General features: G+C 37.9%; 2 protein-coding genes across 6 annotated transcripts; one reads left to right on the top strand and one right to left on the bottom strand.

The window, feature by feature from the left end:
* The first annotated feature begins 9,988 nt into the window (after positions 1-9,988).
* Positions 9,989-36,418, top strand: LOC121650376 (nectin-3-like protein). 2 transcript variants are annotated; one of them, XM_042001858.1, is made up of 8 exons: positions 9,989-10,120; positions 20,954-21,283; positions 21,387-21,689; positions 29,602-29,695; positions 33,348-33,499; positions 35,009-35,108; positions 35,203-35,302; positions 36,077-36,418. In XM_042001858.1, the coding sequence occupies exons 1-8, from the start codon at positions 10,066-10,068 to the stop codon at positions 36,080-36,082; spliced, it is 1,140 nt and encodes a 379-aa protein (XP_041857792.1). In that variant the 5' UTR covers positions 9,989-10,065; the 3' UTR covers positions 36,083-36,418. The 2 variants fall into 2 exon arrangements, with proteins under 2 accessions (XP_041857792.1, XP_041857793.1); XM_042001859.1 differs by lacking the exons at positions 33,348-33,499; positions 35,009-35,108; positions 35,203-35,302; positions 36,077-36,418 and adding an exon at positions 31,892-33,338.
* A 14,658-nt stretch (positions 36,419-51,076) lies between these two features.
* Positions 51,077-58,434, bottom strand: LOC121650378. 4 transcript variants are annotated; one of them, XM_042001862.1, is made up of 6 exons: positions 58,216-58,433; positions 56,680-56,754; positions 53,292-53,603; positions 52,699-52,819; positions 52,596-52,614; positions 51,077-51,718 (listed from the first exon to the last, which is right to left on the bottom strand). In XM_042001862.1, the coding sequence occupies exons 1-6, from the start codon at positions 58,229-58,231 to the stop codon at positions 51,632-51,634; spliced, it is 630 nt and encodes a 209-aa protein (XP_041857796.1). In that variant the 5' UTR covers positions 58,232-58,433; the 3' UTR covers positions 51,077-51,631. The 4 variants fall into 4 exon arrangements, with proteins under 4 accessions (XP_041857796.1, XP_041857795.1, XP_041857798.1 ...); XM_042001861.1 differs by having other exon boundaries at positions 51,077-51,721; positions 58,216-58,431; XM_042001864.1 differs by lacking the exon at positions 53,292-53,603 and having other exon boundaries at positions 51,077-51,721; positions 58,216-58,434.
* Positions 58,435-72,089: the final 13,655 nt, after the last annotated feature.

The raw sequence follows: 72,089 nt of genomic DNA on the forward strand, positions 1-72,089 counted from the left end.
AGTGCTTTTGGACGGGGGAGGGGTCTGCGCAGCTCCCACTCACTCTTTCACGTCAGTCTCCCAAAGTCTCCAATATAACCAGAAAAAAGTAGCTAGATTTGTTGGTAGTCGCTAGACTAAAAAAATAAAAATAAAGTCGCTAGAGGGGAGTGAAAACTCGCTACAGCGACCAAGTTGCTTAGTTGGCAACATGCTAGCTGCCGACTGTAAAATGTGTGGGTCCTTATTATTTAGACAGCCTTGCTTTCGCCCTCTGGCGGTTGGCAGACTGCTGGTTGAGAACGTGTGTGATCAGAGATACATGCAGCAGAGCTCGCATTTCAAATATAAATTTAATTGTGGCCACCAACATTGTGATCACAATCAAAATCTGATTTTTCCCTATTAAAAAATCTAAATAAATTTGTAAAAAGTCTATATATTGTAAATTTAACTTTGGTTCCAGGATGAAAACGTAACACCAGGCATAGTTTCAGCACGGGGTGGGGTACAGGGTCCACGGCTTTATACTATTAGCATGAAGGGGGTCCTCAACGAAAATCGGTTGGGAATCACTGGTCTATTGGATGATTCCTCTCTTTGTGAGGCATCGTTGCTCTGCAGGATGAAATGTCTTTATGCATCAATCCTTTGTGGGAACTTGGAGGAAATTAATTGGAATCTAACAAATGATTTTATAAACATGTTTCTTTTATAGGTGAAAGTTTGCAAAGTTTATAATTTGTCAAACATTCACAAATGCAAACTATTTATTTAGAGCAACTGCATCCTTGTATCTAAGCATGTATGTGTTGTTAAATAGCCATTAATTATAATTTCTCTAAATACATTGAACTCTCTTAATCTCAGTCGGTAGCCAGATATTAAATTTGTCCATGAAAAAAAAAAAACAATATTCTTACACACACAAATGAGGTGCTTGTAAATAACCTGTTTTTGTCCTGAGGAGCACAAGTGTGTTAAAAGTAGTTTACACCTAAGAGCTGCTTGAGAAGTGCAGTTGAATAAAAATGTATTAATTTTATTTTACAAAATACACCAATCAGGTAATGTTTCTCTCTTTTAAGATTAAACAGATGATGGTATTGCCAGTGTTCTGCATCAGTCTGTTTTCTTTACTCTCTGACTCACTTCATAGATGATCTAAACTAACCTAACCACAATCCTAACCCATGGCAGCTAAGTTAATAAAAAATACAAAAATCAAAGAATTAAAAAGTTGTCTTTTCTGCATTAAGTCTCAAAATGACAGGTATGTTTTCTCAACGGCTCCTGCAAACTTGTTTTAACTTTCCTCTGCCACATGAGGGCAGTGCTCAACATATGAAACAACTTGAGACAGAGGTGTTTCTAGGTTTTATTTTCCTGCTTTGGTCTTTCCTCTATTTTGTGAAGGAAGTACACATTGTAAAAGTGAGTGCTTAAAAGTATGAATCCCAGCCAGAGAACATTGTTACAGGCGATGCTGTTGTGCTGATGAGGGGAACATTTCTGAACATTTCAGAAAAAGAATCAGAATCAGAATACTTTATTAATCCCAGAGGAAATTGTGTGCACACAGTCGCTCCATACCAAATAAAGAAAGGATAAAATAAAGATAAAAATCTTAATAAGAAAAATGACAAATTACAGTTACAATATCTTTATACACAGGTACCGAGTAAATCCTGCCAGTGAGTAATATGTTCAGTATTTTTAAAATGATAGACCGTAAAATATAAATGTAGTACAAAGTGCAAATGTATAACCAAAGATGTTGTTGCTGTATGGAGGAGTTGTACAGTTTGATGGTCACAGGTAGGAATGATTTCCTGTGTCGTTTAGTGGAGCATTTAGGTGGCATCAGTTTCTCACTGAACGTACTCCTGTGACTAATCAGCAGGTTATGAAGCGGGTGGGAGATATTGTTCAGTATTGTCTGTATTATGGACAACATTCGCTTCTCTGACACCACCGTCAGAGAGTCCAGCTCCATCCCTACGTTACTGGCCTTGCGGATCAGTTTGTTCACTTTGTTTGTGTCTGCAACCCTCAGCCTGCTGCCCCAGCATGCAACAGCATAGAGGATAGCACTGGCCACAACAGACTCATTAAACATCCTAAGCAGCGTTTGGCAGATGTTAAACGACCTTAGTTGCCTCAAAAAATAGAGACGGCTCTGGCCCTTCTTGTAAAGTGCAGCAATGTTCTTAACCCATATTTATTGTCAATATGCACTCCACAGCAGTGTTTGTTATGAAATCAGTTGTCGTCAGATAAAGATGGACCTTTCCTGCTCAAGTTCATTTTCAGCCAGAGTTAACCCTTAGCACCAGCTCTGTGGGCTTTGTGTTCTACGTTTTTTGGAGGAATGTTTATTTGTCTGTTTACACTGAAAAATTATCCAGAATCCTTCTCTCTGTGGAAGCTGAATGCTGGACACAGTAAAAATGGACACATGCCATGTTTCTGGTGTGACTGTAGGTGGTGCTCTGCAGAACCATCAGTGATGGCTGATTTTATTTTCAGAGGGCAGATGTGGTTTTCCTGTTGAAGAAAACTACATGTTAATATAATGTTGATTTATTGAAGCTTCTCTCGTCACCCTCTCCCTGAGCTATTTTTACTAGAGCTGAAATACAAAGAGATGTAGCTAAAGTGACATTTCCTACTTTATATATACTATCCATTTAAACATGTCACAGGCTAATTTTATAGTGACTGAAACGCTGCTAAAATCAACATGGACAGAAAAACAACCACTTTTTAAATGAGGTTATGAAGCGAAGAAAGCACATTTTACTCAGTTAAGTAGTTCTACATATTTATAAAGTATAGCTCTCAAATAATGTATTGCCATAAAACAATAAAAGCTACATTGATTCAAGATGTGAAATGTCTCAGAAATTACTACAATGACAAAAATATATTCTGCTGTGTGATGAACATGCAAATCTCAGCAGACATGCTGTTCTTGGCATCACACCAGGTCTGCTCAGGGTCCGGCACCTGCTGGTAACATATATAAAATATTCACCTCTGTTTACAGAAGATAAAAAAGAATTCGGAGGTCTGTGTGTGTAACGTGAATTTGTAATGGGAAGGCGTGTTGTGGTAAAGGGGAATTAGCTCAGTTAGCCAGATAAAGCTACCACAAGGTTGACAAACTCACAGCGACACTGGTACTGAAGATTCCACAACGCGTGCACTTTAATAAAAAGGACATTCGTCAACCATATAAAGCCCAATTGGACGGCTACTGTCTCGTTATACATAAATAAAACAGTGCGACACAACACGTCCGTCACAACGAGGTGGAAAAAGAGAAGAAAAAGAGCTGAGCTCTCAAATGTCCGTCTGCAGTCCAAGCGTGTGCAAGACGATCTTTTTTTTTTTTTTTTTTTTTTTTCAACTTTATTGAGACTTATTGAAACATACAAAACAATTCACGAATACACGGATCAAAAGTGTAAAAAGTGTGCAAGACCATAGATATATATAGAACGCTAGATGCCTTATGGCGGAGTCTTAAACGGCATCACAGGTCGGCCATCTTACCACAGGTTCGCTTCCTGGCAGAATCTGTCGAACCTGAGGTAAACCAAGGTAAGGTCAGTGATATGCTGAAACATTATTATTCTTATCTCGATGAAATTTTGACGGATTTACAAATGGTTGGATTTATTAGAAACAGTATTAACGTGGTTATAATCCTGGATGCTTGGACATGTTGAAATCGCAGATTTTCTCTTCAGAAAACGGTTTAGTCAACGTTGTGTATGGCTAGGCTGCTAGCTAGCACCTAGTAATTTTACGTCGAAGTCAGAGGCAGAATTGGTGTTTCTTTTCAATATAACTAAAGTTGCACATGATTTTCAATTTGGGTTTGGTTTGTTTAAAACATCTTCCATTCTTATTTCTACAGGAAATTTGTTTTTCAAAGAGAACATGCCGGACTTTTGTGCAGCTTATGGCTGCGCTAATCATCATAGTCTTGACACAAGAAAACGAGGCATTAGCGCAATGTGGATGTTGGGTCTTCGGACACCGAGTTTCAGCTCCTAATTAAATATTTCTAAACAATGTGTTTCAGACTGGTTTTCTATGATTTCATATATGTAAATGTAAATTATACTGTACATTGAGGACATTTGATAATGCTGAAGGTTACCGTTTACTGTTTATACCAATATTAGTGGTATTAACCCTTTCAAGCATGAATTATAAGAAACAGTGCCACATGTTTTTTGCATACAGTATTTTACTTCCAGAGACACATACAGTGATGCTTTTTTATTTCTTGATCATATTTTACCTTATTTTTTAAATGTATTTTGACAGTTTATTCAAAATTATTAATTAGATAAGCTTTTCATATTTATATTATCTGGCTATTCTATAAAAATATGGCTATCATTTTTATTTTCCTGTTTATCACTAAAGAAAGTTTGGTTATTACAATGTATGAATTTACATATATAAATATTCATTCTAGAGGAAGTGACAGTGTATTGCATGACTCACTGATGTCCCCTGAAGTGGCAAAATTACAAATATCCACCCAAGAATATACTAGAAAACAGCTGTCAAATAGGTGTCCACCGTAGTGGATGCTACGCATGAAAGGGGTAAATTTATATTGTGTATTCTGTGATTATGGTACATTATGAGCATGCATTATATTGAGAGGCGGATGAAGTATTGTCAGAGGTGGGTAAAATGTTCAGTTAAGTTTATCCCCTACATGTATGGTCTCAAGGCCTCAATTATTCAAGTATGCAGTGTCTACAGTATATACATCTGTGTACAGGGTGGGGATTTCAACATAGAGCCTTTCTTATAGCCTATTTGTAATTGGAAATATTAATCTACCTGTTTCAGAAAATTATTTTTAGGACAACATAATCATTAAAGGATTTCAACATAGAGCCTTTCTTATAGCCTATTTGTAATAGGAAATATTAATCTACCTGTTTCATAACATTATTTTTAGGACAACATAATCATTAATAACAATTGAGTATAATTATTACATCCACCCATGTTTATAACAAACCAAACCGTTTGAAAATCTGTTGAAATTTGATCAAGTTATGGTCCTCTGAAAAGTACTTTTACACTACCAACAGCGTTATGGGTGAGAGAGCTACCTGTGGTAAGATGGCCGCCAGATACGGACGTTCGACTTTGTTGGCTGGCAACGCGGACGAGGCATCTAGCGTTCTATATATATCTATGTGCAAGACGATCTCCTCTCTCGAGAAGCATCTTGCTGACGTCATCATTAGTAGACGACCAAAAGTAGTCTTAAAGGGCCATTCCACAATTACAACTGTTACACTGATAAGATATGAATCTTCTGTGGAGCGTTGGGTGCATTTGTGCGAGTACTGGATGGGGGTTGGGGGGGTGTAAGTGTTGAAGTGCTTGGGGGTCTCTATTTATTAATAGATTATAAGCGCATATTGGCAATACAGATTTATTTTTCCTGTGTGAGTAATTAATTCGAGCATATAGATAATTTAATTTATTTATGGTCTACAGTCGGGAAGTGTTGTGCCTGAACGAGCTCATTGAAGGATCGTTCATGAACTCATTCATATTTTGGGTGAACATGAACTGGACGTACTGTATTTCTGCCTAACAAACATTATTATGAGCGCGCTCATTCTGCCGTTTGTGAACGGCATTCTTTCACAGTTGAACTTTGTTTTCAAGAGAGTTCACAGCCTGGATTTACCAGCATGGTATCCTTCCTCAGATCCTTTGGCGCCTCTTAGTCTACAAAGTCATTATTTTAACAGTGGAAGGTTTTGAGATGAGGGTTAGCAGGTTTCTCTGCAGGTGACTGGGCCTGCTACGAAGCCTGAGCAGCATCGCCCTGTATGGGCAGAAGAAACAAGCTGAAGCTCCCTATCAGCAGCCTGAACGAAGAGTTCATGGTCACTCAGTAGAGGGAACTGCTTCAATACTGGTTAAGACGGGGTGTAAGTGGAGAGCATCCAAGGCTGTGGGCTTTGCAGAGTGTTGTGGAATTTTATTATCAAAGATCACACACTAAGTGAGAATCAAACAAAGTATTTTTATTAAGAGCTGATCAGCAATGAGAGTCACACAGTCAAACAGCTTTGGCTGAGCGAGTCCGCAGGAACACACATGGGCTTGGTTAATATAGACTCGCATGACGTGATGGCATCAAGGTCGTTGGTTGAAAATCTTCAGTACATTGTCTGCACCTGGTACAATGTTTTCTAAAGACTGTTATCAGCATCTGTGCTGGGGAGGAGAGCTCACTAAATATTATCTGGGTACAAGTCGCTCTCTTCCTCAGTGAAGCATAAGTCAAGGTTGTTAATAATACAAAGAGTAAATTATAGAGTATAAGGGCTATGTGTATAAATTTTCCATTACACCTTGTACCCTGAGAATTCACCAAATACTTTAAGAATTTGACCAACTGCCTCAACAGACTTATCTAGATTAGTTTAAAAAAAGAACGTCATCTGCAAAAAGAGACAAACGGTGTTCTATCTCTCCGATTTGAATAACAGTAATTTCAGGGGAGTTGCATATTGCCATAGCAAGTGGTTCCATCGCAAACAAGAAAAGAAGGGGGGACACTGGACACCCCTGTCGGGTTGATCTACAAAGGCTTATAGGTTTTGACAACTGGCTATTTGTTAGTATTTTAGCTAAGGGTTCTAGTATAATAATTGAATCAATTTCATATATTTATTTCCTAGGCCAAATCGCTTAAGGACCTCAAAAAGATAACTCCATTCAATCCTGTCAAACGCCTTTTCGGCCTCTAATGACAGGACGGCATGGTCCATGGCAGATTGTTTTTCATATAGTACATTTAGTAACCATCGAGTATTGTGAAAAGCTTGACGACCTAAAACAAATTAATTTTGATCATTAAAAATTAACTTAGGAATATGGGATTCTATCCTCCATGCCAGAGCTTTACATAATATTTTGGTGTCACATGACATCAATGATATGGGCCGGGATGAGCCCATTTCTGCTGTAGCTTTTCCCAGTTTTAACAGGAGGGAAATGACGGGGGTAGAATATCATTTTCATAGGACTCATTTCAAGAAGGTGGGGTAACAATTTTTCAGAAAATCTCTTATATAGTTCAATTGGTAGGCCACCAGGACCAGGAGCTTTACCAGTATTCATCTTGCTAAGAGCCTCTTTAAGTTCTTGAATGCTCCATTTTTCATCTAAATTCTTTTTAGCTTCCTCTGACAAAGTTGTCCTGATTATGTGTTTTGTCTGAATACTGGGATTTAGTGTTAAAAGAAAAATATTCAGTTATTTTCTCTTCAAGTAATTTCTCAAATTCAGCAGATTTCAACCACTTAGCTTGGAATCGAAATGGGAGTGGGGATGAATAGAAGTTAGGAAATGTAACTGACAAAATAATTGGGGCATGGTCAAAGAGTAGTATAGATTCAAACCAACATTTCTGGACTATAGATACCAGACCAGAGGAAACCAAACAGAAATCTATACGTGATTATGTTTTATAGGTATAGAAAAACATGAATATTCAGACTTGCTGGGATAAAGTTGTCCCCAAATCTCCACTAAATTAAAATCTTTCATATATTTTCCAATAGTTTTCCTGGATTGATGGTGGGAAATGTCAGAACTATTTGAACGGTCTATCATCATCGCACAGTTAAAATCCCCACCAATTATAAACTGGTCATTATCAGTTGACATAGTTAAAAAGACATGTTGGTAAAAGGCAGGATGATCCCCACTGGGGGCACATAAACAGACCAAATTAACCAGAATAGAGATTATAGTGCCACTAAGTATGATGAATCTTCCAGATGGATCTAAATATTTATCTTTCAGTTCAAAGGCAAATGATTTATGAATCAATATTAAAACTCCCTTAGCATGAGAGGTAAAACTAGAGGAGAAGACTTGACCAGGCCACCTAGATCTGATTCTATTCACATCTTTATCTACCAAATGTGTCTCTTGTAGAAAACACATTGTATTCTTTATCTGACTAATTCTGTTCAGCACTTGTTTAAGTTTTACAATTTTGTTCAGACCTCTTACATTCCAGCGAGACACATTTATAACCAAGCTATCACACATTATTTATGTAGCTAATGGATATCAAACAAGACAAATGAGATTGCACCCTCCTTATTCTCACATTCAGATCATGTAAAAACACCCCACCCATTTCCCACTATGTACACATATACTCAGTTACTTTTAGGGCAATCGTGCCAGGGAAAAATTTGACAACAAAAAGGGATGTGGCTACTTACTAAAATGTCTGTTGGAATCAGCCCTTTTTCATGACTATTATTCCATAGTAGATTGGATTAAAAAAATAAGAAGAAGAAAAACAAAGCACCAACTACATAACTTTAGTTATGTGAGTCATTACAAGCCAGAGAGCTAATTCCCTGGATGTATTCTTCGGCCTCCATTACCATTTTGAAAACATAGCGTTTATTGTTGTTTGTGATGAACGGATGTGCTGGATACAGCATGCCATACCACACATCCAGAGTTCGAAGCTGAGCCTTCACTCCATCAAAGCGCTGCTGCAGCTCTCAGGTCTCTGCAGACAAGTCAGGGAAAAGGGTGACTCATTGATTCTTGTAGCGTACCTCCTTCATTTTCCTGGTGGCTCTCAGTGTTGTTTTCCTACGGAAGCGTGGAGCTGTCACCCAAATAAAAAAAAAATCGGACCTTATCACGTTATAACGTGATATGTTTATTGGAAAAACGTAAAACGTATCACGTTATAACGTGAGACTTTATTGTAATAACGTGAAACCTATCACGTTATAACGTGATAGGTTTCACGTTTATACAATAAACTTATTACGTTATAACGTGATACGTTTCACGTTATTACAATAAAGTATCACGTTATAACGTGATAAGTTTCACGTTTATACAATAAACTTATCACGTTATAACGTGATAGGTTTCACGTTTATACAATGAACTTATCACGTTATAACGTGATAGGTTTCACGTTTATACAATAAACTTATCACGTTATAACGTGATACGTTTCACGTTATTACAATAAAGTATCACGTTATAACGTGATAAGTTTCACGTTTATACAATAAACTTATCACGTTATAACGTGATAGGTTTCACGTTTATACAATGAACTTATCACGTTATAACGTGATAGGTTTCACGTTTATACAATAAACTTATCACGTTATAACGTGATACGTTTCACGTTATTACAATAAAGTATCACGTTATAACGTGATACGTTTCACGTTATTACAATAAAGTAGTGATACGTTTTACGTTTTTACAATAAACATATCACGTTGTAACGTGATAAGGTCCTATTTTTTTTTTTATTTGGGTGACAGCTCCACGCTTCCGTAATACATATATATATATATGTTGACGTTGCTTTTGTTGAAGTGCTTAACATGATTAAGAAATTTAAGCACAATTCAGCTAATGCATGTTAAGAACAAAACATGCCTTTAAGCATCAAAACAGAACTACATAAATATTAAAACACTCATGAGGATCTTTCACACTGTTGCACACACACACACAAAGCAACCCCCCAACTCTTTAACTTCTGTCTCCAAGCTGAAAGTAGCTATAACATATTAAAAGTAATAATAATTTCCTGGCTTGACGATGCTGTGAGGAAAACACTGGAGTTAAAATAAAAATTAAATTACCTTCGGAAACAGTAAGAATGTGTGTTCGTGTGACTGTGTGAAATATTTCAATGACTGTTTTTATTCTTATGTTTTTAATCATGTAAAGAACTTTGTGTTGCCTATGGCATGAAAAGCGCTTTATAAATAAAGTTTGATTTGATTTGATGAAGGCAGTGCCAAAAATTTGTATATAAAAAGAATGCTCACAAATGAACGGCTGTGAATCGATTCCCATCGTTCATTTAAGAGTCGTTCAACAGAATCGATTCGTTCACGAACGTCACATTTCTAATGTTTCCAACGTCACATCCAGTGAAATGGCTAGACAACGGAGAGGTCGACTGGCTTGAGTTTTCGTGTATTTATCTCATGTTTTCCTCGTGGTTTTTCAATGTTACACATTTTGCTTCTACTACGTCTCCTCCTGTCGTGTAGACAAATCCAAGGTGAGCTCATTCTTCCTTTTTTCCCCCACGCACGCACCTTACAATAATTTCAATATCCGCAAGTCTTCATTGTTCAACGAGATAATCAAGTATAGACCATTGGCTAAGTAAGCTAACCCCGAGAGAGAAGGTCCACTACCGCTATATTGATGCGTTCCACACACGGGAGGCGACCAACAACAGCTACAGGCGAAACCCATCGCAACCTTATGAAACCGAACACACGCAGTGTGTTTGTCAGCAGTGCCGTTTGTCGCGCTCTAAGACATTTCCAGACCTGTCCCTGACGTGAATGTGATGACAGATAGAAAGTCAGAATATTTATTACAGATATTATATTATTAGCAGTTGGGGTAATGATGTAAATCTTTTTTCAATGTCAATTTAGTAAATTATAGCAAATTGGTAAGATTATTTTAGTAATGGGTAGGCATTTTATAAGCTACTAGCTTCAGCCTACACCCTGTCGGTCTTTGTTTTGTTTTTTTTTTGGTTTGTTTTTTCCTTTCAGTAATATGTTTTATTTACTTTCACTATGCCGAAATCAATAAATAAATAAATAAAAATTTTGCACATATTAACATAAATCTAGTCGTTTACTGTATATAAGAAAAACAGCCCTGGGTTCATCCGAGTTTATACAGTAGGAAACAGCATGTGAATATCATCATGTCATGGACCTCAAGGCTGATTCAGATAAATCCAGGACCTATGTTTGGACTAATTCACTCTCTCTCAGGATAGGGTTTTCTGCTCGGCCACTGTTTCTACAGTGTTTGGTGTCCAGTTTGTTGTCCAGCAAGACCCCCAGGTACTTATAAGATGTTACTGTCTCTACCTGGAGGTGGTCTTCCTCCAAAATTCCACTGTAATCTCATTTGTTAACAGTACATTCAGGGTCAGCTGGCTCATCAGTTCACAAAATCATCCACCAGCTTCCTGCCCTACCCTTCCTCATTTCCTGTAATAGGGATACTTTTGCAAATGGCAAGTCTCATAGTTGTAGTGAGAATGTGGACGTATACAGGGTGAATAGGGCTGGAGACAGCACTGTCCCCTGAGGAGCACCTACACTGCTGCTGAGAGTGCTGGAGATGTTGCTTCCCATCTTCACATACTGCAGTCTGTTTCTTAAATAGTTTGTTATCCAGGACATAATGTGCGGCTCCACTGCCGTATTGGTGAGCTTTTCCTGCAACAGAAAGGGGCTGAATAGTGTTAAATGCACAGGAGAAATCAAGAGAATCATGACCCCACAGCCTCCTTCTTCCAGGAAGGAGAGCGTCCGATGGAAAAGATCCTCCACATCTCCCCATAGGCAAACTGAAGAGGAGCCTGTGCATGTTGTACTTGTGTCTTCAGCCATTGTAGTAGTAACCTCTCAAGGTTTTCATTATGTGTGAGGTTAAAGTGACCAGTCGGAAGTCTTTGGGATTTTTAGGGTGCCTAATCTTGGGAACCGGGATGTGCATGTTTTCCAGAGGGAGGGGGCTATACCCTGGCATAGGTTCAGATTAAAAATATGTTGGAGAGGAGCTGCAAGCTCGTTTGCACAAGTCGAACAGTCTGGGACACACCTTGTCAGGGCCAACTGCTTTTCTGATGTTGAGTCTCTTCATTCAGCTCTCCTCTAAATTATACTAAAATGATTAAAAGCAAGATAAGTTAAAAGGAATTTAAACCCCTCAATGATTGCTTCATGATCCAAAGTGATGACTAGATAAAAAGAATCCAGTTCTGAAGACTCTATGCAAAGCAGGCAAAAAACTTGTCTTTTGCCTTAGGATTTCAGAATTTAAATTACTCCTTAAATGTGTAGTTGCTGTAACTTACCCTGTGCTAGGTATGTGAGCCCAGACTCTGTTTGTGGTGCTCTGTAGCCATGTGCCTGTAAAGTTAATCAACCCGGTAAATTTTTCTTCCTGCCTCAATAAATGGTCCCTTCAATGTTCCTCTTTTAGGTCCCTGTTTGTGTTGATGGCACAAGTGGCAGAACATCCCTATAGGAATCGTATTAAGTCACATTACTGACCATGGCTACAACAAAGTTCAAGTTTATTTGTATAACAATACAGTTTTTTCAAGACGGTACAAAAGAGCGCCCACTCCAGAGGGCAAGGAGAGCATAAGCTGAATTTACTAATTTCAATTGAATATATTTTTATTTTCTAGAAATATTGCACATTTATCTGCTTCTTAAATTCCTTATTGCACAAATTCTTGACTTAACTAATCAACACTGCTGTGTGCGTAAAACTAATTTAATCTGCTAATTTCCAGCCAAAGTAAAATAAAAATAAAACTAGCTGTTCTGCCATAACAGGAAAAAATAACATAATACATTGAAGAAAAACATAAACATGTAATTGTCTGCTCAGATGTAAAGTTACCTATTGACACAAAGTACTTTCTGTTTTCTAAATACGTTTTGAACCAGTGTGGTGCAGCACCAGAGAGGCCCGCCCAGTTCTCCAGTTGTTTGAGTAATATGTTGTCGTCAACTGTATCAAATGCAGCACTGAGGTCCAGTAAGACTAAGGCTACGTTCACACTGCAGGCTGAAGGCCCAAATCCGATTTTTTTTTTTTTTTTTTGCCCCTATACGACCTGTATCTGATTTTTTCATAACAGTCTTAACGACACAGATCCGAATTTTTTCAAATGCGACCCAGGCCACTTGGATATGTGGTCCTACATCCGATACGTATCTGATCTTTTGCCATGTGACTTCAGTCTGAACGGCCAGGTCGCATTAATCTGACCTACACGTCATACACAACATTGTATATAAACTTTTATCTGTAAGGGCGCTGGCATCCCTCTCTCACCACTCCTGGCTGTGACTCCGTACCTGCACGTTTCTCTGTACAGATGTTGCTGCCATTTCTCCACAAAATGCAATGGCCACAAATCTGGCTCTCCTCTTTTGTAATCTCCTCCCTAAAACGAAGCCATTGAAAATGTGCTGGCGACGGTTGGACAATAACTTTAAAATTGCAACATACGCTCTGTTGTTACTGCAAACACGAAGACGTCACGCACGCTCACTGTCATGTCGTCGTATCTTCTACGCATGCGGGACGCTTTTGGTTTGCATAAGGTTCATACAGGAGATCACATACAAGTCGCATTTAATTGGAAATGTGAACGGACTCTTAAAAAAATCGGATTTCACAAAAAAAATGTGAATTGAGCATTATGCCCTGCAGTGTGTACCTAGCCTATGACTGACATTTTTTAATTGTCTGTTTTCAAACACATCATTACGTTAGTCAGAGTCGTCTCAGTGAGGTGGTGCTGTCTAAAAACTGACTGGAAAACATCGTAGCAGTTGTTTTGTGTTAAAAAGTAATTTACCTGATGAAAATCTTTCTAGATGAACTTACTTAAAAAAACGGAAGATTTGAGATCTGCCTGTAATTGTTCATTCATGTCTCGTCTCTGCCTCTTTTTAGCAGAGGTTTGATTACAGCTGTTTTTAGAAGCTCTTGGAAGACACCTGAAATGACAAACAAAAGCTGTAACAGATCTAGTTCCAGAGTCTTTGAGACCTTTTTGAAAAAACTTATCGGCAGGATGACCTAACAGCAATAGGAGCTCAACTGACATAAGATATCCCCCAGATAATAGATTAAACTGCTTCCTGGGTTTCTGTGGAAACAGTATGTCTGTTAAACCTGCTGTTGATTAACCAATTGGTCTGTGAAGAATTTGGCAAATTCATTGCAGGCTTTTTTGTTAATAATGTCAGAGAAATAGGACTTTCTTGCATTCCTCAGTTATAGAAATATAAGAGTGAAGTTTCTCTTTATACATATAATTAACCTGTAGATTAGTTTTCTTGAATCTGATCCCCTGTTGTGGTGGAAGGACCATGAGGAAATGTTTCTAAACCTGAAAAGTTTGCCTGCCACTAGTTCCCCATCAGAAAGGGTATTGTATTTAGTACCAGCAGGAATGTGGTGACATGTCACAGGGCACCACCCAAGCCAGAAGCTGTTGACAGGCTTGTGTTTTTAGCACAAAACCTCTAGACACATAGTTGTGCTGAGTGGTTATTGCAAAAAAGCTATAGACAAAACCATGCCACCCACTTCTGTTATTTAAAGTTTGAATTTTGTTTTTGTTTTTGCATTCACATATTGGACGTCCATTTATCTATTATTTTGTATTCTGTTTTGCTGGTTTATTAGAAACTTGAACAAGCAGAAAAAGTTCACCTTGTTTTTTGAAATGTGCTAGTTAAGAATTCTTGATGCATTTTACTTTTTGTTTTTTAACTTATGGACTTCTGCCTCTGTGCCAATTTAATTTTAAATATATTTATTTATTTTGTTTAGTTGTCTTTTACAACAAATGCAGTCTTGCACAGAAAAATTAACTTTAATTTGTTAAGTTTTGAAATGCCTTTCAAGGGGATGCTTGTTAAATTATTCTTTGTTGTTGTTAGTAGCCTAAGCTGTTCTTGTTAGATGTTTAAGGACCAGAGGGGTATTGCACGAAACCAAGATAAGGGATTAAGCCGGGATATGTTGGTTATCCTGGCTGAATTTAGCCCTAAGTCGGTTGCATGAAAGCAGCTCAAACTAAACCCGGCCAAGTTAATGTGGTGATTTATCTGCTGCAGCTAGCCTGCTCCAGACCAGGCTAACTGCCGGAAGATTAATCCTAGTGAGTCACCTGCATGTCCAACGTCAATTCTGTGAGGAATTAATGTGTTTTACAGCATGTCCATGGTCTTCCTAAGTATGGCGCATCATTTTAATCATCCAGTATTAAAATATTACATATACAGTCACTGTACATTTAATCGAAATCTGTTCGTAATTGCAACAGCCTTTTTGTATGGATTCGAGTTGCAGTATTATTACTCAGGCCAAGTGTTATATTGCTATGCTAATGAAGACTGCTCGTCAAATTGCTGTCAGAGGTTTTATAAATATGTGTTTTATTGCATTAATTGAGATTACAAAACACAGCGGATGAGGTTACAAAGGTGTATTCAAAGAAATCCGTGACGAGGGCAAGAATATATAGGTCCAACTCCCCTTCACCTGTTCCCTCTTCATAATGGCTTGCCCTTTTTCGGAGGATGTGCTGGAAGAGGAAGCCCACATCCTCAGAAGAGCATTCAGACGTGAACGAGTCTTCAGGGACAGGTCACATCCCCTGGCCTTTGGAGATGACTATGTCATTGAGAGATACAGATTTTCGGTTACTGGATTTCCAGGTCCAGTTTTCTGAGTGTCCGGCGTTTAATCTCAAGATCCAGCTCCATTCCTTGGAGCTTGCTCTTTTTGAGTCAGCTTTTAACATCTGCCAGCTCTATCTCTCTCTCCAGGTGCCCGGAATAAAGCGTTCTGACAGTTTGTGAAGTCTGTAAAGGAAATGTCAATTAGCACAGCAGGATTTGTGCATAACGTAGATGTACTTTAGCCAATACTCACAATGTTACCAGGCCGCTTAGGAGACTGTGCAGCATCCGGGTCCTGCTACACATTTTCTATTAGCACCACATCACTGACTTCATATCCTTCATGGAATAAATAAGCAGGCCAATCCCATAAAATTGACATGCCTCAAGCCTTCTGGACTCCACTGACACAGTCTCCTCGTCTGCAGATGTGCCTTCCCCCTGCCGTATACATGTAGCGAGAGGACTTGGATTAAGGTTTCACAGAACATACCAAGCCTGTGATTTCGAGACACTGTACTAACCGGATCATCTTCTGTTGGCTCCAATAGTGTAATTGTGTTCCCAGACACTGCAAGGTTATCCAAAGTCAGACACTATATTATATTTGATTGTGTTCCATGTGCAGTAGAATTGCAGTACGTGATGTACCTTGTATGAAGCGGACAGTTTCTGTGGCTGGGACAGAGTCAGTTATTGTCCCTCCCTGGATCCCCTCCATCACTGGCCTCCCTTTATTTAAATGGAGTGCCACTTCCTCTGCTGGAGTCACATCCTGGCTTGGTGGGCCGCCCCCTGTGCCAGTTCTATAGGCTTTTTTTTTAACTGCTACAATCATACAGACATTGAACATGTCAGCAGACACCTCATCTATTCACCTCATTTGTTCACGGTTATCTACTTTGGAGTCACTTACCAGCCTGCAAAATGTTCTTATATTTAATTTTTTCTTGCTGCCAGGTCCTTTTATGGACAGACAGGTTTGTCCTTTATGAAGGACAGAAAGATAAAATAAATAAAAATGTTACATGAGGAAAATAGATTAAATGACACATTGTGGATAATTGTTTGGACCTAATCATACTCTATATTTCCTGAGTAACATGCACCTGCTTGTCACTCTTAAAGTATACAACAGTTAGTGGATTTGAAAAGTAACTCCTTTAATTGTAGCCTAATTATGACAGTTCCAGTGGAGCACTGCTTATTAATTGTACAGTTTTTGACTACTTACGCATTGAGCCGGTCGGCTATTGTCTGCCAGGCTCTCTCGCGTTCTTTACTTATGGCATTGGTATTGCCTTTTTTCCTTATAATATCCTTAACTTCGTCAGAGAACTCCGTCAGGAGCTGTTGTTCAGCGGCCGTGAAGTAGGACGCGCGACTTTTATCCATTTCCCCATCGGTGATTCTGTGAGCGATCGCGAGGTCTGCTTCAGTATGCCGTGCACACGCACTTATCCCAACTATCTTCACCTGGCTTAACCTAGCAGCACCTTCTCATCCTGGCTCAGCAAACGTGCAATCAATTAAGCCAGGATAGGCCCCGCAAGCTAGGTCAAGCTGGGCTTGCTTAATTATTCTGGATTTCTTTATTCTTGTTTCGTGCAATACCCCTCTGGTCACAGCAAGGAGACCCACTGTGTTGTTAAAGAATATGAGTGCAGATCCCTGGTTTAAAAATAAAGTTTGTTAAATTTAACTATATTGTGATTTCTCCTCCCCCTTCCTCCCTTTAACAGTTTTCTTAAATTATTTGACTTGAGTCTTTTTTATGTATAATAATGTTAAAAACAACATTTACACAAAATTTTAGAGGAGATTTCAAAACCTTGAGATATATATCGTGCATCGGGATATAAACAAAAATATATCGTAGACCTGAGCCCAGCATCAACCTGCCATCATCTGCTGCATCACCTCCATTTTAGGTGAGGGGAGGAGATGGACAGGGAGAGTAAGGACGACGATGAATTGTTGGGGGTTTGGTGGGATAAAGCCCATAATGATTGATATAGATATTTATCAGGATATATAATTCAATAATGATGCCAGTTTGATCCTGGTAAAGTATCCTGGTAATGTCTGTCATCTGAAGAAGCCAAAAGATTCACTAGTTGAGCTTAGGATATAGTTTATTAACATAAAATTACATAGTATAAAGAACAAGACTGTAAACATGCAAACAAATTAGAGGTAGGTACCACAACCCAAAACAGAAAAGTAAACAAACAGGTCACAATTAAGGCCCTGAGCCGTTTTAAATACTCAACTGTAAAATAAAATAAAAGTGAATAAACAGTGGACTGGTTTTAAATCTCAAAATGTTGGAGGTGGAAATCTGAATAAAAGCTTGAGTGCAAAATGTACATATTCACCAGCCTTTATACAATTTTTGAGCTGGTGCACATCCAGTCTTTTTTGACATTACCTGTCAAAGAACCAGACTACAGTAAGAAGTTTAAAATGTAACCAAATGTGCTTTATTTTAGCTTGTGCACATCATTTAGGTAACCATTTAAGATTCTCTGCCAGAAAAACAAGTCTGTCAGCAGCATCTGGCTTCAGAGCTGCCCTGTAACAGGATATTGCCACCGGTGCTAAAATTACACTCTGTCGATTAGCTGGTTGGGCGAATTATTGATCAGCCTGTGCTTTTGAAGTTTTAGCTCTTCTTGAGCTGCAGTGAGAGCCTTTTTCTTTTTCCATTAGAAAGAAAAGGCACTGACAACTTTACAGCCACAGCTCTTTCGATCCTCTTACCTTTAACAGTTCCTTCTGAGGATAAATACAACAAAATGCAAAGACAGTTGATGTTATGTTTATGTTAAACTGAATAATAAGTAATGTTGCATTACAGTTCCCACAAATTATTACACTTACCAATTACCTAAATGACAGTTGACTAGTGTGTGGGAAACAAAACACGCCAGCCTGATATAACGAATATGTGCCTGGTAAAATCAGTTAGGATATTTTTAAGGTTTAAAATGTTCATTCATTTATAAATGGTTTGATGCAGCTGGTGATTAAAACACTGGAGGTGAGTCCACTGTTGAGTGCTGCGGCCTTGACAACATTAGTCGCGTTTTCTGTTGCACACTTGTCTGTCCTCAGTGAAGCCCCAAGATGCAAGGGCATCCTCCAGCCCTTGGCGGATTGTTTCGGCAGTGTGGTCCACCGGAAAGTATGCTGCTTGCAGCATTTGCTTTGACGTACCCACTCCTCGTCATCACAATGGAGATATATATATAAATACATACCATGGTCTGGGTGAAAACTCGATTCTGATTGGCTGTAGGGTTTCCATTAAAAAGTGATAATGGACACCTATAAAAGAAATTCTGGTCAAATAGCCTTATAACCTGTAAATTATTGCGCTGACTAAACGGTAGTTGGTAACTGTGGCAACAGAAATTCAGACGCTGGGCTGCAGACATGCCAGATCATGTCTGTGATGGCGCATCGCTGTGAAAGCAGCTTGCGGGCTTATTGGGCTCCGTCAGTCCAGGAGAGACGAGAATGGAGCAACAGTTTGTTGTCTGGCAATGTCCCAACCAGCAGTGGTCAGGGTCCACAAACGTTAAACTCCATCCTTCAAACGCCACTATGGACATGACAGTATCTTTATAAAATGCCACGATCAAACAATGTTGCATTTAATTTTAAATAGTTTGTCGCCTGTCTTTCTGTCTTGAATACCTTACTTACTTACTTACTTACTTGCTTGATACAGAGTGAATGGTGGAGAACATTATAAAAACAATTTAGGATAGACTTACTTGCGTGATACACTTTTAATGATCAGAGTGAATGGTGGACAATACTTCTTTCAATAGAAATGATTTAGGAAACTTTCTGTGGGCTTTGACTGTTTGAAACAAAATGTCGCATCATCCTCTGGACACACACAAGCTCTAAGAGCTGCACCCGCCCTCTGAAATGAATCTTTATGTCACGTAACGTAACTGCAGGCCGACCAAGCTGCAGGTTCTGTCATAGCCAGTTACCTTGGCAACGCATCACAACGAAATAGTCCACTTCTGCTTCTTGTAAAAACTGATGATTTTAACAGTAAAAAACTACATTAACGCATTAATAATTAATATTTATTTATTTCATAAGTGGCCATATAAATATATATATATATATATATATATATATATATATATATATATATATATATATACACAATTATTTATTGTATCCCCTGTGCTGCTAACTAACAGGCGTCTGTCACCCTTCTGCTTGATGAAATAGCATATCAAGTAAAATATTACCATAGTTTATCATTGTTATCAACTCACTTTTTATAGCAATAACGTTTCATTATCATTTTATCACCCAGCCCAATGTTGGGTCCAAATAAAGATCCTTCCTTTTGCCATCGCTGGTGTCTTTGTATTTTGAGGCTGAGAGGGGGCAGATACAGCTCCTCCTCTGGGTTTCCACTGTGTTTTGTTTGATTTACACAGCGTTCAGAATTTTCTCCTGTGTGTCACTGATCATTTCCTTAGGAAAGCAGAGGACTTTGGTGTTCTTTCTTCACATCCGTTGAACATCATTTACAGTAGAATCAACAATAATCAAAGTTTCAGGCCCAGCCTTGACCTTTTCCTTTCTGACTGGTTATCAATCCTCACCTCACAGCCCGGAGATAGGTGGTCATACAACAAAGATCCCGGACCCTCATACAGTGAAGCAAATCTTTTCTGCAGTTTCTCATTGAAATGTTTTGGACATTTGTTGTCAACAATCTCAATCTCAGTTGTCCAGCCCTGTTTCCTCCCATGAAGAGGGGTACATAACTCTTTTATTTTGTAGGGAGTGGTGGCCAGTCAGTCTGATCACAGACTTCAGCTTGTTACACACGGCCTGTCATACGTTTTCCTTCCTTTTCCAGAAGCATGATTTACTTTTTGGCTTTGCACCAGGACGTAACTTTTGTAGCACGCAGACGGTGAGTTTTTTGCCTCGCGAGGCAAAAAAATATCAAACGTGTTTGGTTTTCACCTCAAGGCCTCGCGAGGTAGAAAGTTCGGCAAAAATAAGGCGCACACGGCAAGCTCTCTGCTGAGAAAACAGTCTTGAATGACTTTTAGCTCAGTAGATAGCTGTCGTGTGCGGCAGGCTTTATCTGTGCTTTTTAGCTGTCTGTTAGCTTGCTCATCCCTGCTGTTTCCAAAACATGGCTAGGTTGTTTCATTTCTACACAGTCCAGTTACTTCAACATTTCCACCTTTCCATGCACACAGAGCACTGAAGATAAAAGAACTATGAAAAATGTTGCAGTTTTAATTATAAATGCTTTAGTCCCAGGGATGTTATAGGAATTTAAAAGCTAATGTGTGTAGCTTTGTAAGTAAAAAAGTGAAAAAATCAGCATAAAAGCCAATAAAATCAAAGCTAAGAGTGAGAGCAAGCAGCAAGCGAGTGTATAAGGAAGCAGGAAGCATCATAGCTCAGAACTTTAAACAGATTTAGACCTAAAACTTAGTTATCATCTTGTGACCAGATACAGTCTTTGTAAGGAGGTGGTTATATAATACTTTGTTTTCAAACTCTTATATTACTATTTTTATTGTGTTACAGAGCATTTTAAATACTGATAACCTGATAATATTTAATTAACTTCACAGCACAAGATGGAAGTTCAGCGAAGCACCTTGGAGATACAGCAACTTTACCCTGCAAACAGCCCGACACCAGTGATGCCCTCACTCAGATCTCATGGCAGAGGATAACGAGAGGGAAACCCAATGGTGACAATTTCTACACAATTGACGCCAAAGGACCTAATTTTATAAATGGAGACGATAACCGCTTTACATTTGTTGGGGATTTCCGTGGCAAAGATGGAACACTCCAATTATCCAGTGTAACACTGATGGATGAAGGAACCTACACATGCATCATCACTTTGTTTCCCAGTGGAAATCAGAGACAAGTAGTACCTCTTAGATTGCTTGGTAAGTTGAAAGTCATTGTAACCTTTTAAATGTGTTTATATCTGTACTAGAGAGAGCAAGAGAAGCTCTTGCGTACAAGTTGACGTACTTTTTATCCTCCTAGTGCCTCCATCCACAAGCCTGGAGAATAATCCAGTTATTTTGGGAGATGAAGAAGTTCTTATTGCAAACTGCACAGCGGCAGGTTCCAAACCACCTGCTGATGTGAAGTGGAAGACCAACACTTTGGGCCAAAAACTGAGAGTGACGAACAGCTCCACTCAGCATGAGAACGGGACGACCACCACAGTGAGCTCACTGTTTGGAAAACCTACCAGAGAAATCAACGGTGGTTTGGTCCAGTGTGTCGTCACTGCTGAAGCCCTGAGAGAAGAAAGAACACTGCCCTTAAAAATACAGGTCCACTGTGAGTATATATTTCTTTTCTTTAATGTACTCTTACTTAACTGTAGGTGCTATGTATAAACACAGAGATATGTTTGAGATTCATCTGATTTTCTGGCATTAGAGTGGCTTGGATCAGCAGTGGGTCAGGCAGTAGAGTAGATTGTCCAATAACCAGAAGCGTGGTGGTTTCTGAGAATTTGCTCCTCATATGTGGCACAAACTCCCAGAAAACTGCAGGTCTGCTGAAACTCTCAGCAGTTTTAATGAGGTTAAAAATGTTTGTAGACTTTCAAAAAAATCCTTAATGTAACTTTTTTGTCTTGTATTTTATCTTATTCTATTTAACTTTTTTGTCACGGTTCAGTAGATTGGACCCACAATAAATATCAGAGACCTAAGGATTGGATGAATAATTCAGGGTTGTTGAATCTGGTCTGTCAGTGGGCTTGCCAGCGAGAAATGGAATCCAAATGTGGGATCTCAGAGAGAAGGACAATAAACACTGTTAGAGGCTGTTAGAACTGCAGAACCAGAGACAGTGTTAGCAAAACCAAAAAGGTTAAATAGTGCTGGGTTTTCCTGACTTGGGTTGAGACTTCCAAAGGGGTCCAGATAAATCCTCCTATCCATCCAAAAAAGGAGTAAACAAGGTCCGTAATCCACATCCAATCCTAGAAGACAAGCTGAAGGTCAGCGTTCCAAAAATCCACACAAGAAATTACAAAACTGGCAGGAACAAAAACTCCAGTAGATAACAGGTCCGTAGCCTGAAGAGAAGGGCTAGAAACGTGCAGGAGTTAACACAGACGATCTGGCAATGAGAAGCAGAAAAACTCAGGTTTATATTTAGACACAGTACAGGTGGAGCACATCGGCAATCAGGGCAAGTAATCAGAGGTAGAGGGAGGGTGCCTTCAGGGACAGCTGGGAAATATCCACTCCAGCCTAAGCACCGTGACATTTTTTGGTCTTAGTTCAAAAAACAAAAAAAATTAAATTATCTTTTAATGCTTCCTCTGCACCCTGCTGTAATGCTTTTAATGTTTTATGTAAAGCATTTTGTAAGCCAAAAGCTACGTTTGCAGAACAGAGTACACTTCTTTGATCTACATCAGAGTTCTTTTGTGCTTTCACATCTCCCCAAACAAACCAATGCAGTATGTGTTTCTGCGTTTCATCCAAGAAGTGACCTGTCTGTCTGCATCTGTCTAAAGTAAAGCTCCCTTTACACTAAGCTCCTCTTCCCTCCTGTTGTTTTTGATGTTGTGCTGTCAAGTGACTCAGCTGTTCCAGGTGAATAAACAAGCAGGCATGTTCCAGCAGACTAGCAGCCCTCTTACCCGTTTGTGTTAAGGGGAGGTTAATAATATACCTGCTTATTCCAATGCAGGGTTGCAATGGGGCTGGGGCCTATCACAGCTACTACAAGGTGAGGGTCAGGGCACACCATATTGCCAGTCAGCAAAATAAAAGAAATGCAGTCTGATAGCAGAATCTTTATACATGACCAGTTATTTTAGTATGAAACTAAATGCTAGTGATAAAGATATGTCAAAAACAGCTGTTTTGTCAGTAGTTTGTCTCCTTACATATATGAAATTCTTTGATGAAATGTCTGTTTCTAGCAAGCGAACAGCTGGTAAACTGGTTGTGTTCACTGAATAAACAGCAGATCTTAAATTTAGTTCTTTTATCTCTTCTTGAACTAAATCATCTTATTGAAAGTGAGAACGTAATTTTTAATCATCATTTATGAACATCAACAGTGAGTCAGCAGCTTTCTGAATTTATTTATTATCTAGCCTATTTGTTATTGGTTTTGGGCTGATAGTTGGATTCTTTTGGTCAAATGTGTTAAAGTCAGCTTCTTTGTAGGTGTTGGCATACACCTTACAGAAATAAAACACTTCAAGATTTTCTTTTAAATTATTTAGCCTGCACATTGGTCCAGATGTGTAGTATGCAGCTGTTTGTCGCTTCACCAAAGAATAATTTTGATAAAGGATCATTTCAATCATTTTGAACCTGACTGAATTATTAGGTTTTTAAAAAAAATCTTTCATTTAGTTAAACTTGGTCAAGACAATTTCTCCAGAAGAGAAGAGGGATACAATGGATACAGCTGTCGGCTAAATGCACAATGTATCTTTTATAGCGTGTCTGCATCAGTAAACTCATGGTTACATTCATTATAATTAATTTATTTCCTCAGCACCTGTGTTTTCAAATGTCTTTGAACGCATCATCACTATCTTTTGGCATTTTGTTATTAAAACACGCAGGAGTTGGGTGGCATAGCCGTAGTTAGTTTGTTGCAAAAATGGAGGGAAGCAAGACGATGCTTCTAATTTTTTAGCAAACCACCTTTCATCCCCACGAAGCCAGATATTAGCCTCCATGAAACCGACCATGTCTGAAGCCAGGTACCAAAGTGGATAGGTTTGAGTCCTCTACCGTCTGCGGTAATGTGCGTACAGCGAAGCCGCACAACTCGAGGATATGACGTCAATGTGATGAACACACGCCAATTCCCAATCCACCCTTCCTCGTGTTTTTTATGCTTCGTAGTCAAGCATTTTTTGAAGAAGAAGCTCAGCTTCTTCATTACTCCAAAGAAATGTTTCTCTTTTGCTTCGCAGTGAATCCTCAGCTATCTTCTCTTCTCTGCTTCCAATGTGAACTTTCTGCAACGCAGTGAGCCTTTATTTGTGCTTTCTTTGTTTTGCTCTAGCTTTGGAGTGTTACTCTTTAGCACCCCCCACAGCCTGTAGTATGTACTACAGCACTGTCGTGGGGACATTGAAGCCTTCCTCCTAGTTTTCACCACCATTTTCACACCGTTTTCACACCTGAACCCGCTTCAGTGCCATGTGGACATAGCCTAAAAGTGTGTCAGCTTAAGCACGTCAGACTAGCAGGCAGTAGTATGAGCATTGCACTAAATTGAAGTTATTTGCACAATGTACATTGTTGATGCAGGGAAATGCTTAATATATACGTTAGAGAACATTATAAGTAAAGGGACCTGAGAGAAAAAAAGTTTTTGAATGGTTCAGGTATTTTTGTTTGTTTGTTGCCCGTTCCAGGTATCTGTAATCCTCATTGGTTAAGATGGAGCGAGCAGCAGATCGGCGTGAATTGAAAAGCTTTAACAGAAAACATTAGATATTACTCTCAATGGCGAATGACATTTATAGGTCAGTGAGAACACTTTTAAATGTATACATTAAAAAATGAACATAAAACATTTTTACTGCCAGAAATAAAACTGCTGACTACAACGCTGTAATGTGATACAAAAGCAAATCAGAAATCTGATGCATTCTAAAGGAACTTAAAAATTAATAAATCTATAAGTGATTCAACTCACTCTGTGCCTTCGGTTGTTGAGAGCTTTGGCCCTCCGATCCTCTTCCACTTTGTTGTCTTCTGACAACTTAGATTCCCTCCTGATGATCTCAAAGTATCTGTTGCTCCTACAAACACAAAAGGTGACACATTAATATGTGAAAGACCTTTTCAACAAATTGTCTTTCTTTGGAGAGATAAGCATTATTTTTAGAAGTAACCTTAAACCAATTTTAGAGTCATAACTTACTTCTGATCAAAGAGGTGTCACATTCCTCTTCATCTGCAATTGTCCACAACACTGAATTTGTGACACCGGAGTTGTGCTCAGACATGAACCTGCAGATTACATCACAGAAAACACAACAAAGCAACATGAAACATGACCTATACAACATCTGCCCGGAAAACTTGTTGGTGACTATGTAAAATCAAAGTGCCATTATTTTGTATCTGAGTCAATTTAAGATGGACTAAAGCATCATTAGTCTATGATCTGATGAATAAGTGACCACTCAAGGTGATGCTGCATAGAAAATACATGTCTTGTAATCAACTTACAGACTATTAAATGGTTATAGTTGTCTTACCTCTCGTTTCCTCTGTGTTTGTGCCCGTCCTCCAGACTCCTGTGGATCCTTTTTTACTTCACGCTAAAACAGAAAATATCACAAACAGATAAAATTTAGATCATGTGAGAAAAATATTTAGACAAACTTTTAAAGCACCACATTACAGCGGCTTGTACAGCTGTTTTTTTGTTTGTGCCTGTGTTTGCAGACATATTTTAACTAAGGCAGTGGCTCCATAAAGTTAAACATATAGCCTTACCATTTTTTCCTGAAATAGGGACAATGTGTAAATATTTATCACAGTGGCTCTGAATGTTTAAAGCCTCCGGGTGGGGGGTCCTGGATCCCAGGTTGTAACAGTAGTAACAGTGTATGAAGATGCAGTTAGATCTGTTTACTCAAGTCTATGAAAACAACAACAAAGGCTTAGTGAATAACTTACAGGTGGGTTGTAGGAATCTGCTGCGGAGTCTGTGGTTTCGGAGTTGCTGATGTTAGTGCTCCTGCAGCCAATCTGTTCTCCACAGCTTCAGTCAGTTCAACCAGTTTCTCCATCACCTTGCCAACTTTCAGGCATGCACTGCACAGTGCCCTGAAACATTCACAAGTGTGTTTTCCAACATGTCAGTTTTTGACTGTAAACATTGGAACATCATTACAGAAATCAAAGCATATGAATCCCATGTTTCTAAGTCACTGAAGGGAACAGTGCTTGTTTCTACTGAGTTTTTCTTTCTTTTTTTTTTTTTAATGGGACGTTGCATATTAATATGCATTTATAATGTAATTATGAATGACTTTAGCAAAGCTAATTTCCATCTTTAGTCCCTTATTGTTTAAACTACTTCAGAAAAACATTTTCTTTGCATGAACATTACTTTTACCAGGGTCAACAAAACACAAAAAGGACAAGATGGTGTTGATTAAACAATTAAGAGAACTTGGAAAAGCACGTCATTCCACATGGTGCATTGTGGGACGTAGCCGTCATACTTGCATTCTGTACTGTATTGATTCTGTACTACCTGTAAGCTATATATTTATACACACACACTTAGATACATACTGCTCATTGCACAACATACAGAAAACATTTTATCAAGTAACAGTTTTCTCTCTGTCACAAGGATCTATCAAGCATAGTTGTACTGAGCTGCTTAAAATAGTGTTTTTGGTGTGTACATATCCAACCACCTCAGGGTGTACCGGCATTCTGGGCTCCTCGCGATCCTCATCATGCTGACAGTTCTAGAAACTTTCTGTAAAAAGAGGAAGAAGGTCAATAAATAAATCTACACCTCATTACAGTGGTTAATAATTCTAAAATAAGTTGTTTCTGTGTGGTTGTGGACATATTTTATCTAAGGGAACTTCAGACTAATAACTCGCCAGTAAACATGCAATATTTTCCCATATATATTCCACATGAGCAACAACAACAACAAAAAGGCTTAGTACACAGCTTACGGATTGGCCATAGGAAAATGCTGTGAAGTGTGTGGTTCCACAGCTCCTGCTGTTACTGCTACCACCACCAGTTGACCTCCAGTTCTCCAGCTCTTCAGTCAGGTCCAGTTTCACCAACATCTTGTCCATGTTTTGGTGTATACTGCACAGTGCCCTGAAACATGTTCAAATATGTTGTGCAACATTTTAGGTATTGATTGTGAAAATTTGAACAAAATCCTTACAGACAAACCAAAGCATGTAAATCCTATTTCTCCACTGACCTGCAGCCTTAGCAGAGGATCGGGAACGTTTGTTTCTACATTTGATTTTGAGTTTATTTTTTTAAAAAAGGACGGTGTATATTAATATACATTTATAATGTAAATATGCAGGATTTGAACAAAGCTTAATTCCATCATTAGTCTCTTATAGTTACAAACGCGGGTCTCAGTCTGTGATCGTGTTAGTTTTTGTTGTTTGGTGTTTTAAAATGACAATGGCTATCAAAATACTGAGTAAAATCTACATTCTGTGCCATTTATTTAATCTACATTATAATAAAAATCTGGATGTATTGATGTACAACAAATTAGGCTTTACTACTTTATATAGGGACACCTTTTAGACCAGATAATTATAATATAAATATCTATTGTGTTACACAGGAAAAAAAAAAAAAAAACAGAACACAAACAGTATTCACAGGACACAAGCTCCCCACTGCTACCCTAGCACTGGAATATGGCTCCAAGTATAAGTAGGCGCTTGAAGACATTTTGTTTCCCTCTCTCCAGGACAGAGAGAGGTATTCGTGGGGGTGGGAGGACCTTTAGAGGTGAACAGCTTCAAAGAGATCTAATCTCTGCTGGGGGAGGGGGAGAGGCTGGTTTGCTGGGGCTGTTGTGGAATGTTGAGTCTAGCACATTGTCCTTGAAAGCAGTAGTAAATCTAAATGGTGGCAGACCTGAACACGTCTGTACAGTCCACAGCTCCACTGGTCCACTTCTTAGATGTCCTCAAGATTCAAAGTGTTTATTGTCATTTGCCCAGTAAGGAAACAAGTTTCCCTGAACAATGAAATTCTTACTTTGCCGTCTGCACTGAATGCCATACTAGAAGAAAAACATAAAGATAGATAATTTAATTAGTTTTTCTTATCATATGTACATAAATGTGCAGTGTGCTACATAAACTGTTGTGAGGTAGACGGTAAGATGCTTGTGCAAAATATTAGCAAAAAAGAAAAAAAAAGTGAATTTATGTCGTTAGTACTTTTTATGCAGGGGTAGAAAAAGTACTGAAAAATTGTAATTAAGCTAAAGTATCTTTACTTTGTTAAAATTCTACTGAAGTAAAAGTTATAGTGCACACCAAAGATCTACTCAAGTAAAAGTAAAAAGGACTAAATTTAATTGAGTAAAAGTTACTTAGTTACTTTAAATTGCCTGATGTAAACAAAAGAAGAGTCATAAATCTAATCCAACACTGTTTTTAATAAACCTTTAAAACACTACAGTAAAAGAGAGAAAATAAAACCAAATCAAAGTATCCATGATGCTGAAAATTTTGCATAAGCGCAGCCGAGGTGTTGAGGGGATCCGGTTCGGTGGCCTCAGGATTGGTCTCTGCTCTTTGCAGATGATGTGGTTATGTTGGCTTCGTCGGGCCGTGATCTTCAGCTCTCACTGGAGCGATTCACAGCCGAGTGTGAAGCGGCTGGGATGAGAATCAGCACTTCCAAGACCGAGACCATGGTCCTCAGCCGGAAAAGGGTGGAGTGCTCTCTCCAGGTCTGCAATAGGGTCCTGCCCCAAGTGGAGGAGTTTACGTATCTCGGGGTCTTGTTCACGAGTGAGGGAAGGATGGAGAGGGAGATTGAAAGGTGAATCGGTGTGGCGTCTGCAGTGATGCGGACTCTGCATCGGTCTCTCCCAAAGCTCTCGATTTACCAGTCAATCTACGTTCCTACCTTCACCTATGGCCATGAGCTGTGGGTAGTGACCAAAAGAACAAGATCACGAATACAAGCGGCCGAAATGAGTTTTCTCCGCAGGGTGGCCGGGCTCTCCCTTAGAGATAGGGTGAGAAGCTTGGTGATTTGGGAGGGGCTCAGAGTAGAGTCGCTGCTCCTCCACATTGAGAGGAGCCGGATGAGGTGGCTCGGGCATCTGGATAGGATGCCTCCCTGATGAGGTGTTCTGGGCACGTCCCACCAAAAAGAGGCCCCAGGGAAGACCCAAGACACGCTGGACAGACTACATCTCTCAGCTGGCCTGGGAACGCCTCAGGATCCCTCTGGATGAGCTGGTGAATGTGGCCAGGGAGAGGGAAATGTGGGTTTCCCTGCTTAGGCAGCTGCCCCCGCGACCCGACTCCGTATAAGCGGAAGAAAATGGATGGATGGATAAAATCAAAGTAACTCATCTGTAATAACAGAAGCTAAATGTTTTTAAATATGAAAAGATACATTTCTTTTTCTATTTTTAGTAGTTGTGATTTTCCTGATTACCAGAACAATAATAATAATAATAAGTGTCTTTTTTTCTTTTTGTTTTTTTTCAGTTTCACCTACTGAAGTGATCATTAGTGAAACCGGCAAGGATTCATTTGAATGCAAGTCTGAAGCCAACCCGAATGCCACCATCACCTGGAGCAGGTGCAGTAGTCTGATAACAGCTTCAGATGAGATATATATGTATATTTTTTATCTTCTACCCTGTGGAATATCAACTGGTTTGGCAAGTTTATTACACTATAGTTGCAGTCTGTTTTTGGTGTTAAAGCTAGTGCACTTCTTTGCACTGGCTTTAAGCCTGAAGAACAAGAAAAAAGTTCTCACCTCTGGGCTCTGAAGTTTGCATGTTCTCCTCATGCTTGCGTTCCCACTCGATACTCTGGCTTCCTGGCAGTCCATAACCATGCATGCTAGGGCAATGCAAGAATTCATTCTAGGAATGAGAGTGAGTTAACATGTTTTTTTTTGTCTCTTTAGTATCTATGGACTGGGGTTACCCTTTTGCCCTGGTTACCCCTGCAATCTTGTTATATCCTTCATTAATATGACATGGAGACGAGAGGTGGATAAGTGTATGTTCTGTGTATGTGTGCATGTGTATATACTGTATATGTGTATGTTATTTTTTGCTTTTAAGAAGGGGTAGGAGCAAACAAGCTATGCTTCTTCTCACTCCCTTTCAAATATGTTAACTGTTACATCCCCGTTTTGTTTATGGGGGAAAAGGGAACGAACATATGAGTTGAGTCACGGGGTATATAAGAAATAATATAATTTATTTACAACTAACAAAAGTGAATTAGTGCAAAATATACAACGGGGTTCCTAATTTCCAATATCCCTGAATAAAAAGTCCTAAACAATTTGACGAGCAAAAAGCTCACTTAAACACAAATCACAATAAAGAAAAAAACAGGTCAACACCCACAGTGGCGGATTCTAGCTAAACCAAACAAAAACTCAATAGCTCTGTCCACAGCTGCCCCATGGTGATTATCTCTCTTGTAGTAGACCACGCTTCCTGATTGGGCAGCCGATCTAGAACTAGAGCAGTCCTCAGCCAATCTGGGTGACAGAAGAAGGGGACCTGTAGGAATGTCTTACAGCCAAACAATTAGTCACTTAGGCCACAGACAGGAAAGCCTGAGGGCCCTAACATTAACCTTTTTTCTTTTTTTTTTGTATTATTATATCATATTATGATTTTTTTAATAGTAATAGGGAAGCCTAGTACTATCTGTATATTCGAAATAAACAATACATGAATGAAATGAATGAATCGTGAACTAAAAGTGGATATGATGGCTGACTAGCTACTGTGAAGACTCAATAGTCACATATCCATGTGTTTAAAATGCAAAATCCTGCAGCTGTGCTCAGTGATAACCAGTGTTATCTCAAAACCTTAACCCACAGTTAAATGTCACGTTGAAAAGCAGTCGTTGCCACGTGAGCACGCTTTGTAAATTTATGATAGAATAAGTGCACACCCTCAAACTGTTGACTTTTAATGATATTTGGACAAGCAAGCCCACAGTACTCTTTGGAACATTTACCTCATGCACATGTGATATAGAACATCACCTCATGGAAAATAAGTGATTTTCTTTCATCAGTAATAAATACTAATGAATATCATTTGCTTCTCTGGAAAATACACTTGTCCTCAGAAGCTTGTGTTTTGACTTTGAGCTGACATTTCAGCCTATTTGTGAACTTGTGAGTATTTTACACAATTTTCCAATTTTCTGACATTCACTCTTTGAACATTTTCTTTCACCACCCTTTTAATTACATTTTTTATTAGCAAAATGTTTGAGGAAATTCTCACATGTGCACTCTTTTTCAAGTCATAAAGCTACATTTAAAATCTGTGTTTTAACTTAACTGTTCTCTGTCCCACCTTATTTCTGTTTAACCCTTTAACGGCTTGCTCAACAACTAATATATAAAGACCTCAACTTTAAACTAATGGATATGGTTTTGATGTTGCAATATTGTGACTTGTATGAAGCAATTAGCTTTGTTCTGTTTTTTTTTTTTTTATTAAGCAATAGCTGTCTGGAAATTGTGTCTATATTCTATGTGTCATGAGCCACACCTCCCTCTACCTCTTCCACCCACCAATTTACCTGATCTGCGAATGATTTTGCAAAGTTCAAACACACAGAGCAAAACATTGTCACCAGTTTGTGGTGTTCTGCGTCACACTGCCATTATCAAATCCATCCACACACCCTTGATAGCTGCCTGGTTTGCTGCATCCACGGCCAGGGACAAAGCCAAGCTGCAGAAGGTGCTCTGCTAATTACTGGATGCAACCTCTCATCTCTCCAGGACTTGTACCAGGACTATCAGGACCAGGACCACGACACCAGAACGGTTTATTTCCCACATCAGTAAGCTTGCTGAAAAGTGTCCCAACTCCCCTTACACATCTGCCAGCAAACAACACATTTATTTTATTTTTCTTTTTTTTTATCCATTGTGTATATTTTAAAATTGTATATAGGACTACCTTTTCGAACTTTCCCACTTTTGACCTGACACCATGGCAAACGTCTAGTGCTGGAAAATGTGATTTACTGTCAAATGTACCTGACTATATAACTTTTCTCATTCTGAACACCACCAACAATAAGTAATAAAAGAAAACAAATCTGCAGTTATTGGCGAATAAACCTGCTGGGCAATTCTAACTGTACAAGCATGTGCATTAGTAAGTGTGGGTGTATATATAAGGAATGAGGTGTGTTCTGTGAGTGTGATTGTGCAAATACAGCAACACACCTTCTGAGGATCAGAAGGAGACAGAGGGCTCCAAGATACTGTGGAAAATTTATGTCCTTTTGTAAGTGTAAGGAAGTAAAGAAAATTACTATTTTACTATAACTGCAAGAAGTGATAAAGTAGTCTAAATATATGCAAAGGTACATATTAGGTCTGAGGACTTTGTGTCCTCATTTGACTGCACCTCCATTACTCAGAGGGAGCTGCAGTATTTTCTATAATGAGTGGTTCTCCATCTTCAGTGGCTTTAGACCTGCATTAAGGGATATTCTTGCCACCCACAGATGCAGAAACAAGTTGTAACACTGATAAATTTCAGCCATATATTAATGTTAAACCTCCAGTGAACATGAAATCATGACTCGTGAGACTTTCTCACCAGTCTACTAGTAAACTAGATGTTTCATATTTCATTTCCTGCATTCAGTGTAGTAGGTTTTGGCGGAAAGCTTGGTTTTGATTACAGTGCTATGCACTGATGTATGTGAATGCATGAAACTGACAGCTGTGGTGCACGCCCAAAAACACCACACCCTGAAAAACTGCCTGTGTAATCTAGATGACTTCTAGTTTAGCTGATTTAGTTTTGTTTGAAGTTTTACTGCTCATTTTAGTTCATGCTTATTGCTGACTTGAAAACTAATACTTATATTAGTATACCTTGAATAGTTCTTTGCTCAACTAAGGTTGGTCTATATGTGTTATAGAAATTAACTTTGCTTGACAGTGTTTACATGTCGATAAGGATACAATATGGTTAAGCTTTGTCTTATATTAACAAGCACACCAAATATTCCATGTAGTGAAACAGATGTTTGCTTATCTGCTGCTTTTCAACTGTGTACCCAGTCTGCAGATGAATTTTCAGTGAACCAAAAGTGGAAATTTCCACATTTATTAGGCATGACAACTGGGAAAACTCTTATTTGTAATTAATTTTGTAACAGAATTAAGAAACAATTGGGGCCTGTGATGAAATATCTGAACTGTTTTCTCTTTTTAGAACTGGTCAGTCTCGGCCGCCATCAGCCAGAGTTGATGGTGCAGTGCTGCAGTTTACGAGCATGACTTCTGACCTAACTGGCCTGTATCAGTGTGAAGCAAGTAACCCGTATGGAAGAAAAGAGGGTTTTTTATATATCCATGTCTCCTCTGGTAAGGTTTGCTGTGATTTAGTTCTGCAGTTTGGTAAATAAGCTGTTGATGCTTATAGAAGTTGTTCCTGTTTTACATTATTGACACTTTTTTCCTTATAATTAAGATTGTTGTGGTTTTATTCTTTAACGGGATATTTGAAATAATTATTATTTATCAGTGTCTTACCTGCAGTTTACAGTCAGAGTGCTTCAGAGAGCAATCAGAGAGATTCTGGTGAGGGAGCTAAGCTAGCAGCTAATCAAAGTGGGACCACAAAATCATTAAAAACAAAAAATAAAAAAATCAGACATTTCAGAAATGTTCAAGCAAATCTACATTCCCATTTTTTATACTGGCACATTTACATCTGACAGTTATTTACTTAGTTGCATTAGCAATACAAATACATGCAAACAATGCAAGATTAAACTAATCCTATAATTATGTTGGGATAATAGTTTTTATTTGTCATATACACACATAGCTTAATCTGAAATTGCCCTTCCTACTCAGCTCATGCTTAAGAAATTTAGTTCATCTTCTAATTGTGATTGACTGCAGGCAAGACACAAAACTTTACAAAAGTTTTTTAAAAAAAAAAAGAAAGAAAATGGGATTTTTTTTCTCTTTTGGAAAAAAATTAAAACAAAAAACACTGCTTTTATTTCCAGACATACAACAGTGTACAAAGAGAACTGAGTGGAATTACAGGAGGATATATTAAATAACAAGCACCTGGTTTCTGTTTCTATTCATCACTTAAAGTGAACATGAGCTAGCTCACACATGACAGACCATGGTTAAACTCATTTTCATAATTCATCATCCCACATGATTGCATAGTGTTTGCTCAGTAGAGCAAGATTTTAATGGGCCCAAAAACAAGTAAGACTAGATGGTAAAAAAATGGCACAAAAGTTCAGTGCAGAGATAACAATTCTCCTTTGAATACAATTAACAGTTTAATGAAATCCATGACAACACAGCACAAACCCATTTTACCCTTAGTTAGCATTTAGGAAAGTATTTAGCTTTTCACTTTTTTTTGGAGGAAATAGAGTTACAGCTGCGTCAAACTGACAGGAAACTGAGGTTGACCTTCTTATCCTTTCTTCCTGCTCAACAGTCTATTATGATTAGTCTATGTTAATACAAATATGTGAAAGTGATCTGGACTCTGGATTTCTACTTTGACCTGTTTTAATATGTAGGCCCAATTCAAGAAGTGAGTATATTTCATTTTGTTGGGTCATATTTTGATTATTTTAAAAAGAACAACTCCACAGTTAAGATGTTTGTTGACTCAAGACCTGATGATATAAGAGAGAACATTTTAACACGAGTAAGTGATGCTGCATGGTGAATGCAGTGTTGTTTGAACAAATTGAATATGTAAAAATAAAACAAAACGAAGACTAGCTAAATGGAAGAAAAGAAAAATACTGCTGGATTAATGGGTTAAATTAGTGTATTAATCAGTATATCCTTTTTCTGTTTTACTCCTTCTTGTGTCTTGTTTCCCAACAGGAGGCAGTAACGCTGGTTGGGTTTTATTTGCCCTTCTGCTTGCTGTGCTTCTCATTGGGGCAGGAGTGTGGAAACTCTGGCAATCCGAGAAATGGCGAAGGTACCAACTGCAGCTGTCTTACACTTAAGCTTAGTATTTATTAATACTGATAAATACAGAATATGAACACACATTGCACGTACTCTGTTAACAGTTGTCGTCCTGGAAGAGAAGAGCCACATGGAGACCCAAACCCTTCTTCACCTGAACAACCTGGCCCACATGAGGACGACCCACTAAATGAAGAAAGATCTGTAAGTGACTTTAAGAGTTAAAATGTGCATTAACCCTTTTTTGTTTGCTTCAAAATATATATGAGACTTAATTTAATGGCAAGCTATCTATCTAGTTTTAGTTAAAGTTGTCTTATGTTAAACTCCACGTTCCTGACTCATTTGATGGCACACTGACACTGTACATTTCTGGAGCCCCCACTGTCCAGCAGCGCCACAACTTCACAACCTTTGATTCTGGGATGCTGCATAACGGGGCTTATAAATTTTGCTTCACAAATCACATCACAACCAGGCAAAGAGATATAAGCACACTGGCTGTTTTGCAGCCTTACAGGAGGAAAACGTGAATGACAATATGTTAAAAAAAAGATGCAGCTGTGGTTCTCTCTGAACTCATTAACACTCTGTTTCATTGTAAGTTACCACAACTCGAAATTCCTCTAGCTGTCCCAGTTTTTTGTTTTTTGTTTTAATTCATCATTCACATGTCTGAAAAAAATGTGAGAAAAACAATAAGTCCTAATTAATTATATTTTGTTCTCAAAATTGAGCTTTTTCAACTTATTAAATTGTTAAATGATTGCAAAAAATTAATATTTATCTGTCATTCATTTATTTTAATTTTCATTTATATCTATTTATAAATTTAATGTTGAGACCAACTTTACATAGAAAACTTATCAAGTTTTGTTGGAAGAACCACAGTTATGATTTTATGATGCAATTAAATATTTTAAGTTCAGTTTGATTAAAAATCATGTTGAAGTAAACATTAAATCTTCTTTTTTACAGCTTTAACACCATGGAGATGGAAATTGAAGAATAACAAAAATCTGCAGATTTCATCTTCCAGGAGATGCAAGACATTAAAAAACAGGTTAAAACCAATAAAACAAGCAAAAGACTGACAGTGAACATTACTTGAAAACACAGAAACCTCAAACTGTATGAACAGCCGGAAACTGTCTCCAATGAAGAAATCAATGAGTGCTTTTACTGTAACTAAGACAAGACCTTTTATGTTGATTACATTTTATTTTTTTGTTTTTGAAACATTGTTGAAACAATTTACTTGCAGTTCCTTTAATAACTTTATGTTAGTAGCAACAGTTGTTATTCACCCAGTAGCTATTGAGACAGTTTTGTATAGAACCAAAATTTAAAGCAACATGGCGTCTCTTTACATGGCAGGCTTTGTATAAATGTTCCTAATCACAAGTGCTAGACTACTACATATTTTATTTTTTGGATTTAACTGAAAGCTTTTTCTTATTTTACACTGAAATAACTACAGTTGATCTGTTTTAAGCATTAGTTTTGCTATACATGTTTGGATGTAAATGTTTGGATGTAAATGTTTGGATTTGTAATGTTAACAGTCTTGTGTCCTCTAGTCCAGTCATTCCTAAAGATAGAAAAGATGGGGTCCCAACCCACAAGTGGGTTGCAGGAGATTTAATGTGGCTTACTAAGTAATATACATGTTTTAGCCTACTGTAGTCTTGATTAAAATTATATGTGCAGTGCACCTATTAGCTGCACATCCACCAGAAGTGTTGGCAACCAACCCGAAGAAATGCATGCTTGGCTATTTAAGAAGAAGAAGCCAGCTAAAGACCAAACTAACACTAACACCTGCCGAACTACCATCCCAGAGGGAAGCCAGCATGAAAATCAACCTGAATAGATCCCTCAACCTCCTAACCGCCATTGCTCCTTGAATCATAACAGGATCAGCTGATCGGCTTTTCTGTCCCAACATTGTCTCTCTTGATGTTTGTTTATCATACAGCTCGTACTGAGAAGGAGAAAACTAGCATGATGTTAATGCAAAATGGTAGCTCATTTTAATTACATCGGCTTATGTTTGTATTTATTTTATATTATTTTCATTATTAGCTGAGGTTTGTTGGTGACACGGCTGTAAAATCTGCTGGTCATAACAAAACCAGATGAGTCGTGTTCAGATATCTAAAAGGTGACATAAAGAGCTAGACCAGGTGTGTAATCATGGCTCTGACAGAGATAGAGGAGTTGTAAAATCTGATTGCAGAAGGTCGGAAAGATTTTCTGTATCGTTCCTTAGAGCAGCGGGTTGAAAGCGTCTGTTGCTGAAGCTGCTCTTTAGCTTGTCCAGTGTTTTGTGGAGGGCATGAGAGGGATTTTCCATGATTGTCAGCAGCTTTGCCAGCATTCTTTCCTCCACCACCTCTTCCAGGGTGCCCTTTGCGTTGATGCCTGCGCCCCAGCACACCGCAGCAGGAGGAGCAGTAGAGGGGCCGCCGGGGGTGGGCGGGTTGGAGTTAAACCTATTTAAAAACATGTTCAACTCGCTTCCTCTGCTATGGAAGCCGGGGATCTCTCTCAACCCACTCCAGACGTCCCTGGATGTTGTTCTCCTCCAGTTCGCGCTCCAGTTTTCTTCTGTAGTTGTTTTTGCTCTCCATAATGCTATGTTTAAGCTCCCTTTATAATCGCTTGAGTTCTGCTTTGTCCCCAGATGTAAAGGCCCTCTTCTTCCCATTAAGAAGGGCCTTCAGTTTGCTGGTTACCAATGGTTTCTTGTTTGGGTAACAATGAACCTCCTTAGTGGGGATGATGTTGTCGATGCAGAACCCAATGTACTCAAAGATGGGTGGTTTACTATAACCTAAAGAAACCTTACACAATATTAACAGCAATAATGACCAGAATCACAAAAATGTTCACATTAGCAGAATTGGTATCGGAAAATATATATATCAGCCAATATCCAAATTATAGAGATGAGGATCTGATCGGAACCCCCAAAAAGCGTATTGGTGCATCTGTAATTGAATCTGCATAATTTTTCCTCTCATTGATTAACATGCATATAATATTTACTGATATTGTAACCATATGATGCAAGGCATCCCCCAAACAGCTGCACTTTGTCAGCACATGCAGGCTTACATCAGTTTATTGAGTTTCCCTTGGACTAGTCTAATCTAATCTTGGACAAACTCCAGTGCAAAGAAAATTCATTCGTAATATAGAGCAATTCAAGAAATCATATTGAGGCACTTCAGGTGGGAGATTAACAAGGGAAATTTGCAGAATAATACAGACAGACCTCATAATGAAAATAATATAAAATAAATGCAAACAAAAGCCGATCTAATGGAAACGGGCTACATCCTGCTAGTTTCCTCCTCCTCAGCACAAGCGCCTGGAGAGGGAGGGGGAGGAGGAGAGAGAGTTTAACAGTGCAGAGCGACTGGAGCAACATTTGTACAAAAGTTTATTTTAAAAAAAAAAAAAAAAAACAGCAAAATAAGTGTGTCACCCACATCCACACGTTTGATGCCCATGGCTGTTTGTATATAAAGTAAGTAATTTTTTTCTTTCTTTTTTTTTTTTTTTTTTAGATATTGCAGCATTAATGAGCTTTCTACGAAACTGATTAGGTTATTCCTTGTTAATATGTTTTGATTATATACATTTGCATTTTTATGTCTTGATTTCGAACATTCCCTTTTCAGCTTTGTTACAGTAATATTTGTTACAGTTGGAGTTCAGTCAGTGTGGGGAGTGGGAGGAAGTCACAATCATTACATTGTTTTGCAAAGCAGTACACAGGAAAGAATGACTGACTTGTTCCTCTATGAGTCTTGTGAATGTGCTGGTCCTTTTGTTATTGCAAGTACAGAATAAAACCAAAACATTTTGATTTGATTAGCATGATGATCAAAGACCATAAGGAACGGTGACTGCAAAACGATGACTGGTGATATCTCAACACCTGCATTATTTCACATTTAGTAAGTAGTCTTCTGAATCAAGTGTTTGTTTGTTTGTTTTTTCAAACATGAAGGTTTTAATCTTTGTGTTAATGTCATGAACTGTACAGTTAGCTGCAGCCGCAATCAACTAATTATTTGCTGTTGTGTTTTTTAATTTCCTTAATTTTAATGTATGGGAGAGCTGCCATTTTGTTTTCCTTATGGGTTCTTTTTTTTCTCCTGTTTATATTGAAGTTAGGGTAATTACAAAGTAGGTTTGTATTATATTGTTTCTGAGTTTTTTCAGGTAGAGGGGTTTTGTTTGTTGTGTTGGCCTTGGCTCTCCCTGGCCCTTCTATATTTTATCTGTCACACTATATGTTAATACTAATTGGATGATAATATTCACATTGTCTCCTCATCTTCTGGAGTTGTTACTCCCTTCTTCCCCTAGACCTGCTTTAGGGATGTAACACCACACATAACTGAAGTCTTGATGTAAAAGTGGCTCGCCCAGGTTAGTTTTCACACTCTTAACTCCCCTTATAACAGCTGTATATTTCTTTAAAGTGGGGAGACAGCCTGTCTTGCCCAAAGACAGATTGGGCGAGACGGCATGGGGAGAGGGTCTCTCTTTGAAAGGAGACTTGTTGCTGTGCAACCATTCTGAGTCAGTCTAGAAAGACACTCAGCTGCCGGTAAGCTGAAACAAAGAACTTCTGATGTTCAAGTGAAAGCCAGTTGCTGTGAAAATACCATTTTGTCTCGGAGAAGGAGCTGCGGCAACCGTACTCCTTGCTGCTGAGGGATCTAAGCATAACATTTGTATGGTACACACTCACGTTTTTACCATATAAGGTTCTCTGTCCTACAGACTGGATTCACACACGAACATGTAAATGAGCATCCTATAGGCAAACTCTATGATTGGAGGATACTGAGGAATTTTCTTTGTTTAAACCCTATGAAAGACAGAATGACACATCAGGTCTTTAGGTCTTCGTTCTGGTTTTGGGACCTCCAGATTTCTCTGCAGAAATCTCTTTTGATGTCTGAACTTTTGTAATAAACTTCTTTTTATTATTCAGCGTCCAGAGACATTTTTGCCAATTTTTCCACATCTCTTGATCAAGATACATCACTGTTCCACCGGTGGGCCTTCTCTACTATTCTTTTCCTCCCTGAGTTGTCACCTAGCTAGCTCTAGGGATGCGGAATGTCACCTCTCTGGTGGGGAAGGAGCCTGAGCTGGTGCGCGAGGTTCCAGCTAGATACAGTTGGACTCGTCTTGATACACGGCTTGGGCTCTGGAACCACTGTCCCTGAGAGGGGCTGGACCCTCTTCCATTCTGGAGTTGCTCCCGGCGAGAGGCGTCGAGCCGGTGTGGGCATACTCATTGCCCCCCACGACTTGGCACCTGTGCGTTGAGGTTTACCCCAGTGGACAAAATGGTAGCCTCCTTCCACCTTCAGGTGGGGGTACGGGTGCTGACTGTTGTTTGTGCTTATGCACCAAACAGCAGTTCAGAGTACCCACCCTTTTTGGAGTCCTTGGAGGGGGGTTGGAAAGCATCTTACATCAGTTAAACTCCTCCTCTTGCTGTTTGGACATCCTGCCCACAGTTTGTTTTTTGTTTTTGTTTTTTTTTTTTTTTTTAGCCGGGTGAGGAGATTTGATACAGGTGTGGATTATTAGTATGCTGGTGATGACTGGCTGGAAAGGGTGGAAAGGGTGTGCGCTATCAGTAATCCAGAGTGGGTGTAACAGTACCCCCCCCCCCGAGCTGTATCTCTGGCAGATGGTCGGGAGGTTGAGATGACAACTAGGCCCTGGTGGTAGGCCATGAGGGCCTGACAACAGCAGACTTGGCTTAGAAGTTTAGCCCTGAGACCACGAAAGCAGGAGCTGGATCTCTGGAGGGCGGCGAGGAGGCCATGCAGAGAGGAGCTGGGTTTCTGTAGAGCCGCATGAAGCCGGTGGAGATACTGGAGACGTAGGCCGTGGAGCTTAATGATGGATTTCAGACATAGCCTTCCGGACTACCACCTCTAACCGTGGATCGGCTGCCTCGCAAATGTCAGGGTACTCAAACCTCAGTCCACAGATTCACTCACCTGGCAGCGTTTGCTACACAGGAAGAGTGGATAAGGCCCCACCAAACTACCCAGACAGGATTTCTTGGCCAGACATTCCTCGAAGTGTTGGCAGTCTTCCAGGTCCTTGTGTGGCGAGTACATTCTGCATTTTGGGTTGGACTTTCTGTTACGTTTAGGACCCCTCGGACGCAGGAGAAGGTGTAACAAATTTTATTTAATAAAGAATAACTGGAGGAATGGTCTTACAACATCTAGACATGGAGGAGTAGACAGATCATCCTGAAGTCATGGAGCTGGGAAGGGAAAGAGGACAACTCCAAGCATGTGTAAACAAGGTCAGACAATGAATGAGCGTGGTGCTGGAGTATAAGTAGCCAGGTGAGGAGATTGAAAACAGGTGTGGATGATTAGTATGCTGGTCATGACTGGCTGGAAAAGGGTGTGGACTATCAGTAATCCAGAGTGGGTGTAACACTAATAACTAAACATTGGTTTCGTTCTAAAGGATCTGTTTTATGGCACAAATGATGCATAGAGAGCAGAAATGTATTAACTCAAAACCAGATTGTCATAAAGAAATCCAGGCTGCCATGTCCAGAAACAGATTATTGTCATAATTAAGATTGGTACTCTGAAACACAGCCACGTGTTAAAAGTTGACCTACTTCATCAAAAATGTACATCAAATCAGGGTTGTTTTTGCTATATCAACTGAGTGTAATTAAAATGTGTTCATGAAGCCATAAAATGACTTTTAAAACCTTTATTTTAAAGAACAGATTTTTTCATGTAATGGGAAAATTATACACATAACCCTTGCATATTTGTGTGATATTCAGATGAATCATGTAATCTTGCACTTTGTATTATTAAAACCATGGCTTATGTTTCACTGAGCAGCCCGACCTGTACCCAGAAAATATTTGGTAATGAGCTCTTCTTTCTTATCACACCGCTGTTAACATTCTTCAGAAACTTTGTACCAGTTTGAGCAGGGTCTGAAGACAGTGTACTGAGGATTTGCTTCATCGACCTTGAAGATATCACGTCATGCGAGTCTAAGCCCATGTGTATCTCTGCGGACTTGCTCAGCCAAAGCTGTTTGACTGTGTGACTCCCATTGCTGATCAGCTCTTAATAAAAATACTTTGTTTGATTCTCACTTAGTGTGTGATCTTTGATAATAAAAATTCCACAACATTCATCTGTTTGATCAACGATTTAGATGGAAATTCTTTCTGGTTCTTTGTGTTTTGACAAGATCACAATTTGCACAAAAGCTGATTGCCCATCACAGAACAGTGTCACAATACAATTAAAATGAGCATTGTAATGGGTCAGGAGACTTTTAAGAACTAGTATTTTAAAGGAACTAACCAGATTAAAAAAAAAAAAAAAACTAACCAGACATTCATATTGAATATTATAGGTATGTAGTTGTGATTTCCCTGATTACAGGAATAACAGGATTCTGTGTTTTTTGTTTTTGCACTTTCACCCATTGAAGTGGGCATTACTGTATGAGTAGTTAGTATAGAGCATAAATGAGCTTTAACACCTCACAGCAAGAGACTGGTTTGAACTTCTGTTGGGGTCTGTCTGTGTGGAGTTTGACGTTCTCCCCATGCATGTGTTCTCTTTTGATACTCCGGCTTCCTTGCAGTCCAAAAACATGCATCTTTGGTCAATGTTGTATTGATTCTCGCAGTGAGTGTGAGCAGGTGTGGTTGTTGGTCTCTGTGTTAGCCCTGTGATAGTCTGGGTGTGTCTTTCTTCTAACCTGGTGACAACTGGGAAAGGCTCCAGCCTAAAGCGGCTATTTCAAGAACACAATAATAACTTGGTTGTGGGCTAAAATGGCTAAGAATTATTGCAGCTGTGCTGGGTAACCTGTTATTATCTCCAGAAATGTAACTAGTCGTTAAAAGTCACGTGAAAAGCCGTAGAGGTTGTTGCCACAGAAGCATGCTCAGTAAACTTGTAGAATAAAAACACACTCTCTGAAACTTTTTTATTGCAAAATTCTTGAACGTTTTCTCACGCCCTTTTTCAAATCATCATCACAATGTTTCAAATCTGGGCTTTAACTATTCTCCATCCCACCTTATATGTATCTGTTGAAGCAGTTTGTTGGTGGATTAACTGTTTTGTTTTTTTTTTTCCCCCCTGTTTAAAGGTCCACTACCTTTTCAGCTTGAAGATTTTAACAGTCTTGCAAGATTTTCAACTCAGTTTAACCTGATCTGCAAGTTTCTTAATTGTGCTTATTATTATAATTATTATTATTACCTACCTACATCAAAACCAACAGAAAGCATGGACGTAGTTTGCCTTTTAATGTTTGTTGTTTAAACACGTGTCTCATTAATATTCTGTCCACAGAAGCTGTTTCTGAAAACAGAAATGTACCATAGCCCTTTGAAGGCTTACTACAGGGAGGTACACTTCTTAGAAGTGTAAAAAATTAGCTGCAAGGAATGATTTGTTGCAGTAAAGTGAATATCATTTATGACAGTAGAAGAGGGAAAAATCATTCAGTAACAGAATGTGTGAAAATCCTAATAGACATTTAACAATTAAACATTGTGATGTGCAGAATTGTGGCTTGTATGAAACAGAAATGACATAAAAGAAAAAAATAAAAACTAATTACATTTTTAAAAAGTTGTACAACTGCTGTGTGGAAATAGTCTTAACACAATAAACGGACCAGTGCAGTCAACCTTCACCTTCAGGTCAGTGTTTCCTTGTTTTATTTATTTATTTTTTCTGCATTCGGGATATTTGTGTAACCTGATGGAGCCATGTAGAAGGAAATTTAAAACTGATGACAGTCTGACTTTTCTCTGGATTCACCAGTAAAAGTCAGACAAGTGGAGAGTTGGTATCTGGTGAGACAAACTTGTCCATGCACTTATCTTTCGTAGACTGGACTACTGTAACGCTGTCATTACATGTCTCCCCAAAAAGTCCATCAGACTACTGCAGTTAGTTGAGAAAGCTGCTGCTTGAGTCCTTACTAAGATCAAGAAAGTAGATCATATAACTTCAGTCCTCAGATCTGTACACTGGCTTCCTGTCAGTCTAAGAATTAACTTCAAAATCCTGCTGTTAGTTCACAAAGCACTGAATGGTTTAGGACCAAAATACATTCAGGGTCCTCTGGCTTACGTTCATTCAATTTCTTTATTGTCCCCAAAGGGGCTTATTATTAACAGATCTCTTAGTCTGGAAAGCTTGAACCTGATGACCTAAGAAGAAACATTAAAAGGCAGCGTCTAAATATATTGCTTCTTACATGTGGAACAAATTCCCAGAAAACCGCAGGCCTGCTGAAACAGTTAGTTTCAAATCAGGGTTTAAAAACGTTTCTATTAACTGCTTCTCAGAATAACTTTTTATTCCTCACACTATTATTTCTTGTATCTTATTCTATTTGATCTTTTTCTGATTTTATTTAATGTATTTTATTTCTTTTTATAGTTTGTTTTTAATGTACTTCTTAAATGCTTTCTCTCACCCCACTGTAATGTTTTTAATGTTTTATGTAAAGCACTTTGAGTTCTCTTGTACATGAAATGTGCTATAAAAGTAAACGTGTCTTGCCTTGGAGGAGCCGAGCTCTAATATATGTAGTACACACCTAGATAAAAGGCTCCCCCAAAAGCCCTTGACTTAAACCCTGCACATCATAATAAATTACCTCATGTTTTTCATCAAGAGAACTTGTCGTCTTTTTCCTTTTTCAAGCTCATTTTGTTTTATTGTATTTTATTTGATATTTTTTACTCTTGAGATTTTAGTGCTAATTTCAGTTAATCTTTATATTGTTATAATTTGTATAGCACTTTGGTCAACTAAGTTTCTTTAAGTGCTATAGAAATAATCTTTGCCTTTATTGAGTAGGTTGAGTAAAAGGTAATGTTTTTACTTGCCTTATATCAACATGCAGACAGAATTTTCATGTTGTGATGTGGATGCTTGCTTATCTACGGTTTCCGTGGTGAATGCTAAATTTTAGTTCCAACCAGGTGCTTTGCAGACATTCCTGCTTCAGGGGATCAGCCGCGGAACCTTTGTTCATTTTAACTTATCACCTCTGTCTGAAAAACAGAATTAAGAGCCAAAAGGGGGCTGTGGTGAAAGTTTTGTCCATCTGTTTCCATTTTAAGCTCTGGGCGGTTTTCCTTCCGTCAGCAGGAGTGCAGCAGTTTCTGAGCATGTCCTCTGATCTGGCCTCTATCTCAGTGAAGCAAGTGTGGAGGAAAAGAGATTAGAAATTTCTGTAATTTAGTTTTGCAGTTTAACAAATGAGCTCTTGATGCTTATTGAAATTGTTCCTGTTTACATTATTAGCTCTGAGCTTTTGAGGATTTTTTCTTTTATAATTATTATTATTATGATCCTACCTGCTGTTTACAGTCAGGGTGCTATCAGTCAGAAATGTTCCCAAGTCAATTATTACAAATCCAAGTTGAGTCTCGAGTCAGTTTTAGTTGTTATGAGTTATTGTTCATGCATTGTAATATCCAAGGAATTTAAAATTCATTCTCATCCTTTATCTACCTGCTTTTTTAACAGCACTGATATTAAGCTTAAACTGAAAAAATAATCCATCCCTCTCCGCTGACCAATTTCTTTGCTTTATTTAGTTCAGCAAAACACGAAGATTACCATAGATAAAGAACTTTTCTAAACTAATAGGTTATAACCTTTTTTCTAAAATGTAAAGGGCTACACTAGTGCAGGGATCACCAACTCCAGGCCTCTTGTTGTTAACACAGATGTTAACATTAAGCTTTCATATTGCTGTGACTAAACTTTCCAGGTATTTTTTAAGGTGGTTGAAGACAGATGTGTTGGATCCTGTAATTCATTCTGGTAAACGATTCATTCTGGTTTACGCTATGCGTGGACCATTACAGATGCTGTGCTTGTAAGAAGTGTGCATGCACTTTAGTTTCTGCCCAGTCTCATGGTCTTGTGTCTTATGTTCAGGCTGTTGACAGTTATTGGGGATTTGCAGTTATTGCTATGTTTAAGTTTCTATTTTATGTATATTATGTAAATATTATAATTAGTTGTATCTGTGAACCAGACGTGAACTGGCAAAAAAAAACATACTTTTGAGGATTAAATAAGCTCCGAAAGTAGCAGTGTTCTATGTAATATGTAATAATTCCATGTAACATCATAATATGTTTGAAATTACATTCATTCATTCTCGTCTTAATGCTCCAATCCAATTTTTTCCCGAAATCCGTTTTTTCCCCCCACGGTTGTTCACGTTATCATTCTAATGCCACCTTAATCACACTTCCGTGTGAATGGTACTTGGCCATGAAGTGACAACAAGCATGTGCAGAGGAAAGCATGACGTCACGCAGTGCGTAGTGTTTACAGAATAGACGCTTCACGTGTTAGTGTATCAATTCGTAAGCACTTCCACAGTCACAACCAACAAAGTTTTGCCCAATTGATGAATGAAATTATATTATATTGACATGATTTGATATCGCCGCGATCCCCTTGTTCCAGTGCAGAATTGTGCCATTTGTCTTTCTTCTGTGACGTCAAAGTCAAAGGGAATGTGATCTAACAGCCAATTCACTTTCACAGGATTCATTTTAAATTACTTTTATTTGTTTTTAAGTGTCTAAATAGTACTGTCATGAGCTGATTTTAATTTCATCTGATTTTAGTTTAATTATTTTATTTTATTTCATTTAAGTTTATTTAAAAATTTTTGAATAGCTTTAATGTTATGTGCACACTGAAGCACTTGCAGACTGAATGGTTCATTACCAGGCCTCTGCGGAGCTGAATGACATGTAAATGAGATAATTTCGCCATTTGATTCCGGTGTGTTGGATAAGGGTTGGATTGAAAAGTTGCACTATAGTAGATCTCGAGGACTGGGTCCCACAGATACATCGGCCTTTGGATTTATTGCTTTGCTTCTTTCAAAAGTTCAGCATATTTGTGAACAGTTACTAAAGCTGCAGCTGCTCTGCTCTGCTCCAGGATATGGATGGATAAAAAAAAAAACTTTGTTTACCCCACCCACATGGCTTTTGTGTGTAAAAACCGAACAGAGTGAAGCAGCTGACCATGGATACCACAGGTGGTGAGCTGGAGCTGGACCCGGTGGCTCTACTCTCTCCAGAAGATTTCAGGGCAGTGCAGCAGGTAGTCAGAGAGTACGAGGACACTCTGAGTACCCTGGGCCTGAGGAGAGGCTGCGGGTGGCGGTTAACGTGGTCACAACGCTTGACGCCAGACCTGATCTTCTCCCATGTCCAGATGTGGCTGAGCTGATGGAAGAGGCTTGGGTGGTGCACCTCGTCGATGTAATGGAGCAACAAACTCCGGTTCCCAGGTCCTTGTCTCCACTTCCCTCTATAAAAAATACGTATGCCACAAACAACAGCGCCACCATAACCAGTAACACCCGAAACAAAATGCAACACAACGCGTGATCCGTTCACTCCACCCCAACATATTGGGTATCAAATGAAACAAGAAAAGCTGCACTTTCATATGATACCAAGCATAAAAAGACATTCGCCAAGCACCTCACGTCAGTCTCAAAACAAACACAAAGCTCACCGTCGCATATCACAGCAGCCTTATCAGATACCATGTTTATCACCAAATACGGCACCAAATCCCAAAGCTATTCTCACAAAGAGCGACCTTTTTATTTCCTTACCTTTTTGTGGTCATTTTCAGTCTATTCACACAGTACTTCGAACAAAACTCACTCAGTAATCCATAATCGTGAAACTGCGTCATGCGCTAACATGTCACATGCAGCCATTCACAGGCATTTTGTTGTCTTGTTGTGGGTCTTGGCAGTGTAAATAAAGTTTGGTCGAATTCGACATCTTACAAGCTTTCCGACGATATCTTACACTTGAACGACACTTCATCTGTCAGATATAAATACTTGCGCGTAAACAAAGGAGCATCATTGCCATTTTGCTGGAGTTACGCACGTGGGCGCACCGGAATGAGCGAATATCGAACAGCGGTCATTTCTTTGCTTCATTATAACCTTTAATCCATTTAGAATGAAGGATAAAGGCCATAAAAAGGCCCAAGAAATTACAAAGAACCAAATACACTGTGTTGGAAGTTCTGGAGAAAATTCAAACACAGCACAATTTGGCACAGTTTGCGTATCCAAGTGGCCAAATGGAAAGTCCCCCTCGTACTATCCACACTAAAACCTGCATAAAAGCTATGGGCTTTGTTTTATTCTCATGAAACTTTGTACAGTTGTAGTCAAGGAGTTGCTGAATCCATGCAGTGGTATCTTTATGCACCGAATGATATTTATCATGATGTTTTTATCTGTGTACAAAAAAAATGCAGAGGATATTTTTGTTTTACCTATGGTTTATGACAATTTGCACAGGCATATTAACATTCACAATGTTTCTGACACTGGATTTATATTCCATAGGGTCTTACCTATCCATTGAGACCACGCTTGTGTATATTGACCTAAAAAATACAGAGTTATTGTTGATTTATTTTGGGTAGGTCTGTTCAGGCAAACTACACCTCCAAAAACCCTAGGGCTTAAAGGGTTAATAATTTCATTATTTATTTTTTATGTATATTTCAAATGTTTTAAAGCCCTTTAATGTTAATTTTGACAACCCCACTTTATAATCCATATTTTTTACACTTTAAAATATTGTCAAATTTCTTTGTACATTTTTAGGTTTGTGAAATCCTTTTCTTTTATTCTTGCCCTGTATGTTATTATGCACACACTGGACATGTTTGTACTAATAAGAAACAGTTTGCAAAGTCACTGTTAATTCACAAGGTCAGCATAGTCAAAGATCAAAGTAAAGATTAGCTGCAAACACTGTAGAAAAAATGCTGATCTTTCCTTATTTGGAAATCATGACACAGTTGCTTAACTGGCTCATTTGTTTCCCAACAACTTCTTCTAACATGTGAGACGTATGACTTATTCTATTTCAACTTGTCCCAACTGGTGATTAGGAAGGGTGGAATTGCACAAACAGCACTATATATACACTCGTATGTAAATACAACTGTAAATATGCAGGTCCATGACATTTTACTTGTCTTTAAGCGTTTATTACTGAAAATGTTAGAAAGATAACATCTGTAATAGTTTCTAGTTTGCTGTAATATGTTACATTTACTTCTGTATTCTGTAATAAAGGTTCTTAATTACAATTATGTTAATTTTTTCTTCACTACATTTTATTTTTCTGAAACGGTTTCCTTGCAATTTCTTTAACAACTGTATGTTAGTAACAACAGTTGTAATTAATCCAATAGCTGTTAAGACAGTTTTGTATAGGTCCAAAGCAACATGGGGCTCTGGGTATTTAAATATATATTCATGTTATCAGTATCCCAACTGCAGGTGCTAGACTACTACATATATTATCTTTAGATTTACTTTTAAACTTTCATGTTTTATTATACACTAAAGTATCTAAAATTCAACTACTACTTCAGAAAATGTTCAGATTTGTAATGTTAATCCTAATGTGGTCTTCTGGTCAATGATGACTAATTAAATCTACCTTGTTTTTTAGCCAATTCATTCACACACACAGAATTATTACTGATATTGTAATCGTATGAAGCAAGCCATCGCAACGTTATGACTTTAAACTTTAGAAACAGAGATGTTTCTCAGTCATAAAATCCCATCGTCAGTCCCACACTTTGTCAGAACATGCAGGCTTTCTGAAAGGCTGAATATGCATCAGTTTATCGTCCTAACCATGAACAAACTCGGAGGCAAAGATTCGTATATATAGAGCAATAAAGAAAGCAAATTGTGGTACTTCATGCGGGAGATTAACTGGACATTTTCAGATAATAAAATTTGTAAAGACATGATGTAAATAAATGTGCACTGGAATAAATGTTCAGTAACTTCACTGGTTTAAGTGCCTTAATATTTTAAAGAGAATTTTGTTGATTTAACACTTTGAAGTCTGTTTACTGTAGAAACACCTCCCCCTTCTGGTTAAAACATACCATTGTTGATCTGGAGAACAATATAATCTATTAGCCTTGCGTAGCGTTAGCTGCTACTGCTACTGTTTGTATAAAAGGTGCAATGTTGGCCATGTTGGAGGGAGTTTGTTTCAGAGTTATTTTCTTTCTTTATTAATTTGCTGTTTTTTTCGTTCAGTGCCAGTTACCACTGCTAAGTTTGCTGGGTTCTTTGTTTAGCTGTCTTGTTTTTTATACAAATGCATTTATCCTTTGCTTGTTTTCCACCATTCACAAATTTCTAAAGGCAAATTTACAGCCAGGTTTTAAATGCTGCTGCGAGTAGGTAACATGTGGAAAGAAGTCACAATCAAGGCCTGTGTTATGAAACCTTACACAGGAAAGAGTGACTGACTTGTTCCTCCTTTACTATTGCAAGTACAGAAAAAAGAAAACATTTTAACCTGATCAGCATAAGGAAGAAAGACCATAAGGATCAATTACAGATCAATAGTCTAAGATTAAACAGGTGATACTTCAGCCTCTCTGCTTTATTTCACCCATCATTCTTTAGTAGGCTGTCTTCTGAGTCAAAAGTAACTGTGTTCTTACTTTTTTTCTTGTTAAGACCTATAGGATAGTGTGCCTTGGGGACCAAGTTTTGCACAATGACCCATTCATTAAAGTCTGGTGTGTTCAGACAGGGAAACACCTCAAGCCTGCATTGGCCTTTGAGACTCCATGGATGAAGTCTTGAAGTTGGATTTCCTGCTTCATATTCCTTTACAAAATTTTAAATCAGTACAAATTAACATTTAGTTCATAAAGTCCCCTAATTTCTAAAGTTGTGTTGTGTACATTGTTTCATACATTAGCTTCTATGATTCTGTTGCTGTGTGTACCCACTCCAAATGTGAATCTGAGTGTTATGCAAGGCCCCTCAGAGACAGACAGCAGACAACCTTTTATTAAATCACAAAACCCAGGGGGAATTGTCTTACTGTAGATGAGAGGAGACAGATACTCCAGGATCAATGCAGCCAGGGAGGGAGAGAGGACCAGTCCTTGCAGGCATAAATGTTAAAGTCCATCAGGGAGTGAACCTGGTGCTGGGGTATATATTGAAGGGTGAGTGGAAACAGATGTAGGTAATCAGGAGTCCTTTGACAGACAAGCTGGAACAGGTTCAATTAGGAGAGTGATTACTTGGAATGTGGCTAGAGTGTGACAGAAACTGGTGCTGGTGTGAGGAGAGTTTCCTCCTGTTAAAGCAATTTTTTCATCCTTTGTATTGGATTTATGGTTATTTTTTTGTTTTGTTTTGTTTTTTTCTGTATTTTCTTACTTCCATGTGGAGATCACCCTGGGATGAACGGCTTGGATGATTCACAGTAACAGTGATCATCACACTGAATGACATTTCAAAGACTAAAAACTGATTGAGAAACCATTGTGTGGTTTGTTAAAATGCCGTTTATTGATCGAGAAAGCACTTTAAACCTCTATATCAGTGAGTGCTGTGTTTTAGACGGCTAGCCTGTTCTTGTCGCCGGATTTCCAGGCTGTTTTCATAAATCTCCTCTCTTTGCTGCTGCTGCTGTTTGGAGGAAAAACAAATAGAGCAAAGTTCAGATGGTTAGCATCTCAGCTTAAAGTTGATCCTACAACTCATTTTTTACAGATTCATTTACCACTGGTCAAAATTTCTGTCACTAGGAGTAGCTAATGTTTAAACTTTCTGTTCAGAAGATTTGTCCAGATTCACGGTTTAATTTAAGCCATATATTTCTGCAATGTTATTGTGAGTAGGGAGCATGTGGAAAGAAGCTATGGGTAGGCTAGCTAAAAGTCAACACTTCTTCACAGTATATATATATTTATCCAGGTGCGTGGGTGCACTGCAGAACAGTAGAGCCTTTATTCATAACTGGCTAAACATACCTGAAGATCTTTTTCATCCAGACATACTGGACTGACCTGCTTGGAGCTTTTTTTCTAACTTCCATTTCTTAATAATTATATGACAAGAGGGAATGTCCACCTAATAATTTTTTTGTCTAGCTCAGTGTTTCTCAATCCAAGTCCTCAGAACTCACTGCCCTGTCTGTCTTAGATGTGATCCTACTCCAACACACCTGATTCATATTAATGTTAACAAGCCATTCATTTCATATGTGTGTTAAAGTAGGGTTACCTCTAAAACATGCAGGACAGCGTGCCCTGAGGACCTGGATTTAGAAACACTGTTCTAGCTTATAGCTTTCATTAACGTTGTTTGCATCTGTTACTTTCATGTTTAGAGCATTTGTTTCACTCCAAAATTATAGAGAAGGAAATAAATCTCACTGCCTCTCCTGATTCTGTTGCTGTCTGATAACCCCTTTACAGTTACTCACACTTTGATCAGAACAGTTGCACCTTTCACAGATAGTGGTAAAGTTATAACTTCCACAGACAAGACTATCATTTACCTTTGCTGCAGCGTTGTTTCTGCAAAGGAGGGCAAACGTTTAGTTTAGATTTCAGCAGTATCAAGCACATGTAAAGAAAAGATTGAAGGTGAATAGTTCTTACTCTGCTTGCAGTTTCCGGACTCGTCTCAGAATGATGAAAACAGATAAAACAATCAGGAAACAGCCACACGGAACAGCAGCTGCCACAGCGACCAGCACTTTATCAACGTTTTCTGCTTCCTCTATCAGGAAAAAACAAAGTGTTATTTGTGTCATTGCATAGACTGATGTATTTTGTATCACACTCATCACATACACATTTTCTTGTGCATGTAATGAGTGTTTAAAATAAATTGTCCTTTCAGTAAGGAAACAGAGGCAGTGATCAAACATCCTGCAGTCTATAAAAATACTCTTCTAACCATAGTAACACAGCCTGAGACTAGAGAAGCTATTTAAAAAATGCTCAGAAGTTGCACTGAAGAGTGTAATAAATACAATAGAAACTGAAAAACACTGCAGATATGTAGGCAGTTATTATTATATTATTATTAATTATTGTTTTGTTTGCACTTTTCAACAAGTGGAATCATAGCTACTGGAGCATTTCCTCTCTCTTCAATAACCCATGCACTTTAATCCTTTTCCCACCCTTCTTCTTTTTTATTCCCACTGAAAATATTGTGTTTTGTGTAACCTGAAGATGCTGCACACCTGTAATTAAAAGTTCCCAGTTCTTTTGAAAGGGTCCTGACTTTGTGATCGTATCACAAGTGTAGTTTCCAGTGTGGGACTTCTGGGCCCTTTCAATGATGAGTGCATACATTTCGTTTGCTGATGTAGACATTTTGAAGGTTTGGTTGGTAGATTTTTCATTGTGAAATTGGTTGTCATTTCCATTTGGCTTGAAGACAAACAGGTGTTGTCCATTCTTTTGCCACATCAGCTGATTGACCTGGTTTATTGATTTGTTGCTACATGTCAGCTTCACTGTGCTGCCTGCCATCTGTGAGATAAGGTTTGCTTCTGTGGAAAACATGTCAGATAAATGGCTCAGTTTAGCAGCAGTCAAACAAGCATTATTAAAAAAATAATAATAATAAAATACATTTAAAAAATAATAAGCAGGTTTAAACAAGAAGCAAAAGCTACAGCAAAAAAACAAACAAAAAAAATAATAATAATAATAAATAAAGCAAATGGTACCAGAGACAAAACACTGGGACAAACAAAGGCTCTTAACTGCACGCCCCTTTTCACTCAGTTTTAACATTTTAACTTTATTACGTTGATGAGGCACAATATGAAGGGTAGGATGTCTGAAAAAGTTCAGACCAACTGTCTTTGTGCGTTCCTCTCCAGCTGCACAGTGTCACAGAAGAAAGAACTTTACAAGGTAGGACTGGTCACATAGCGGCTAATTGGCTGCCCTCTCTGTTCACTTGAAGACCTGGTTGGCCCTCTGTCTCAAAAACTTTGAAAAACATGAAACACAATAACTTTGAGAGGATTCTTCAAGACTATTCACACCCTACATGTGGCTTATTCAAATGTACAAATGTTCAAATGTAATTACATCCGTATGAACTAAGCTGATTCAGAGACAAGTTTTTACCCTACAGCCATCAGAATGCTAAATGGTATCCAATAATATGCACATTCATACCCACCACACACACTCATGTTTCCTAGCCTACTAGTGCTAATATCCTGATATGTCTTTTGATGTATGTATACTGACATTTGTATAGAGATGTGTATTTTTTATGTCTTTGTTTATTGATTCTTTCCACTTTTAACCTCAATTTTATATATTTTCTTAATTCATTTTTACTTGAGACACATTAGAAGAAGAGGGTGTCTGGTGTGGAAACATCAGGTCTGCATCTCTGCTTTTTTTCAGATGACATCATATTTTTGGCTTCTTCAAGCCACTAATCTCTCCAAATACAAGAGCACTCTTCCCAAAAAAGGTGGAGCGCTTCACCACATTTAAGATGATACTCTGCCTGGAGCAGAGCAACTTGAGTCTCCTGGGATCACAAGTGATGGAGTTGGAGTAACAAAAGCATAGATGGCTTGAGGCTTCACCAGTTGTAATGGGAGCATTGCACCAGTCCATAGTTGTAAAGAAGGAGCTGAACCTAAGGGGAAGCTTTTGATTTATTAATCCATCTTTTTTCCAACTGTCACATAAGGTCACAAAATTTAGGGTGGTGACTAAAAGAGCGAGATTTTGGATGCCAATAGCTGGATTTGTTTCCGTCGGAGAGAGGCTGAGTTTACTGGAGCAAGTTCAGCCACTGGAGTGTTTCTGTAGCAACATTAATGGCTGTCCATATCTTAAGAGTTTTATTTCTTGATTAAATAGAAAATAATTGCATTTCAGCTCATGGTTTAGATTTGCAAAAGCTTGACTGTTTAAGTAAACCAGATTATCTGAAGTCACAGTGGAAATGTTTACAGACTCAAGGTGGGTGGGTAAGCGTGTATGTGCGTGCGTGTGTGTGTGTGTGTGGGGGGGGGGGGGGGTCCTTATGACTGTTTTTTATTATATAACACTAATAAAGTTATGTACAAAGATACATGGCACATAAAAAGTAAAATAAAGGATATGAAACTAAAGTCAGGACTGTGGCTAGAGCACTGCAGTCTGACCACAGTCTACACTGCAGCCTCCGGTACTGGAAAACCCTCTGTCTCTGTTGGCTTGTGTGGTAAACGTGTTGTTGGTGGAAAGAAAAAGTTGTTGGTTGTTCCTGTTGTTCTGATCATAAAACTGATCTAGGTCATTTTAAGATTCCTTTGAAAAATCATAATAAAAGTGAGAGCGAGCAAAAACATTTATAAAAAGAAGAAAAGGGGCTTGCAAATCTCTCATTGAGACCAAAAAGCTGAGCCAAAGCAAAAGACAAAAGTTGTAGCTCAGGGGTGTCCAAAGTCTGTCCTTGAGAGTCATTTTCCTGCATGTTTTCAATGTTTCCCTTCTCCACCACACCTGACTCACGTTAAACAAATCTAACAACCTATGAAGTTCTGCACAACGAATCGTTAATTTAACTCAGGTTGTGGTTGCTAAACAATGAGCGGATAGCCTCTCATTAATTGAGCTAATGTAAACACAAACTAATGTTTTTGCTTCACTTACTTGGATATCCAACCAGTCTTTATGATGAATTTGACTGGACTCCTACGGTTACTCTATGTCATGACAGTGAAACAGCCAGTTAGGATGTCCAATGTCAGTCCTTGAGGGCCATCTTGCAATTTTTTTTTGTTATCCTGGTCCAACACACCTCTTTCAAATGCATCTTCTCAACAACTTGTTAAGTTTTACCCAAACCTGTTAATGAGCCATTAATCTATGTCAGATGTGTGGAAGCAGATCCCATCTAAAACGTACAAGGCAGTGGCGTTCGAGAACTAGAGTTTAACATCCTTGGGATATGTCAGCTTTGGCATGTGGACTTGCATTTTAACTTTGAAAATGCTTGGAAGCTTGGCATCTTCCTTCTACAACTTCATCCATTTTGGTTTATTTGACCACTACCTCATTCGCTGAAACACATAAGTCTGCAAAGCCACGCAATTTAATTCAGTCAATAGTGTTTTTATGCATTTTATCACAGGAAATACAGCTAAATGAGAAGAAATATTAGAAAGTCAAAAAAGCAGAGAAGTGTTTAAAGGTTAGTATGTTTAAAGGTTAGTAAGCTTAACAACAAAAATACAAAATCCAACAGATAAAATGAACAACTTGTAGACATGAATACAGAAATGTATTGCTGCCACACCAGCAGGGATCTTATAATATTTTTTTTTATTATTGTTAAAACATTATACATGTATCTGATTGTTTAAACAATATTTTTATTTTTATAACAATAGATTTTTATGTTATTACAACATATGTACTTAAAGGGTTATATCCTGGTGTATTATAACCTCATTAGGTGCTGTTTTTCTTGTACTGGGGTGGCAGCAATGCACTTTTGTGAATGAAAGATAAGAACTAAAATTTAAATATTAAAATGTAAACCAAGTTTTGACTAAAACAACAATCTTTCATTCTCATCACATGAATGAAGCAAAGGAATTCTACCTGCTGTCCAAAATATCCAGAAGATGCAGCACATCTGGATCCCACTGATGCTGACAAATCTAGAGATCATCCCACCTTAAAACAACCACAACTGTATTTCAATTTCAACTGTTGATATTTTGAATTAAAATGTATTTATATTTCATAGCATCAGTAAAAATAGCATAAGTGTAAAGAAGTTACTAAAACCGTGCGCATGGAGGACACTCAAAGTTAAATATACAAGTCCTCTCATGTCACTCTCCCTTAACGTCAGTCAGTCCTGCAATATCCAGCATAAGCTCCGCGTTGCTTTTCATCTTCCAGAATTAGCTAAAGTACATCATGAAAGATTAACCTCTTATTCACAAGGCCCATTTTTTTCTGTCTCCTGTCCAAAATGACATACCTAAAATAAATTAAGTACATATTCACAACTACAAGGGATATATAATCTTGTTCTCAAAAGTAAGCTGAGAAGTAAGATTTCTATTCTTCTTCATATTATTAGTATTATTATTATTATTATTATTATTAAGATTTCTGTGTCAGAGTAAATTCTAGAACACAGTAGAAAATTGGTTATGGTTATCTTCTTTTAAAGGAAAACTACATTACTGTAAGTGGAAACCAGAGGAAAGCAGCCCAGTTCATCTTGGAATTAGTTAAGTAATGAGGAACTGTGCAAAATTTTGCAGAAGTAGAAGCTAAAAAAGTTAACCTGAGCAGTTTTATTGATGTTTTAGTGTTTGCAGGTAAACATCTCAGGAATCCTCTTGTCAGTCAGAGGAATCGGGGAATGCTCCCAAATCTACATAGAAAAACACCCTGAAGATCCAGAAAGGAGGGAACATCAAGAAAGTATATGATAGAAAGAGTAAATACTTCACTATAGCACCCTCTCCAACCTCATGTAAACTACCAGCACCGTCATGAGTCATTTTGAGCAAAGGCGGAGTCACAGAACATATTAGCAGATAAAACTTTTGTCCACAATACAGCAAAAGTAAGACATGTTATAAATAAAATAATTATTTTTGTGCATTTGTTTGTTTGCCCATTTTTAGCTGCTAGCTCGCAAAGGTTTTATGACACAGTGATGAGTTATCTTTGTGATCAGCACAATATTTCATATGACACCTTGTGTGGGTTACTTGAAATGGAGAAATTAGCTCTAAAATAGACAGTGGTGTTCTCATATTGTTGTTGTATGCCCATGTTTGAATTGTATTTTGTTTGAATGCCAATGCTTGGTAGAGTCTTTTAACAAACGGTTCTTCCTGTGATTTTGGTATATTCCATGTTAGTTTAATAGGGTGTGCTAAGAGTTTCCACACTGCATGCATCATGCTTCCCCTGTACAGCAGGCTCTCATAAAGAAGAGGTTAAGGAATTGTTGTAGTTTAAATCATGCATGTTACTTTCTGTTAACGGTAGCATACGAAAAGGTTAAAGCAGAGAATACAATTCGTAAAAACAATAACATCTTCCCCGAACTTAGGCAGCGTTCTGATTATCTATATATATATATATATATATTATAGACCCCTGTCTTACCTGTACTGAGCAACATCTGCAATCTGGTCTTCTTGTCTTCTACGTTATTTCTCTCCTAGTTGCACCACAGAGAGCACTCTAATTTATATATTTAGGAAATAAGAGAATAAATGTTCACACCTTCGACAACTATTGAAGGTGTGAACTTCTAAAATAAAACTGCCAGAACCCACACATTGCAGACGTACCCCTCACACAGGAAGTGAGAGCTGAGGAAACTTTAGTGGTCTGAAGGCAAATATAAGCATGTGAGCATGCGTGAGTGTGAGGGACTGCAAAAGATGAGACAACAGCATGCCCTTTAATCATAATGTCAGTTCACTTTAGTACTCTTTGTACTAAATACTCATACTCTCATTGTACTGTTTCACTCATGCTGCTTTCATAGAATGAAAGGCCTCTGATCATGTAATGTATTTTCATTTTATATATATATATATATATATATAATACATAATACATATATATATATGTATGTATAGCATCATTAAATATCCACTGGTATGTAGTTTGCAACAAGTGTCAGTACTACCAAATTAAATGGGGCCCCTAGTAATGCCCCTTTTGACAAAGCAACTGACCAGAAAGACAGAAAATGTTACACAGTGTTCCTTTGTTTTGTGCAGTCATCTATTAGATGATGGCAAGACAGTTCAAAGTTCAAGTGTTCAACAGTAGGCTTTTGTTTTACTGTTTGGATTTCTTTATTCTTTTTTTTTTTTTTTTGTTCTAGACTAAGGTTACAAAACCTTCTGGTTGTTTAGACGAACACGAACAGAAGTAATTTGTCTTCAGATGTGTCAGAGGAGTAGGCTGGCAGAGAACATAGTGTAACTCATTCAAAACAGCTCCCAGATAAGTCCAAAGGGTTAAAGAGTCCGTTTATTATTAAACTTTAACTGTGCAACAGAAGGCTATTGTTTCACTATTTGGATTTCTGTTAAAAGAATGTATGCAGGTTTAACCTGACTTGTTAGCCCAGATTTTCTTCGAACAAAACTTTTTACTTGTGACTAATTATCATTTATGTTTTGTAACAGTGTCTCATTAATAAAACAACTAAGCTGTTTCTAATGGTTTCTACATTGTGCAGTGTAATAATAATAATGACTAGCCAAGAAAACTCAACATGTTACATTTCTGTCAGAGGGGGCGGGGCTGTTTTTAAAATGCAACATATCTGGACCGCAAAGGCTCGTGGGAAATGCAGATTCAGCTGACATTTGACTTTTTTTTATTGCGGTGCTATAAATTTTAATCATGTGCTTTATTTTCTGTCTTATGTTACCAATTATTTAATGTTATAAAGTTCTGCCTGCTTTGAATTTTAAAGTTGGTACCATGAATGAAAAAGACAATACAGGAAAACAAAAGTACCAGCAGCAACTGGCTCTGAATATTAAATTATAATTGAGAAGGAGAGAATTAATGACACAATTCAATGACTGTGTGCTAGAGATGGGATTTTTGGCTCTTTGAAGGGAGCTGGATCTTGAGGAGCCGTTCCTTTTAAAGAGCCATTCAAAAGACTGGCTCGTTCTCACAATATCTTACAAAATTTCACAATATGTAAGAATGACAAAAAATCAAAATATGTACCTATATGAAATCTACTATGCAAGATTAAAAAATTATAGGAAAAATATAGATTAAAAAAGGATAAACCTGAGCAGTCAGTGCAAATTCTAGTAAATGTTTTGGATAGAACTCACAGTATTTGTTTCCAAACAAAACTCTCTGCCCATAGATGCTTCACATGAATAGAGCATGTTGGACATACTTCTATGATGTCACAAATGTTATTTTATTTTTATTTTACTCAACTGTACTACTTCTTATTTACTTATTTACTCATTTATTTATTCATTCAGTCATTTTAGCTGGATGGGGGGTGGGGGAATTGGGCTTGGTGTGTGTGTGTATACGTGTGTGCGTGTGACTGTGTGAAAGATTTCATTGAGTGTTTTTATTCTTATGTTTTTAATCATGTAAAGAACTTTGTGTTGCCGGTGGCATGAAAAGCGCTTTATAAATAGTTTGATTTGATTTGATGAAGGCAGTGTCAAAAATTTGTATATAAAAATAATGGCTCACAAATGAATCTGTTCCCATCGTTCATTTAAAAGAGTCGTTCAAAAGAATCGATTCGTTCATGAAAGTCACATCTCTAGCTTATAGAGATGAGATTTATGGCTCTTTGAAGGGAGCTGGATCTTGAGGAGCCGTTCCTTTTAAAGAGCCATTCAAAAGACTGGCTCGTTCTCACAATATCTTACAAAATTTCACAATATGTAAGAATGACAAAAAATCAAAATATGTACCTATATAAAATCTACTATAGAAGATTTAAAAATTATAGAAAAAATATAGATAAAAAAGGAAAAACCTGAGCAGTCAGTGCAAATTCTAGTAAATGTTTTGGACAGAACTCACAGTTTTTGTTTTCCAAACAAAACTCTCTGCCCATAGATGCTTCACATGAATGGAGCGTGTTGGACATCAGACTTCTATTATGTCACAAATATTTTTTATTTTATTTTCATTTGACTCAACTTTACTACTTCTTACTTAATTATTTGTTCATTTATTCATTAAGTCTTTTTTAGCTGGAAAGGGGGGAAGGGGGTTGGGCTTGGCGTGTGTGTGTAAACGTGTGTGCGTGTGACTGTGTGAAAGATTTCATTGAGTGTTTTTATTCTTATTCTTATTCTACTTTGATGTATGTAAAGGCTTGTTTTATTGAACAATGAGATACGAACTGAGATATGCATAAATGTTTTTAATCATATAAAGAACTTTGTGTTGCCTATGGCATGAAAAGCACTTTATGAATAAAGTTTGATTTCATTTGGTTTGATGAAAGCAGTGTCAAAAATTTGTATATTAAAAGAATGGCTCACAAATGAACGGCTCACAGCTGTGAATCGGTTCCCATTGTTCATTTAAAAGAGTCGTTCGAAAGAATCGATTCGTTCATGAACGTCACATCTCTAATAGCTTAGAGATGGGATTTATGGCTCTTTGAAGGGAGCCGCATCTTGAGGGGGCCGTTCCTTTCAAAGAGACATTCAAAAGACTGGCTTGTTCTCACAAAATCTTACAAAATTTCACAATAAATAAGAATGACAAACAATCAAAATATGTACCTATATAAAATCCACTATACAAGAATAAATAATTATAGGGAAAATATAGATAAAAAAGAATAAACCTGAGCAGTCTGTGGAAATTCTAGTAAATGTTTTGGATTGAACTCACAGTATTTGTTTTCAAACAAAACTCTCTGCCTGTGAGCAGGCTGGCCTAAGAGCGGCTGGAAGACAGTGAGGCGAGGACCGCAGAATCCAATCCACAAAGGTTTTATTAATCCATCACAGGTTAACAGAAAACTCACTCCTTCTGTTGCAGGGTAGTCCAGTCACCATCAGCAGCCACCCCTCAAATGAGCAAATCCTCTTCATTTATTCTCTGCTGCTGATTGAGCTGTACCATTCCTCCAACAGGTGCATCCTCAAATATAACACATTTCTCTATTAAAATTCCTTCTACCAAAGCTAAAAGTATTTACACACTATATACATATTACAATCATAAAGTTAAACCAAAAACCCAATATACAAATAAACTCCAAAATCCCATCGTTCATTTAAAAGAGTCGTTCAAAAGAATGGATTCGTTCATAAACGTCACATCTCTAATATAGCTCACTACATGGTGCACTCAATCTTTTGCCGGTCAGGACACGAAGCTGCCTATTTTTTCCTCGTCACAAACCGCATGACTACCAGCCGCCACCACGGCAACCACCACACATCAAGATGTCATTCCAAATCCAATCCAATCCAATGTTGTATTTTATTCTTTGTTGCATATATATTCAATAAAAAAAATTTCGCCTCCTTGCGACATGTTGAGCTTCTGCCCACAATCCATTGTGGTCTATATTGACCTGTCTAGTGACCATCGATGCTCACTACTTTTCAAAATGCATTGTGGGTAATTTTGAGGGCCCTACTTTTTTCTCTCTGGACATTCAGACACTCCTACAAAACGGCGTGACCCCTATATAGCATCTGCTAAATGACTGTCGAATAGAATAGAATATAGGGCAAAATGTAGTCATTGTCACTTTCTCAGTACTGCTGATTGCAGTTCTGGATCCATAAGTTCAAACTACTAGAAGCTTTAAAGAAATTTTGATAAGTGAACTAATGAGATTAAGTAAATTATAATGGTTGCCCATGTTGATTCAACTTGACTTGATGTTTAGTTTCAGCATAAAAACTAGAATTGTTTAAGGCAACTAATCAAATCATCAAATGAAACTTTATTTATAAAGCCCTTTTCATGCCAAAGGCAATACAAAGTGCTTTACATGATTAAGAAATTTAAGCACAATTCAATTAATTAAGGTAAAAAACTAAACAAGCCTTTACATATCAAAACAGAATTACATAAAAAATTAACAACACTCATTAGGATCTTCCACCCCTCTGGCAATAAAATGTGACGGTGATGCGAAAGTGTCAAAAATTGCAGTTCACCCCTCATCCGCTAGGAACTGTCTCCAAAAGAGAGCAAATCCCCATAGACTCCCATGTTAAAAAGACCAACTTCACAGCAGAAATAAACCTGTTTAAAGCCTGGTTAAAAAAAAACATTTTAGGATTAATATGTCAAGTTTACCTTCATGACAACTGTGAGTGGGTGAATTTGTTTTATAACTCATCTGTTTAGATGTTATTTAATCTTGAAATTCAGCATAATTGGGGGCGTGTCCTTATGATTGACAGGTATCCAATATCCGTGGCAAGAAAGGAGAGTGCAGCAGAACTGCGGTTTTTAGCCGGCTAACAGTGCGCCTTAGCTTTAGCCCACCTACCTTTGTTAGCCGATTAGCTCACGTTAGATCTGAGTTGGCTCAGTTAGCTCTTAGCTACAGGCAGCTTGGAGTTTGATGGGTGTCAATCATCCACCTTCACAGTCCCCATCTCAGCTCAACCTCCTCATCCATTTTTGGATTTTCCGGGAATTGTGACATGCATGACACTGCCAAGATGGTGACGGTGGAAACCACCCAGTGAGCTACAATTCAGCTCTTCAGAAATTTATGGGTGACGTCACGTCGGCACCATCCATCTTTTTTATACAGTCTATGGTTTTACCCTGTAGAGGGTATTAAGGGCCATTGTTTACCCACACAGTCCATGTTTAATAAAAAAAATTAAAAATAAATCAAATAAAAAAAAAAAAATATCAACAGCATACGTAGTTTTATCACTAGTAATGTGTTGTTTGCAGCTCAAAAATCCCTTTTGAGTGCACTACCCCTTTAAACATTGGCGAAGGCTTGTTACATAAAAAGCACTGTCAAAGCTTAACATCTTAACAGACCATTTGTCATGTGTGGAAAAAATGTTAAGCCAGCCCAGCCATACTATATTTAGACGAAAAGGAAAACACCTACAGGGTTCAGTATGCGAACTACACCAGTAACAGCTTGACCAAACTAGGTTTAAATAATCACAGCCTGCAGCCACACCTGCCAGTCAGTTCCTCCGGATTGGTCTCCAGCTCTAGATTAGTTTCCTGCCTCTGCGGCTCCCTAGAGGTCTACTGCTACATTATGAATGTGAAACCTAGCACTACACCCCAATCTAACACCTTTAGCTATGGTGAGACTCTTTTACAGCCAAATTTCTCAGGGTTGTTGAAATACTGTGTATGTGTGCATGTGTGTTTTCACATCTTTTTAGACCAAGAAATGTAACTCCTAATTATTTCATTTATGTATCATTTAAAGATTAAATACTAACAACAAACAACTGATGTTGTAGGAATAATAGTTTCTCTGGTTGAGATTTGTGATCAGGCAGCCAAGCAATGCCCAGTCCATTAGCAATGACAAGGCTACAGCCAGAGAGCAAGTAGAGCTAAATAACAACTTGATAAGATTTCAGGGTGTTTTTTGTGACTTGTACACTTCTAACACAGCAGCCCCAACCATTAGTGAGAATTATTACTTTGCCAGTCTCCTTAATGAAAGAGGAAATACTGTAAAGTTGCAATGTTAAATGAGCTGCTCCAAGGCTCTGCAGTCTGTGGGAAAAAATGTAAAAAATTCCTAAAGCAAAAATAACTTTTGCCATTCTCCAGTAATGTAAAGTTGAGCTAAAGGATCTCTGTTACAGTCTGTCCTGCCACTCCTCCAGCACTCCCCTGTCCTGCCACTCCTCCAGCACTCCCCTGTCCTGCCGCTCCTCCATTCACTCACTTCCCTGATCCTCCACACCTGTTCCTGATCCGCTCATCAGTAATCAATCAACCTGCCACACCTGTCTTCTTTTATTCCCCAGTCCTTATATACACCAGCACCACAGTCATTCCCTGTCGGACCATTATCCACACACCTAAAGGACTCACTCCTGTGCCGTCTCCAGATTCCTCACCTCCATGTTGGTAATTGTATGTTTATCTGCAGTATTCCAGTCAGTGAATAAATCTGTTAAACGTCCCCTTGTCTCCTTGGAGTCCATGTCTAACAATCTCTGTCTCCCTGACGTCATAAATTACTGCTTGTCAGTGAAGAAGGAACATGCATGTTTGCTCTAAAAACAGAAGAGGGTATAAAAAGAAAGAAAAGCGAACAGGTTGTGTTTGTTGCTCTGGCTATGAATGTTGTTAGAAACTAAACAGTTTTTTTCCCATGTAGCTAGGGATGGTGAAACCGAGGCCTCATGAATCATCGAGCCAACTTTGAACCAAATGCTTGAAAATGGCTTAGTGTTCTGAATCATTTGACCAAACCAAAGAGCTCCATCTGCTGGCTGTGGGTGTCTGATGTATCATAAGGACGGCGTTGACACCTCACATCTGTCATCCCTATCTCAACTTGGAAAACGTGTTCAATAAACGATACTTAATCTACCATCCGAGTGAATATTTATTTTCTGTTGTTCATATAAATAACAAGGAGGGGTATTAGGTAACATTTGTTTAGGTAACCGAATTGTGGTGTAACTTAAGTAAACCAATCTGTAATGATAGTAGTCTACTAAGTGGTAAGGCATGAGGGAAGGAGTGTTCATGCAACGGGTATAGTGACTGTGTTATTTTATACAGTTGTAATAAAATTGTTTACTGTTTTATGTGTCTTATTATTTATAATAGATATTGCAAATGCGGGTTATCGTCTACCTCATGAGTTGTTTTCTTTTGCATAGCTGATCGTTGTTAAATGTGGAACAACAGTTTATAGCACACTGCACATTTATGTACATAGATTATTTCCTCAGGTTTTTTGTTTTTTTTTATCTTCTAGTTTTGTTTTTTGTTTTCAAATAGTTTATTTTTATTTTTAAAAGTTTTATGGCTTTCAGGTTGGACGGCAAAGTAAGATTTTCATTGTTCAGGGAAACTTGTTTCCTTACTGTGCAAATGACAATAAACACTTTGAATCTTGAAATGTATTATGAGAAAAAAAACTTTGGCAACATTGTGATGTGTCAAATTTTTATTTAAAAACGTATTTTCTCAATAATCTCAGGCTTCAGTCTGCTCCTCTTCTGCTACACTACCTCCCCAGCTTTGGAGAGGTTGTACCTGAAAGAAACACAAGAACAAAATTGTAATTGTAATTGTAATTGTAAGTTTAAAATCATTAAATTGTCTGCTTATGGTGATCAGAAACCAGCTTGGTGTCTAAGGTCCTGCAGATGGTGGTTTTCTTCTGCAGCTGTAGACTGAGACGTTTCCTCTGATGCTTCTGGTTGAAGTTTATGATTAACTTTAAAGTCTATTTAAAAACATCTATATAAAGAATGGGGAATTAAGCTTACCTGTGATGTTGAAGGCACCGCCTGCTCCGTCCTTCTCTCATACTCCGAGCTCCTTAAGCAGTTACCATGGCAACGGCGTCTTGCGCAGACTATTGTTTCCCCAAATCTCTAAAAGCTAAATGTGATTCAATATAAGCTGATGTGATGCTTTTCCTAAATTTGTTTTCAAAATGCAATGTCGCACAATCGCTACAGAATCTCCTCTCAAAAACCCGCGATCTCCTCAGCGTTTGGAATCTAAGAGATTGACAAGCCCGGTCCCTTCAAAGATCCCGCTTGCTGCTCGATACGCGCTGATGACGTAACGAGGCCTCGTTTGGTCTATCACGTGACTTTTGGCATGCTGAATCAATGCTCAGAGACAATGCTCACAACACTTCCGTGTCGCATGCTCGACACGTGATCGAGCAGACTGCTCGAGCATAACATCCCTACATGTAGCACCCACACTCTAGTTTGTTACTCTTTTCTGATTTAGTTTTCTCTTATGTAATCGTATTCTTACATACATATCTGATGACATATTTTTTTTTAAATAATTCTATTAAAGCATGGTTGAAAAGAAATGTCTGACTTTTAGATTTCATAGAATTTTGATTTATTACTTTTGTCAGATTCAAGTTATTTCTATGACCATTGTGAGGTTTTTCTTTCATTAACCAAAGGATACCAACAATTTTGTCCACGTCTGTATATTCTTTCAAATACTAATGCTTTTAAAGATGAGAACACAAGAAGACAAACCATACCATTTTCATAGTCTGGTCACACTAGATGGAAAAAAAGGTTTAAAAATGTTTTCTACTCTGAATGCAAGGCCTTAGCCCACTACATGAATCTAGATATGGCTTATTTAAAGTTATATGTTCATAGAATCTAATTTTATGTACTGAATAAAGCTGTACATTTATTTATTTCTCTCTTTTATGTCCTCACCTTTCTTTATCTGATAACCAGTTTGTGCTGTTTCATTGCTTTCCTTTCTCAACTCGAACCTGCTGAACCCAGCAGTGTGTAGGAGGAGTGCTGGCCAATTGAGAATTAATTTACAAGCCTGCAGCCAGATCGTTCATAAAACATATGTGGTCAGCTGTATTTCTAACTGAATAATCAATCAGTCAATCAAAGTTTATTTCTTTAGCACCTTACAACAACACAAGCTAAGCATGGTGCTTTACATCATGAAAACAAATACATATAAAAACACATTAAAATAAAGGCAATATAATAGAAACTTGTAAAAGCATGAAACAGATTCAAACTAATAGGTAACAAGGAAAGTGCTAAAAGTACAAAACACATTAAAATGCATAAAAAAAGTACTACCAGCCAAAGTCCTCTTTAAATAAATAGGTTTGGCCTTAAATAAAAGCAGATCGGTGTGGATGCATATCTGATGCGGAGGAGTAATTTAATATTAACACATTTGAAAGACCCCTTTTTTTGTCTGTTATTTTGCAGAACCTACAGTAAAGGGAGGTATAAAAGGAGGAGTATATGCTCCCTAAACATTCCACTGCTAAACATCACTCCCTGCCCTTGTTTTCCAAAATATCAGCTGTGTTACTAAGAAACATTCCACATTACATCATCAGATCAGTTGTTGCAAGACTACAAAAAAGTACACCACGACAACTGAAGCAATTCCAGGACAAGTCATGCATACCTCTTTTTCTCTACTATATTTTCAATTTTCCAGCTGATTATTAGCTTTATTTTTTATCTGTTTAAAATATTTCTTTTTATTCTAATTTTCAAAGTTTCATATGTATAAAATCTGAGAAACCAATCTCAATTTCATATGTAGGATTTAGTTTAATATTTTCCAGATTAGCAGATTGAAACCAGATCAGTGTTTCTTCTGGTATACTATGCATGCATATACTGTGTGTTATGGTATTCTCTTAGAGTAGCTTTTCAAAATGATTGATGTTAAAAAAAAATAAATAAATAATCACGATTAATCACATAAAATGTGATTAATGGATGAAATGTTCGGGATTTACTAACTAGAAGGTAAAAAGTCAGCAGGATGGACTTAAAGCTGTGAAGCTGCTTCCTTCTAAACACAGAAGGAACAATATCTGATGAATATCAGCATCAGGTGAAGAGACAGAAAGCAGGATTAGAATCTCAGCTTCTAGATGGTGAGGAGAGAAAAATATTCACAATATGCACAATAACTTCCATCCATGCACCTTTAGTGGCTCATTATCCAGCTTTCTTGCCTATGAATTCTCTAACTTTGCATTCTTAGCTTGACTGTTTAGCTTCACCTCTTGCCCCTGCACCCTCCGCCAGGAGTTAAGGGGTTAACATTTGTTTTTGCAGGTGTCACATCAGGGCAGGTATTCCTAAAGATTATTAGAATTCTCTCAGAGAGCTCCTAACTTAGCCTAAAAGTTCCTGATAGGGAGTCTTAGCTTAGGAGTGATTCCATCACCTCATTGCTAGGTATGAGCCATTTCAAAAGTATTTTACAAAAAGAAAATCTGTTATGTAATTCTGGGGGCTATGGGTGTATGTTAGCTTAACTTAATCAACCATGCTGTTGTTTTCCTGTTTCCACGGCAAAATCCAGCATAATAAAATGATCAAACGAAAAAGACTGAGTGCACTCTTGCAAGGGGATACAAAGCTGCCTAGAGCATAGGTGGCCTCATCCAGATAAGATGTGTTGGAGAAGGTATATATATATATTTTTTTTTAATTATTTATTTATTCATGTTGATTGTTATTATTTGTAATTATTTGGAAATAGCATTGACTACATGTGTTTTGCATGATGTTTAATATGACCAATATAAATTAAACCAAACTAGTTTTTTATTTTTACTTATTAATTTGTTTTTGAGATGGCAACAGACATAGTAAGCAGACTTATAAATCCCACGTCCTGTGGCGCCCTCAAGTGGTTTCCCAATGCATAAAACACTACACAGCAACTTCAATGGAAAAAAGTGGTTTTAATATAGATCTGGAATGCCCAAGTCCAGTAACTACTCGAGTCATATCCTGAAACTTTTAGATGCATACCTTCTCCAACACATCTTATCTAGATGATGCCACCCCTGATCTAGGCAGCTTTGTATCCCCTGGTAAGAGTGCACTCAGTCTTTATCGTTTGATCATTTTTATTATGCTGGATTTTGCCGTGGAAACAGGAAAACAACAGCATGGTTGATTAAGTTATTGTTTGATAGTTTGCAAGGTTTTGCTAAGTCAAGTAGTTTTAGCACGATACACGCTTCGACTTTTCCTTATGCTCTCATTTAGCAGTCTGTCCATCCGTCCATCTTATGACAGCCTGAAATTTCAGTTTTCATAACATTTTAACGCATTTATTATGTCGCTATGTCTGTCATGACGTCGATTACACAGATGCTGTAAAGAAAGTAGGTCCAATAATTCGATTTAAGAAGTTCAGAAACAAGCTACAGAAAACATGTTTAAAAACAGGAATGCAGAACTTTGCTGTATTTAATACCTTTAGTCCACATTTCCATAGCAAATAACCAGTTTTATTAAAAACACAACCTCCTTTAAGGATAAATAATACTTAGTACCAGAAAGTCTTTGCATTTATAGTATTTTCTAAGGGACCAGAGAGGTATACCATCATACTGTGCATACAGTCTGCTATGTCCTCTCTCTTTGAAACTCAATCTAGTTCCAAGATTTTTTTGCACACAACAGATCATATTTCATTATAATAGTAAAAATGGAGAAGTTGACATTTTCTTTAGTAAAGTTGGGGGCAAGCTGTAGTTTTCTGTTTGCCAGAATCTGTGTCCCCTGTCTATATAGCTTATATGATATCCTAACAGGTGTTTTTATTTATAGAGAACGCAGATAATTTCTTCTTATGACAACAGATATAACAAAGTTTGGTCACCATTTACAAAAGTTATACAGGGGGCACAAATTCTAGAAGGCAGCATTGCTCAGCCAGCAAGATATTTTTTATTTATTTATTTATTTATTTATTATCCCCTGCCTATATAGCTTATATTGTAATCTACCATCAGGTGGTTTTATTTATATATACCTCAGATAATTTGTATAGGGGGCACAGATTCTGGGAGGCAGAACTTTTTATTTGATGAAAAATTTCCCTCGGATTTATGCATCTTCTGCCTCATTGCTCTCTCCTCTGCACGCTGCCACACACCTGTTTACACACTGTTTGAGTACAGTTCTGTTAACATGCTTGCAATGTGCCACAATTTCAACCAGTCACAGGCTCGGACAAAGTCATTGATTGGCTGCTTTGCTGCATCATGATAACAGTGGAAAAGATGGTTTCTAAGTCAAGAGGAGTTGTTCATTTCTAACTTAATTACATCATGTTCTTTTGGTTAGAATTATATTTCCATATATCTGATAGCTTTGGGCAATACTGCAAATTTTGCTATCAATCTAATACCAAGTACATCCAGGGCAAATATAGCCGATACCAAAGTTCACAATCATTTAATGATTTTGCCTTTAATTATTGATCATGATTATTATCATAATAAAAACATTACAAATATTTGTCATATCAGACATTTTGTTATTGATTAACTGAATGGTAGAACTGAGAAATTTAGATTTAAACTTTTTAGTTTGTAAATCACTGTTGGTGTGTGAGTGTGCCCCCTTGAGGTGAGACAGAGTATTGCCTGCCTCACCTGCTGACTTTTCTCTGCACTTTATTGTACAATCAGCAGGAATAATTCTCTCACACATACATTACACAGACTTTGGAGAGTCATGGTGTATAACAAATATTTCTGTAAAGTTCATATTGGAGATATGCTGAGGAACAGGAACAGCCACGCGTCATGCAACCCGGTTTGTATTGGATCGTGCAGTCAGAGATGAAGCACAGCTCGTCACTGCCTCACCCGAGGATTTTGCCCTGTATTTGATCAGGAAATACTCAAATTTGGTGATTTTTACTTAATAAAATGTTAAAAACGTGTAGATTCATAATGAAAATGCATTCTAACACAGATCAGTGGAAAACATTAATATTTAATTTATGTACTTTTTAAATTTTTTATCACAACAGGTGAGGCATTGTCTCACCTGCCTCTCCTGATCGCACGTCACTGCTTGGAATCTATAACATTGATGTTTGGATTGATCCGCCCTCTTACTTTTTTGTATTACATACTCTAACCAAGTGGTTGAGATGACTCCAGCAGTGTACTTCAACAAATCGTTAATAAGATTCATTATATTCACTGAAAATTTTGGCAGAGCAGAGAAAGGATTAAATCCCGTCAAGTTTCCTTTAAGGCAACACCACATTCGGTTCTAGTCCTTTTAAAATAAGAATTTAACTGACATTAATTAATCATTCAATAATATAAAATAAGATTATAAAATAATTAAGATATTCACAGTATTAGATATAATATTTTCTAAACAATCATACATTAAAGTTTTTTTCCATCCATCCATTCACTGCATCTATCTGGGGTCGGGTCAGACTTCCCTCTCCCCGGCCAATTCTTCCAGCTCGTCCAAGGGGATCCCGAGGCCTTCCCTGTCCAGAACATGTTCAACAAACTCATTCAAATACAATTTACGTTAATTTACCCACTATGCAGAACCATGGTGGGTAAAGTTACCCACCATGCACTGCAAACTCTAACAAACTGGCAATGCTCCTCAGCAATGTCGGTGCAGTCCTGCTCTGAAATGGCAACCTAAAAGCTGGGCTTGCTGAGATTGACTATGTATGACAGCAGACTACTGGTCAGTTGTCAACATGTGTCACACAGGATATCAGCAGGCCGTGTGTGACAGACTTTAACATCTAGTATAACTAATTTAATTGCAAAACATAACACTATAATTGATTTCTTAAGTTCAGCCTTTCATTCTCTGTTCTAACTTAAAACCACTGAAATGAACCGAACTATGAACTAGTTCAAAATTGAAAAGGTGAACTATAAACGTGAAGTATTTATTTTAAACTGAATGAACTGAACTTTGAACTGGATCATGAGAAGCATGAACTTGCACAAAACTGCTTCTAACACT

Source organism: Melanotaenia boesemani, chromosome 12 (genome assembly GCF_017639745.1).
Source record: "Melanotaenia boesemani isolate fMelBoe1 chromosome 12, fMelBoe1.pri, whole genome shotgun sequence".
NCBI lineage: Eukaryota > Metazoa > Chordata > Actinopteri > Atheriniformes > Melanotaeniidae > Melanotaenia > Melanotaenia boesemani.

Bases quoted from the DNA above. Each gene is read 5' to 3' on its own strand.
- LOC121650376 (XM_042001858.1), top strand. From the start codon at position 10,066: ATGTTACACATTTTGCTTCTACTACGTCTCCTCCTGTCGTGTAGACAA. The intron at 29,696-33,347 runs GTGCAGTAGTCT...TTCTCTTTTTAG, and splicing joins GCCACCATCACCTGGAGCAG to AACTGGTCAGTCTCGGCCGC. The intron at 35,109-35,202 runs GTACCAACTGCA...CTCTGTTAACAG, and splicing joins CAATCCGAGAAATGGCGAAG to TTGTCGTCCTGGAAGAGAAG.
- LOC121650378 (XM_042001861.1), bottom strand. The intron at 53,604-56,679 runs GTAGAATTCCTT...TGTTTTCCACAG, and splicing joins CTGGATATTTTGGACAGCAG to AAGCAAACCTTATCTCACAG. The intron at 52,820-53,291 runs GTGTGCAGCATC...TTTTCCTGATAG, and splicing joins CTGGGAACTTTTAATTACAG to AGGAAGCAGAAAACGTTGAT.